The sequence below is a fragment of the Seriola dumerili genome, unplaced genomic scaffold (genome assembly GCF_002260705.1).
Source record: "Seriola dumerili isolate Sdu_G_001 unplaced genomic scaffold, Sdu_1.0 BDQW01001389.1, whole genome shotgun sequence".
Classification (NCBI taxonomy): Eukaryota; Metazoa; Chordata; class Actinopteri; order Carangiformes; family Carangidae; genus Seriola; species Seriola dumerili.
In genome coordinates, this window is record NW_019175644.1 from 866,438 (window position 1) to 937,057 (window position 70,620).

General features: G+C 41.5%; 4 protein-coding genes across 9 annotated transcripts; 3 read left to right on the forward strand and 1 right to left on the reverse strand.

The window, feature by feature from the left end:
- Window positions 1–256: 256 nt before the first annotated feature.
- Window positions 257–8,453, forward strand: LOC111238504 (inactive phospholipid phosphatase 7-like). Of its 2 annotated transcripts, XM_022768055.1 has the most exons (3): window positions 257–517; window positions 658–1,441; window positions 6,938–8,453. In XM_022768055.1, exons 2-3 carry the CDS (start codon window positions 919–921, stop codon window positions 7,324–7,326), a joined length of 912 nt encoding a protein of 303 aa, XP_022623776.1. In that variant the 5' UTR covers window positions 257–517; window positions 658–918; the 3' UTR covers window positions 7,327–8,453. The 2 variants fall into 2 exon arrangements, with proteins under 2 accessions (XP_022623776.1, XP_022623775.1); XM_022768054.1 differs by having other exon boundaries at window positions 257–1,441.
- Window positions 8,454–13,310: 4,857 nt separating this feature from the next.
- On the forward strand, window positions 13,311–34,324 carry prrc2b (proline rich coiled-coil 2B). 4 transcript variants are annotated; one of them, XM_022768044.1, is made up of 31 exons: window positions 13,311–13,441; window positions 17,228–17,405; window positions 17,522–17,699; window positions 18,098–18,200; window positions 18,330–18,393; window positions 18,580–18,723; window positions 19,089–19,402; window positions 19,583–19,707; window positions 19,799–19,962; window positions 20,541–20,628; window positions 20,722–20,890; window positions 21,774–22,116; window positions 22,238–22,476; window positions 23,085–23,286; window positions 23,385–23,592; window positions 23,770–25,812; window positions 26,902–27,065; window positions 27,184–27,299; window positions 27,396–27,537; window positions 27,941–28,017; window positions 28,212–28,499; window positions 28,700–28,801; window positions 28,954–29,146; window positions 29,235–29,332; window positions 29,416–29,543; window positions 29,671–29,911; window positions 30,006–30,173; window positions 30,330–30,409; window positions 30,524–30,605; window positions 30,954–31,163; window positions 31,924–34,324. In XM_022768044.1, the coding sequence occupies exons 2-31, from the start codon at window positions 17,291–17,293 to the stop codon at window positions 32,089–32,091; spliced, it is 6,756 nt and encodes a 2,251-aa protein (XP_022623765.1). In that variant the 5' UTR covers window positions 13,311–13,441; window positions 17,228–17,290; the 3' UTR covers window positions 32,092–34,324. The 4 variants fall into 4 exon arrangements, with proteins under 4 accessions (XP_022623765.1, XP_022623766.1, XP_022623767.1 ...); XM_022768045.1 differs by having other exon boundaries at window positions 23,388–23,592; XM_022768046.1 differs by having other exon boundaries at window positions 17,525–17,699.
- Window positions 34,325–34,983: 659 nt separating this feature from the next.
- On the forward strand, window positions 34,984–41,244 carry edf1 (endothelial differentiation related factor 1). 2 transcript variants are annotated; one of them, XM_022768077.1, is made up of 8 exons: window positions 34,984–35,055; window positions 35,831–35,969; window positions 36,065–36,169; window positions 37,491–38,302; window positions 39,263–39,314; window positions 39,538–39,698; window positions 40,397–40,490; window positions 40,613–41,244. In XM_022768077.1, exons 4-8 carry the CDS (start codon window positions 38,225–38,227, stop codon window positions 40,672–40,674), a joined length of 447 nt encoding a protein of 148 aa, XP_022623798.1. In that variant the 5' UTR covers window positions 34,984–35,055; window positions 35,831–35,969; window positions 36,065–36,169; window positions 37,491–38,224; the 3' UTR covers window positions 40,675–41,244. The 2 variants fall into 2 exon arrangements, with proteins under 2 accessions (XP_022623798.1, XP_022623799.1); XM_022768078.1 differs by lacking the exon at window positions 34,984–35,055 and adding an exon at window positions 35,063–35,137.
- A 4,690-nt stretch (window positions 41,245–45,934) lies between these two features.
- On the reverse strand, window positions 45,935–64,668 carry prag1 (PEAK1 related, kinase-activating pseudokinase 1). Its single transcript, XM_022768076.1, has 6 exons — window positions 64,434–64,668; window positions 60,345–60,683; window positions 58,601–60,249; window positions 51,981–52,126; window positions 50,224–50,990; window positions 45,935–48,666 (listed from the first exon to the last, which is right to left on the reverse strand). The coding sequence occupies exons 2-6, from the start codon at window positions 60,606–60,608 to the stop codon at window positions 47,506–47,508; spliced, it is 3,987 nt and encodes a 1,328-aa protein (XP_022623797.1). The 5' UTR covers window positions 60,609–60,683; window positions 64,434–64,668; the 3' UTR covers window positions 45,935–47,505.
- Window positions 64,669–70,620: the final 5,952 nt, after the last annotated feature.

A 70,620-nucleotide genomic window follows, 5' to 3' on the forward strand; every position in this document is an offset into this window, starting at 1 on the left:
AGAGGTTTCGGGGCAGGTGTGATCAGTGTAATCAATAATCAATATGGTCTGTGGTTTGACAGTCATCTTTTATTCAGTCACAACACATTCATTCATTCGTTCATTCACTTGCTCTCTTGTTTGTGTGATTTGTATTTGGTCGCACAGTGGTAGGATATTTGAAAATCCTGCCTCCGTCTCCATCATGATGAAGAGCTCCACTGTCCCGCCGCTGTCTATTTAAGCACCTTGGAGAACTCCGCTCCGCAGCACAGCGCACCGCAGAGGCTGAATCGGGACTGTGCGTAAACTACGTCAAATCCGTACGGAGGCTTCACTGGCAGCGCCGCCTTGTCTTCACCCTTTGTTGGTGATTTTTGCCTGACTCTTAACTTCTTCAGCTTTTGCCTGCATTGCCTTATAGCTATAGGACTAGAGTCCCCTCTCCTCGCTGCCAGGATATCAGAGGTGTTGTGGAGACTGCAGGGGAGATTTAGAGTGATGCTGTGTGGTTCATAGCTCTTCATCCCTTCGCCGGGTAAGATGACAACACCGTGTCTTGCGTATTTCTTGCACCTTTTTCTACACTGAGCCTGTCTTTCTCAGAGGTACCTGTTAGCTTGGTAGCGCTGTGCCGTAACAAGATACGCATGTTGTTATTATATCTCCATGCTGTAGATCGGGTTTCTCTGGATTGGCCGAGGCAAATGCCATTCAGTACACTCTCCCTGTCCGCATGGTATAAACAGCATGGCCACCGCACATTCCAGTGGGTCTAAATATATCTATTAAGGCCACAGGAGGGGGAGGACTGGTGCATGGTGGGGGTTTATCCTGGGACATTTCACTGCCGTGGTGTACTCGCACCACTTGAATTATCTTCCGGAGATTGACAATCGGTTATTGCACCCACAGAGGCGAACTTGGCCCTATCCAAACATGCCCTCGAGTTACAATGTGAGATCCAGGGCGCGGGAGAGAAACAGTGTCCTGAGCAGACCTGAGTTCATGTCCTTGAATCATCAGCCCCTCCGCGGCGGCAGCGGCAGCAGCAGTGGCAGCGGCGGCGGCGGCGGCGGCGGCGGTGGCCCCTCTGAAAGCCGAGGCAGCGCGAGGCGACCGGGTCAAAACAAGCACCAAACAAGCCAGCAGAGTGAAGAACCTACCGACAGTGGCAGCAAGGACAGGAGAGAGCCCAGCAGAATGCCAGAGGAAGACTGTATGCAGCTGAACCCTTCATTCAAGGGGATAGCAATGAATTCCCTCCTCGCCATTGACATCTGTCTGTCCAAGCGCATGGGGGTGTGCGCCTACACGTCGTCCCCCTGGGGAGGCTGCCGCTCCATGGTCACCCTGTTAGCGCTCACAGGGCACGGCATCACGTGGATCATTGGCACTATCCTGTGTCTCACAAGGAGTAACACTCTGGCTGGACAAGAGGTCCTGGTCAACCTGCTGCTTGGTAAATGCCACATCACACTCACCAGCCTGTCCAAAACATGCAGTTCATCCATAAAGTGCACCTCATGCGCCATGGCTGTATGAACAAGTTTACACCAAGAACCAAACCACTAGAATGACCTGCACCCACAATCTTCCTTTTACTTGTGCCCACTTTAATTCTCACCTGGGGAATGGGTCAGCTGTGCCAGTCATGCAAAATAGTCCAACCATACAATCACATTTCCAAAGAATATACTAGTTTAATATAAGCGTTTACTTAACTTCTAAATGTGTGTGAACAACACTTTCTGTTTCTTTTTAAGTGTCCCACACAGTCTAATGCAATCCAGTGCAGTAGCCCCACAATAAGTACCTTTCAATCGACATCATCTCATGAAACTTTTGTTTAATTGTTGTGGTTTTTAGTGTGAGGTACATACTACTGCATATGATGCAGCCATACAATACAATCTAATACAGCCACACACAAAGTATTGCTGCGGAATTACAGCAATTGACCAAAGTTGTGTTTTGCATCACTTTTTTGAGTTGCATCACACAATGGTTGATGTGCTTTATAGTTTTAACTGCAAAACAAGCTGCCTTTGATCAATGCTCATTCAGAAGCGAACGGATTCTCAAACATTTCAAGGCCCGCCAAATATATTGAGACATTAAGCTTGTTAACTGCCCATGTTTGAGAAGGTTTTGTCCTGCGGGTCCATACATAAAAAGACCCTTGTTGTTTTTGATCCAGTATTGAATTGTTGCTCTGTCTCTGTTGGTGGTAATAACAGCGTGAAGAAGTAGAACAACAAATTTTATTTCAATATATTTCTGCAGCAAATAGCAGATGACACGAAATTGAATTTTTCACAATGACTGGGGAACGTGTGTGTGTGCGTGCGTGCGTGCGTGCGCACACGGGTGCACGCAGCCAAGTGCACATACCCACACACACCCACACACGCAGAGTCTTGACCCCCATACAGATTATTGACCAAAAAGCAGTACAAATCCCCTGCCTGTGGCAACATTGAGCTCTGATTGGAAGCCAGTAAATCTCTGGATTTGGGACACACTTGCTTTGTGTTTGGAACATTGTTCAACCCCAAATGCTTGTTCATTATGCGTTGGTCCAGGATAATTTTAGTCTATCGAGGTCTGTCAGGAGAAAATCTACGAACATACTTAACCATGGGTGGGGAATTAATATTTATTGCTTCTGATTTGTTTTCCTGTAGACTGGTCTGTCAGGATTGGTTAAATTCAGCCTACAGTTAAGCCCATATGAACTGTGCAGTGCAGAAATATTTCCCATATAGTGTTTAGAAAACAGTGTAGCCACACAATAACTGGGACTATCTATAGGACAACTGGACGTGTCAGAGGATCCAAAAGCAGACCTTGACTGTGCAGAGGATGTTCCCACCCTTATCAGCTGCAGTGTAGTCCGACTGGGGTGTTTTCTGCTTTCTTTCTCTGTATGACTTAAATTCCTTCAGTGACCTAATTACTCCACTTCTCAAAGAGTTTGTGTTTGCTTATAATAATGCAACTCCATTTGAAGAGTAGAAGAGTTATAAACAACTGCTGTGGATGATTCAGGCATGAAAATGGTGCTAAAGTGTCAAGGTTCTTTTTGCACTGATTAATCAACCTATGCGTTAAAGAGGCCCTTAAAGTAACTTAACATATATCAGCAATGACAGAGCAGTTTACTTACACTGAAAGTCTTTATGGCTTATACTGTACTTTCAGTTTTAGTATCTTCGAGTGTGAGAGTGAGCTGATTGCTAACGCAGTCTTTTAATGCATATAACATCAGATTTGTCCTTAAAATTTAGGGTTCAGAGTCACTTCTTTATAAAAATTATGCTGTTATTTCATTTTTATTTAATTCATGTTTTTTTTAAGGACAGCAGGCATTAATCAACATCTCTGTAAATGTGCCAGTTGGCAAATTTTCAGCTGCAGTCCTTTGGCAAGATGTTCTGAAACCAGTGAAGGGATAGTTCAAAATTACAGAGGACACAAGAGAGGAAGACCAGAAAGAACAAGAGCAACAAATTACGCATTCTCAAGACAGTGCATAAGCCATTCATATTTACAGATTTGCATGGGGAGGAGGCAGATGTGACTGCAACAATATCAATAACATTGCTGTTGCTGTTGTGCGAGGATAAATGAGGCAGAGTTTGGTGTGCTCTGAATGCCCAGCTCCCTGTGCTATAGTTGAGGCCTGCATGGATAGTGACAATAACAAACAGGCATGATTAGGCCATGCACACACAGCTGTTGTCTTTCATTAATTTTTCATTAAGCTTTGTGGAGCAGATAGCTCTGTATTTAGCATTATATTTCAAATGGCTAACCAGCATGCACTTCATTGCCTTGGTTTGGCTGCAAGATTATTCATTCATTCATTCATTCATTCATTCATTCATTCATTAAAGCAGCTCTGATCAATATTTTTATGTTAGAAATAGATCATGTGACCACTTGTATGTGAAAGGAGTCACTCATAGGGTTTTTTTACTCATTTTCTGGCCCACAACATTACTGTTCTTGGTCTCTGTCACTGTTCTTATCAGCGTCGCTTTTTGCCACAGCAGGCAGCCTTTTTCAGAAGAAATCCTCGAAAACCTCAGTGTTTGGTACCTGCCCAGCATAAATGGCAAACAATTTAAATTTGTGACTAGTTTGTGAACATCATGGAGCTCAAGAGCCAGATATTTTGCTCAATTCATAACCTCTGAATTGCCATTGTAACTAGACAAGTGTGCAGTACCTTAGTTTGAGGTAGAAAATGTTTTGCGTGAACTGATGAGAAATCACACATCCTGACAAGGGAATTTAAAATACCTGAATCATCTCTGCAGTGTTGAAATCATTACTAAAAGTAAATTAGAACAGCAGCAAAAGTAGAAAAGGTCGGAGATGGACTGCCAACCTCCAACCTTCCAATCACAGCCTCCTTTAAAATGACCTTTGCTTATCACCAATGCGCTCTGCCCTGATATGGCTGTAGCCTATGCTCATTATTTTACTCCATATATGACTGTACATCTGGCACCAATTGTCTGCAGGTTCATCCAGTGAACTTTTTTTCTGCAAATGATTTGCAGGCCACAGTGAGTCCATCAGAATCAGTGACAGACTAAGCTGTATCATTCTTGCTGCAGTGGGAAAGAAGAAACTGATCAGGCAAAGCATTAAGCATTGTGCTAGTATTCCATCATAGCTTGGTACTGAGAAACACAATGGCCATTGTGTCATTTCTTCACAATGCTAGTTGATTTGTGGCAGCCTGATCAGTTTTCTGCCCTAACCTGTTGCTCTTCTTGGAGTTTCCTTTCGCAATTTAGCAGATTCCCCTTGAACAGTGGATCTGAGTTCAGCACTGAGGATCTGACTTAGTGGGGGAGAGTGACTGCTCAAAACTAACTGTTGTTATTGTGTGATCAATAACTCTGTGCTGGCTGACTGGGGGCTGACTTCAAATGTGTTATCACACTGTGATGACTACAGTTGTGCTGTCTGTCCTGAAAACAGCTGCTAAAAAAATAATCCCCACATTCTTGGAGACTTTGGTCATTTGATGTGTTGATACCAAACAAACCTACCAAGACAAACTGATTCATCACTGTTGCTTCAGTCAGCTGGAGTCAGCTGGGCACCACAGACAGGCTCGCCCTTACAGCTGATAATATGATATGTCATTGCCTGGCTCACCTTGTGCCTCCCCTAAGTAATTTCAAAAAGTCGCCTGCCACAGGGCACCATGGGACTGCACCAGCCTCATTATGTTATTACTTTTTATGGGCCTGCCCACCTCTCCTTTGTTCCACAGTCTCTTCCTTTAGTATTTGAATTTTTTTTTTTTCCCACTGACCATGAAAATGATAGCACCTCACTAGCCTGCCTTTAAGGAGCTGTAATGGAATTTAAAATAATGGTCCCTTTAGGACGGCAAGTGGGCAAGTGGAATGAGAAGTAGGGCAGCATAACCAATATGTCAGAGAAACTGACATTATTTAGTGCAGGGTTGGTTGAGTGTGTGTGAAGATGGCAGACTTGAACAGAAGTTAAAGATGGCGATGGTAGGGGTATTTTTGGGAGTGCTATGGAGCTATAAAAGGCATCTGCAAATGTCTGGTATGTGCACTCAAAGCAAATCTTACTCAGTATTGTATGCCTTATCAGTTATTCTTGGTCACCAAGATATCATTTGACATATAAGTGCTATAGTTTTTCTCTGCTCTGTTTGAAGACTCTCAACATTATATAAGAAGTCCTGATAAAACCACACTGTTCCACCGTGACAATTTGCTCATTATCTGTATTTTGGTCTTATCACTATTGATCTGTTCTGTAGAGTCTACAGCCATGCTAGCAGCTCTGTGAGACTGTACTCAACCAAAAGGTGCTTTGAGGGAAATGCTAACACAAATGTTAACATCATGTGTGTACCAAATGTCATAACAGTGCATCCATTAGTTGTTGTGATATATCACTCAAAACCACAAATGTGAACCTCATGGCAGTGCTACAGGGACAGTCAGGACATCACCAATGTCAGAGGGATACATCATCTTGGAACCATGAATATCTATTCAAAATATTGTGGCAAACCATCCAAGAGTTGTTGAGATATTTTAGTCTGGACCAAAGTGTTGGACTGACCAAACGACAGCCCAACATTGCCATACGTTGCTGTTAGCATGGCTTAAAAAAACCTACCAGTGGAGTAGTGCAAGGATATGTTGATAAGTTCTTCAAGTCCAAAGTACAGAGTGGTACAGTTGCTCTGTTGTAGAGATTTCACTGCCCCCATGAAAGTTTATATGCTAAAAGAAAAAAACTTAAAATGAGGCAATCTGAGGAGTAATAAATCACTTGTGGGTTTAACTGCCCACAACTCAAGTTTTGAGCTGGCCATAACTTTTGAAGAGCCACTAATCAAAAAAACAACAATTTAAAACAAAATTAGGACATGTGGTCATGGAGAAGACTAGAAAAAAAAAATAGTTATTGGTGCATAACTATGCTTTGTCCAGTGGTGGAAAGAAACTGTATGTACATTTACTGAAATACTGTATTGTACAATACAACAAAGTACAATTTTTAGGTGCCTGTACTTGACTTGAGTGTTTCACTTCACTTAATTTCACTCTTCTACTCTACTACATTTCTGTTGAATATTACACTTTTTACTCCCCTACTTTCAGATAAAGATTTTATATTAAAAAATGGAAAAGCTTATAAAATATGATGCATTTCCATGGATTAAACCAGTGGTTTCAATCCTTTTTAAATATCAAATAAATTGACCTACTTGGGGTCCACTGTCCCATTTCAGACGTCTATGAATTGTTAGCAGTTAGCAGTGTAATGAAGTATTTTTATGATGTTGTATTGGTACTTCTACTTAAGTATCTTAATACTCCTCCCATTATAGCATCTCAACACAAGTTCTTAGTCTTCATTATCTAACTCAGTTTTTCTGTGACAGCGCTCATCCTTGACGTCATGACCGTGGCTGGAGTCCAGAGACTGGTGAAGCGCAAAGGACCCTGGGAGATGACACCGGGATTCATGGACTGCGTCGCCATGGACTTCTACTCCTTCCCTGCCGCTCACGCCAGCCGAGCCGCCATGGTCTCCAAGTTCCTGCTGTCCCACCTGGTCCTGGCTGTGCCGCTACGCATCCTGTTGGTGCTGTGGGCCTTTCTGGTGGGCATGTCACGGGTGCTGCTGGGGAAACACCACCTAACTGATATGGTGTGTGGCTTTGCACTGGGCATGTTCCACTTTAGTTTGATGGAGACTGTGTGGCTCTCCTCAAGCACCTGCCAGACTCTTATTTCCATAAGCACACTCAGCTGGAGCCCCTTTTTCTGAGCTCCTGGTGTAAGGCTATGCTAGCACACAAGGCTTACTTAATACATGAACACAACAATGTCAAGGACTTAGGTAGGTAGGTAAGTTATTTTTCCAAGGGTTTTGAAGTTCTTATTGCAAAAAGAGAAGCATTAATATCTTGATGCAGATGCTGGCTTGCATGTAACACCCAAGACAAGCAGGTCATAAGACCTTACAAGGCCTTTACAATGCTTCACAAATCCTTGTATCTTCAGTCAGATCTACTCACACACACCCCTACTGCTCCTTCATAACAAAGGGAAAAATAAGACAAATGTAAACTGGCAACAATTTGGTAGAAATGTACATGCAGGATTAAGGTTTTTGATTTTTTTAAAGATTTTTTTCTTCGTTTTAGATTTTTGATTCTCATACAGTTTGAAAGCCGGTATGATTCATCCATAACTGAACTTTCGATTTAATAAATTCTGTCTTGAGTTTGTGTGCCTCCTTCTCTTTACCATCTTACTTCCTTTTACATCTACTCTGTTACCTCTTCCTTTTTTCTCCATTTTTTTTTTTGTAAATGTTTTGCTTTTATATTGGATTAGTAAAATACTTAAACCATGTTGAACACTGAATAGAGTTTGGTGTAAGACTGTAATATTGGATGTGACACTAAAATAGGTGATTGTTGTTTGGATATTCCGCATTGTTCCTAATTGGCATGAAGATAATGTTTGCGTATTTCTGATCTTTTTACTGTATGTTTATCAAATATGAACTTATTTTTGTGTAAAACAAATGTCACACTTGCACAGAATTTGATATTTTTCTTACAGGTTCAAATATGATTTCCTTCAACGTGCCATTTACAGTCTGCTGTAATGAGCTGAGATCTTTTCTTATTGCTCCTCAGCTCTTTCATTTCAGGCTGCTGCCTAACAGATGATTATGGTTTGTCTGTGATCCTGATTCTATGCCCCAATAAACAACTGAAGCCTGCAAAGCAAAAATATCTGTTTGAAGTATCAGTTTTTAAGAATTCATGCCTTTATTTTCTGAATGTGTTTTTTATGGATATTTGAATGAAATTTGATTTTTTCTTTTTCCTTTGTGGCAAACATATTTCAGTGCATTTGGTTTGGTGTGTAAATACTGTTTTATGTACATTAGTTTAGTTTGTTCTATATTTCATGTTTTTACTTTGTTTTTCCATCTTATTAATAAAATGAGGTGGACTGTCAGTAGAATGTGGATGCCTTGTATTTTAAATTGAAATCTGGAAACCGTCTGCCAACCAGGATGAGGGAAACACTGTTTAACATAAATTGATGAATGATGTTTACAAATCAGCCAAAAGAAGTTTAAGTGCCTAATTATAAGGCAGCTTTCCACAATAAATTGGTGTAATTGCTTCAAACATCACATGGACTGTAAGGTATCACACGGTGCACAACATGGTCAGGAAAAGAAGTGTGGTCTTTCGAAACCTCACATTTTCATTATGATCTTTCCAAAAGGCTCCAACTGGTATCCATTTGACATTCGACTTCTCTCACTTTCTTCAGGTTATCATTTTGAATGTTTGGCCGTTCTCAGCCTAAATTAAAGTTTATAAATGCGTTCTACTTATTTCACAGAAAAAGAATGCACTTCACATGGAGCATCAATCTAAAAAAAAATGTGGACATCCACTATTACATCTTGGCAGTTCTAGTACAACTACTCTACAAGAGTGCTCTTCACTATGCAGAGTTCACTTGACATAACGCTTCAGTGGTTGGTTATCAACAGATATTGTTTCAGATTTTTCCATATGGTTGCCTAGTAACTGAATTACTACGATTTTTAGATCAAGTTGTTTATCTGACTGAGATTTGATCCAGGCAGCAAAAACATTCATGTACTAGTGCAACAGTATTTCTGACTATCATTAAGGCTGTGAGTCTTCACAGCTTTTGACACTGCTTTCCTGTCACACTACTCTTGCCACAGGCACTCTGACAGGAAACGACACCGATGCAATGGCGTGTGCTCTGAAACAGTTCAAATAGCAGGAACAGAAACTGCTTTGAAAATACTCTGGCAGAGAGAGTCAGACGGTAAGACTTTAAATATCTTTTGCTGAATTTTCAGCTGTCAGAGATTCTTACACGTTCCCAGGTTGTGTGTGCACAGTCAGCTATCAGAGTAAGTTGGCAAAATGTCTGGGGAATATTTGCACCATATTCCTCCATCTTCATTTTTGAAAGCTTTTTTTAATCGAGCAGTGCAGAGTAGCAGAGATAGAAACAGTGAGGAGTGCAGACATGACAGGCACATGTTCCCTAATAGGAACCATTTTCTTTTTGCAAATGAAGATACACACTGACATACAGTATCTTGAACATCAAACATCATTACCTTCAAGAACAAATGGATTGTTTTCAGGGACATTTACAAAAATAGAATGACAGTTATTAAGCTGCAGTAGTCTAACCTGACACCATTATTGGACTTTTTCTTTGTGTTTTCTCAAGGTGAAATAAAAGTTGAAGTCAAACAGCTTTCCTCACTCTGAGGCTCTGTGCTTTTATTCTGACCAAGATTATTTGCTTTCTAGCGGAATACAAGCGACATCACAGTTTGTTACAAGATCCAGGTTTGTTTGAATTCTGCACCAATATCAAGGCCTCTACAAGCCTGCGAAACATGTACCCAAAATATCCCTGTGAGTAAGTGCTGATAGTGCTGGAAGGCTTGTTTCCACATGCACTGAATCAACAGACACCACACTCCCTACTGTTATGTCTTTATGCCCTGTTTGTGTCATGCTCTTGGTTAAATATAAAATAGATGAGAGGTAACATTAGACATCACAACTTTACAGGTGCCACTGATCTCTGTCTATGCTGTAAGGGTGTAGCTCTGTGCGTGTTGTAATGCCAAACAGCTATTCTGGTGATTGTCACACATTTGCATTTTCCTTCATCAGGATGAAAAAAAAACAAAACAACTGCTATCTAAAAGATTAGCCCTGGAAGCACTGCAGGCTTATAAACTGTATTTGCCACTCGTCTGCAAAATGGCTGCATTAAAATGAAATTAACTGCTTTAATAAACATTTACGCTGCTTACACATTTATTTACATGATAATTCATTATTCTTTTTTGTCCATGGTTTAAATCTATATCTTTACAGCCATCCTGCTGTGAGATCCAGTATCTGCAGCCTTTGAGAGGATGGCTGAGGAAGGGTTAGACGAGGGCTCCCTCTAGAGGAATCTGCTTTATTACACGTCAGTGTTCCTGGAACCAGTCTTGACTGATGTCATCATGAATGCTGGCAATGCTGTTGAAAGTTGTTTTTTTTTTTGTTTTGTTTTTTTTATTAAAAATTTTATTGTCTCAGTTTTCCTAGAAGAGCTCTTTCAGCAGAGGTTGGTGTTTTCAGACTTTGTTCATTTTATTATCAGGTAAAATATAGACTAGGGTTCCATTGTTGTTTTAATGTAATATCAATTTATTGTATATTTATTGTTCGATTTTAGGTCATTTGTAGTTAATTCAGAGGCACTTCCTTATTTTCTATAGTATAACTATATTCCCACACTGGAGTGAGAGATCAGCAAAACATTTTTAATTGATTATTAGACCAATTCTTCGTAGCGTCATGTAGTTTAGGATGGAATCAGTCATACCTGGAATAAGATCAAAACCAGGATACTGATGGGTATGTGAACTTACTGACATTTTGTCTGTGTTCTTTATTGTCAGAGAGGAAACACATTTCAAAGCTCATCTCTCTGTTTGCTGTACATTCCTTAGAGATCACAGTTAAACTGAACATATTGTATAAGACAATGTCACATAAAACTGAAGCAGAGTGAAATGAAGGAAAGCCATTTATATACAACAGACACATTTGCTTGTGGTAATTAATTACTTTTTCATCATTCTTACGGGAATTATGAGTCTTTTGTGCCAGCAACTGAAATCTGTAGAAAACAAAATTTCTTTTGGAAGAAGATGGAACGAAGAGCCAATGAGGTGAAGCTGTGGCAACAGAGATTTAATTATGAAATCAAAGTGAATGCACCAGACATTAGAAATAAATTCTCTTTACATGAGACCTGAAATAATTCATTCTTGTATTAAAAAAAATCAATTTAAACCAAATACTGTTGAGGAGTTACTGAAGACTAAACTAATACTTACTTATCACTGATGCACTCAGGATCATGCAGTCACAGAAGTACCAGCCATTCAGACTTCTTTTAAGGCTATGTTCTTTTAAATGCACCAAATGTTGCTAAATAGATTATTTCCTGTTAATCAGAAGTAATCCCACTGACACCTGGTGCTTATCAGTAGCCTACATCACAATGTACTGGCGTGAATCCATCACCTAAGAATAGATCACATCACTACTGTGTTATTCAACCGGGGGTGGAGAACAAAACTTATTTATTTTCATGAAGATGTTCAAAAGTATTGCTTCAAGTACTGAAAGTAGCAGATCATCTTACTCACATTCATATACATTTTGACATTTTAAAGCTAAAGTATTACTCTGTTGTCATTTTCTGAATTTCCCATTACATACTGTGCAGGCAGGTGCTTGGAAGATGGGATCATCCACAGGGTGGGTATTTCCGTTGCATGCAAAGCAGAAGCAATGCATGCAATGTTCTGAGAAAGGAGATACTAACATGTGTTCCAGTCTACTCCAGTTACTTTAGTGTGTCTGTCTTCTTCCTTTCCTCTATGTTAGAGTGTCTGTTTTATCTCTACTTGCATACTGTCAATGTCACACAATCATGTCAGAGCAGGAACTACATGTATATAGTGAGCTGGTGGAGGCTGATTACTTGTGTACGCCTGAATTTGGTCATGTTGAACTCTTAGCAAGTTGTACGCACACCCACATATGCGCACACAAAGACAATTTAATGCCTGTTTTCCTCACAACTGATGCTAGTAATAGACATTACAGGGTCACAGGGGGTGATCTATGATGTCATGAAAAGTTAAATTACCATAATGTGTCTGAGTTTCATAGATACCCAGTGAAAACAGTTTAATGGTCTGTCTGGCAGCTGTGGTCAAGCCTCAACGAAGGCTGTGGCTCAGCTGGTGGAAACAGGTTGATCATATATGATCCTGAGCAAGGCCCGAACCTCAATTGCTCCCAATCACAGTGGTTAGGCCAATGCCTTGCATGGTAGCTTCCCAGCATTGGTGTGTGTGTGTGTGTGTGTGTGTGTGTGTGTGTGTGTGTGTGTGTGTGTGTGTGTGTCTGAATTGATGAATGGGTGCCTTGGATAAAAGTGCTATAATGCAGTCCATTTACCAAAGCATCCCCATCCAGATATATTAGAAGAACAGAGAATCTATTCAGACTTTATCTGTGAGTGCCACCCTTCATTCAGGCTAGTGCAGTTTCAAGTGATTTACAGATGACAAACTGATAAGACAGCACAAATAAAAACAGTGAAACAATTTGAGACTAAAGAGACTAAATAGAGAGAACATATTTTATATTGATCAGTTACTTTGTGGCTGCAACAGACAAACGATCTCTGAATTTTTCTTTAAACAAGAGATAACACTAAATAATCACACAAAAGTTGGCTATACTCCCAGCTCTACCTAATCAGCATTGATGAGATGCTACCTATTCAATCTAATGGCATTGCCTTAATTAATGCAAATATGCATGTACTGTCAAAGTAAATTTTTAGAGTTTTATTGCAGTCACATTTGCAGAGAGGAAGATGCTGCAAACACTGCACACATTCTGAAAATTGTACAGTGAATATTCATAGTTCTATCTATCTATCTATCTATCTATCTATCTATCTATCTATCTATCTATCTATCTATCTATCTATCCTATCCACTATCTATCTATGTATTGAAATTAAGCAGCAGAGGCGCTGTTTCCTTCCTAACGTCGTTCGGTGACGTCACACGTATTCAGCCGAGCCGATCCAGCCTACACTCTGCCGTGTTCATTCTCAGGCCGGGTAGGACCCAAGCAACAACACAGCTATCGGTTCAACCTATGAAGATTGGGCTTTTACAATCGCCATCCATCCTTTGAGTAGACAAGATTTTGTGGAAATATATCACTGTCGCTAATAAGAAAATACCCTAAGTCGTTGAATCGGTGAGTTATGGACATGGATGGTTGTGCTACATCTCCAGTTTTGCTTGTCTACTCCGCTGCCCAGTTTTATTGTTGCTTTGTTCTGGGCAGCAGCCATTTTTAATCGCCTTGTCCTACATTCCCATCGCTGTGTTCAGACCGTTCTGAAAGCCAAGCTAGGTTGAAAATGTTAGCTTAGGTTTCAGTGTTTGGTTGAAATTTGCACTAAAATACAGTGTGTTTTCTCATGTCAAACACAAATGTAAATGCACTGGAAACCAGCGGCCTGTCAGGGTTGTTTTTGGATCACTAGACTGGAAGTTTAACGGAATTGGCGTTTCGCTAGTTTCGTACAAGCTGCGATTGTCGATTGCTAGCTCATGCTAAGTTAGAGCAAGTGGCTGTGTTTTGTTATATCTGCCCAATAGCACAAACAAACGAGAAATAGCAATTTTCCTTGTATTTCCACAGACTAAAATATGGAAATGATCATGATGTACAGCTCTTCAGGACCTTGGCCACTAGCACTTGATGTTTACATAGCCATTTTACTATAGCCACCAGCTAGCATATTTTAACAAGTGGTGGTCACCAATTACACCAAGGGTCCTTCTTAACGTTTGTGTTGTTATGTTACAATTTAAAACAATGTTGGATTATACTCTTTAGAATCAGATAGAAAGACCGCGACCGTTTATGTGTTTTATCTTAGCTACTCAGTGAAATAGGTTGTATTTTGTTTTCGAGCCGCGAACTGGCTGGTGTCAGTTTCATGTGCTGGATTTAGCACTAGCTTTCACTGAGGTAACGGCACTTATAACTGATGTTAACGTTAGAGAGGTCAAACATTATTTTGCGGAAAATGTATCTTATACATGTAATATATTCACTTTTAGCACTTATGTTATTTTCTATTTGTTGTCTGATGGAAATAACGTTAAAAATGTAAACAAAGTCAAGAAATTGATAACGTTAGCTGTCATTGCGTTAGCTTCCATGGCTAAGCTAGCGTCAACTAATTTTGTATTTTGGTGGTCTTTGTAGAAATTCTAGTTTTCTTTCTTAAGTTAACATAGGAGCATATGGCAGGATTGGATTTAATGATTACCTAAACCACCGTGGTAGACATATTTTTCTTAAGAAATCCCGGTAAAACGCCTATGCGGAGCTTTAACCGAGCGGCCTCCAATACGTTATTCATTGCCTGGTTTTCGACTCAAACGACGATATTTATTTGCATAGGTTTGTGTATAAAATATTCAAAACAGCAGCTGTGGACGGTTATCTCTTCGCTAACGTTATATCAACCATGAAAGAGAATAATTTTGCCAACTTTTTAATGCGTTGTGTCACCCTCTACATCTTTTCGCATATATTGTTTTGATAGTTTGATTAAGCAATCACTTTTGAAATCTGAGCGCAAGTAGCCATCATTAATATGTTCACCTTTAAGACCATGTTTGGTCATATAATCATCACAATAGTAAACCAGAAAAAACACTCCAACTGATTTGATTATCTTTGTCAAACATATTTTACTAAAGATAAAAATAATTTGATTGCTTATGTATAACACGTTAAAATAGCTTGTGTTATTGCTCTAGCTAAAAAATGTCACTTGACTATTTTGTCAGATTTAAGTTTATATAATGGTAAAAAAACAAAAAGAGGAAACTTTTCATAAGTTTAAATACTTTATCCAAAAAAAAGATACCTGGGTTTGAATAACTTTGAAGTGGACAGCAGATAAACATCAGTGAATTGCATAATTTTGTTTATTCACATGTTTTGTGTATTTCTGTAATGTTGTTCATGTGATTCAAGTATGTCCCTTTATGGTTTTGTCAAATGTGACCTGTTCATTAAGCACTAAGCTTACATAAGCTCAACCTGGTGCTTGAAGGACACGGTTCCTAATAATACATATGAGCCACAAGTCAAATTAATTTCTACAAACATCACATAATTTCTACAAAGTATCTCAGTAGTAAGGGAAGAATAGATGGAAATGAGTTTTAACCAGGAAAGAGAAGGGATTCTTGGCATGGCAACATCATGACGCTTACTTCCTGCCAACAAGAACTTTGTCCATCATACTTAATTTTAGTGTGAATAAAGTATTAAAAATGTCAGGTGATTACTCATTTAAGGTATAAGCAGTGGAGGGAAAATCCACTTGTAGAATCTTGAAATTAGGTCAAAATAAATAATCTGCCATAGTGAACATTAAGCAATTATATCTTGCTCAGTCTTACTTAAGAACTTTTCATATGAACATATGGAGGACAGCATGTCTACAGCACTGATTTTAATCACAGCTGGTTGCAGTAGTTAAGTGCACTTTGTAAAAAACAAAATACCACTAATGCTACACAAAGAATTGTGCCTCTTACTTGTCTGAGGACAAGTTGGATGTGTCTCTTGCCCTCAGGTCAGGATGTGTAAAAAAACAAAACAGACAAATGACAGTAACTGCTTCAAAATAATTATTGATTTTTCTCAACATGTTGTATACCTGAACACAAAAGGTATTTTTTCATGTGGTTAGAATACCTGCTTCAAGCCATGCTGTGGGTCACTGTGCTTAGAGCCAACATACCACAAATGGTTTTCTGTACAACTGTAATGTTGCTGAGGTTAGGCTGAAAACGCTTATGGTCTCTGTGTGGCCAAGGCCATGACATACGGAAGTACTAGTGCCGACAAAGGATGAATGCGTCACCTCACATTGGCTCACATCTTTTGTTAAAAGTTGCACATGGACACATTGCAAAAACTACGAGGCGCCCATCCGACCACTAACATGCAGGTGCATACTACACCTGTGTAAGGAAACTGGTCAGTTTTTTTCTAATTTAAAAACAAAATGGAGAATCAATCAGAACAAACTATCCAATCATACTTACCCCAGTTTTAATCTGTTCGGATAGCCTCATCATATGCTGACTATACAAACAGAGCATGTCTGATTTAAAACTTGCAGCTGGTTTCATGAAGTTTTGCTTTGCCTTTCTTTGCTTTGCACTGTTTTTTCCAGACCATGCTTTGCTTGTGGAAGAAAAAACAAAAAAACTTAAACTTGGGTAAAATACTGATTCAATTGTTTGGACTGAAAAGACATTCAGAAAGCACTCTCTAATCTTCTGCACAGCTGCACGTGCTTAACTGGCACTGCTAACTATGTTATGCGCATTGCTTGGAAGTTGAACTCTTAAGTGTCAAACTGCCTACACTGCACGACAAGATAGTGAACATTTACTTGACTCTTAATTTTAGCTGCTGTGCTTTAGTTTCATGGGTAGATTTTTATCAGCTGTAGCTAAACAGACAGGTAACCACAATCACAAAAAAGTTTTATGATTTAATGCTGCCATCTCAGTGCTATGGAGACAAGTGAAATTTTGTTTGTGATGCTGAAAGCTTGGAAAATGACATTTGTGACCTGAAAAACACTATTGCAGCTCAGATATTTTTTGAAGTTTTTAAAAACAAATTCACAAAAAGCTGTTTTCAGGTCTTTATTGAATCTTGGTGGAATTTAGGGTCCGTATTTAAATAAATTGTATATCTGAGCATAGTGTGAATTTAAGGTTCATTTATGGATAGCTTTTGGGTTAATATTTGATCAGCAGTGTTTGTTGGCTACATGGTTAAGCCCACATAAAATAACTGGTATAGTTTCTTGACTCACCCTATTGTCAATCATTTGGTCTTACATTTTAATTTATTTTATTTATGCTTAAAACTTTGAAATTGTGACTTTGTGATATCTAGACTTAAGGTGGAAATTTTCTCTTCTCTTGGTAGAATCAGAAGGCACTGGGAAGAGGCGCAAAGAAAAATTTCCATACTCGATGACATTACATCGCAATGTCCGATCGTTTGGGGCAAATAACCAAGTCCAAGGATGGGAAAAGCAAGTATTCCTCACTCAGCCTATTTGACAAGTACAAGGGGAAATCAATAGAAACTCAGAAAAACACAGGTACGGTGGATTTGTTTTTGTTTTCTCCTTTTGCTTACCTTATATCAGTTACCCTGTTTCAATAGTTTTTTTAGTCTCAGTTCCCTTGATTTATCTACTTGTGTTTTCTCTCCCAGTAGTTCCGCGACATGGCTTGCAGAGTCTTGGCAAAGTGGCCACAGCCCGGCGCATGCCCCCACCTGCTCACCTGCCGAGCTTGAAGTCTGAAAACAAAGGAAACGATCCCAACGTGATTATTGTGCCCAAAGACGGTACAGGATGGGCGAACAAGCAGGAACAAACCGATCAAAAGAGGTAAGGGAAAGAGAACGTATTAAATACAGCAAACTACCCTCTCGTGTAATCATTATGTCAAAGTTCAGATAAATCAACTTTGATACAAGTTGTTTTTTTAATTAATTTATACGCTAAAGTAGTATTCTGACTAGTTTTTGGTTTTCAAACACAAAGATTTTGTACACAAGTTAACTACACTGGGTGCAGTGTAGAAGCACATCTCGAGAGACCCTCTCTCAGTAGCATCAGGAAAAGTTTTGAGCTTTGTAATAGTCTGCTGTTACAGCCGATAGCTTATACGTAGAGATAGTTGTTGCATTTACTCCTGCTCAGAGGTCCAGTATATCTACAAATTAGTCAGTATCTGCAATTTTCCAAGACTACCTGTTTTTCTTTTTCTTCTTTCATGTTTGTAGTTCTATTGCATCAATACCACAGCTGCCGGAGTTGCAGCCGCAGCTGGCTTTACAGAAATCTGTCTCCAATCTTCAGAAGCCCTCACCGGTAGCCAACCAGGAGGTGTGTATGTGTAGCTATAGTTATGTTCAACTTTAGGGCATTCTTTTGGTGATTTTTACCACCATAAAGATTTTGATAAAACTATTAATGCAACTATTGGAATTTGACCTTGGTTTTCTTCATTTTCAGAGCACAAACACAGGTGGACCAAAGCAATGGGCCCAGCTAAATGGAAAGGCAGTAGAGCAAGATGGTGAGTCATCTCAAATTTATCTTAAGTTGAGAGTTGCATTAAAAATTAAATGACATGCTAATGGTAAAGAATATGCTCTCTAGATTGTGACCCCATATTTCTTTCCCAGTTAGTACAACAGTCTTCTGTTTGTGTAAGTGAGACAAACATCTTTCTTTGTGTTGCTTCTTTTAATGCCAACATCAGGTTCAAGGGCCTCAAACCGACTTCAGCCCTTCTCTCACGAGGAATTTCCCACGCTGAAGGCAGCTGGAGAACAGGACAGGGCTGGCAAGGAAAGAAGCGGCTTCGATCCGTCGTATGGGCCAGGACCAAGCCTCCGCCCCCAGAGTAAGTCTCAACTCTCAAGAATTGGCTGGCGGTCTCCAAGATAAGCTAATGTCTGCTGGAAAGCAAATTATTAAATTGGCAATGAGATTTGTGATCCTGTCTGGACACTAATGATACTGTTGAAACACATTGTTGATAAACTAAAAAGAAACAAAGTCCAGTGGTAGAGAGACAAAGGGGTTACAGAAACAAACTCAGTTTCTATAACCCAGTGCTACATGTCTTTTGATATCATGTACTTGTGTATTTTTAAAGCAAGTAGAACTCCATGACAGACATGCTGACATACTTTTCACTGTCTCATCATGGAGATGAGGATAAAAACAGTGTTGTATTAGTTAGTAAATCTCCCTCCCCACTTCAAGATGTGACGAGCTGGAGGGAAGGTGGTGGCAGGAACCTTCAGCCCTCGTCCCTGACCCTCGGCCTGCCTGCAGATCCTGAGGGTAAGCTCACTGCCCTGGGTGAGACTGGCACCCCTCCAGCCTCATCTCACCCCTCCTCTGCCACCGGCACCACCTCTTCAACTGTAGTGACGGTTCAGTCACCAAGTGTTGACCCCAAGGAGCCTTCCCTACGACCCGCCCAGCCTGTCCGCAGAACAACCGTCCCTACTGCCTTGCAGTACCAGCTTCACCACACTTCAACTGCTGTCTACCATGACATGTTGCCCGCATTTGTAAGTACAACATGGCTCATATGACTTTCTCAGGCGCTTGTTCAAAAAAAGCTTCAAAGACCAGGTACTTGTTTTAGTTGTACATAGTCAAGTTTTGGATGAACTCAGAAACAGCTCAAGTCCCTTTGTTGGCAATTTGTATTTCTGCCATGAACACTTGTGTCATCCTGCTGTTTTCAGATGTGCTCTAAAGAGACACGTGAAGCCCCAGGTACAGAACATGTCCCTACCACCGTAGCAGCCCCGGCCCGATTTGACAGCAAACCCACTTTTAGACAGAGCTATGCCAAACCCGAACTTGTCAAGTAAGTACATTCACAATGTGAGAACAGTTTGACTAAGATGTTGTGGCATCTGGCAATTGCTAATGTGTCTTTTTACCATCTCTAATTGCAGTGGTGATGTGAGAAGAGAGAACCGCTTTGTGCGCGCTCCACCTCGACTCTCCTCTCAGCCTATCCGCAGGCCTGGTGACAGACCACTACGCCCAGCCATCATTAATCCAGAAGACCTAAAGGATCTGGATGAGCTTGACAATGACTGTGAGGATGGATGGGCTGGTCAGTATTTCTTAGACTTATGTAATTGCCTCCTGCCCTCTCTTTTAGTTAGGCCAAATAAAATGGTGACTTTGGTTTCAGCTGCATTAAGTTTCTTCGTCAGCTAAGTAAGCTACAAGATGAAAATATTATCACTTGCTCTGGTTGGCATGGCAAGGTGACTTGCATTTTAAGGATTTCATCCAGCCAGATAAATGTTTCTGTGTTTTCTTTTTTGAGTGTATGGATTTATTCAGACATAGATTTCTGCTTTCTCAGCCGAGATTGATGTTGCCTCTACTAGTTTTGTAGTCTATGTTCTTCTTTCTTTAACCTGTAATTTTCTTTAAAAACCTTCACAAGTGCATCACATGCATTGCTCTTTGCACTCTCAAGATCAGTGAAGGGAACTGACTTTGCCTGCTCATATATGTACTGCTTGTATCATACCACTCTGTATAAATCCTAATTGTACAATAAAATTCAAGTCTGTGTTGTTAGTAAGAAGTAAGGACATACAGATGGGATACCAGGGCCTGTTCCCAATGGTCTACATCCAATGCCGCACCACACTTGCTGATGGTTTGTTGTTTTTCCAGGACTCCATGAGGAAGTTGATTATAGCGAGAAACTCAAGTTCAGTGATGATGAAGAAGAACACTTACCCAATGATAAAAACAAGATGTGGTGAGATCTCTTTCCTCATAGCTCATTACTCATCTAAACACCCTTGTTAAAGTGTTTAAGTATTGTCCTTACTTAAAGGGTTCTTGGTTTCAGGACTGAATGGGAGAGGGAGAGAGAGAACCTGCGTGACTGCCAGTCCTCCCTAAGTTCAGGTGAGGCTTCTTACCCCCAGGAGGGCCCTGAAGAGAATTATTCCTACCAACATCATCATCAAGAGCCTCCCAGGAAGACCAACGGCAGATATCTCTCAACGGACACCCAGGTAACCACACACAATGTTGTGTTTTCCATCTTCATTCATCCTCTTTTGAGATTACTTTTCTAAAATTAACTCATTATGATGTTACATTTAAAACACATCTTGTCCTTTTATCCCTCTTTGACTGGAGAATAAAATAACACTACAGAGCATAAGAATATCAGTGCGCGTTCAAGAGATGGTCATTGAGATTTGAGAGAGATGACCTTGCAGTAACCATAGTGATATGTGTCTGACTATGTTTTACTTGCAAAGCCTTTTTGCTTGGCAAGTGAAAAGGATGTGATAGACACAATGGAAGAACAGATTATGCATCAGGTTTTCGGCCATTTTCATGTGGGAAAATCTGTCAGACTCTTTGCCTGAACAAGTCTTCAAGGTTTTTAAGTTCTCAGTTAGGGTGGGTGGACTTGGCAGATTGAGTAATTTATGGTATTCTTAAGGCCTAGCAATCTAAGGTGCATATTATGTAATGGTTATTTTCCAAGTATAAATCTGATGTTGGACCTTAGTTTCTTGTTATTCATTCCCATTATCCCATGTTTCTATAATTTAGAGGAATGCAACATCTTATATACACTTTACTGAAAGGTTAACATGAATTGAACTTTCAGGATTCGTTTTGAAGAAATGGACATGGGTTTAGTTTTCTCTGATAAAAACGGTAAATTAGAAAAAAATTGTTAAAGCCTTTTCTTTAAGGACACATTATTGATAATCTTTAAATATACTTTATTTAGTATATATAGGATAATTTTGGCCAAATTGGTCAAGGAGACACACCCTCTAAAACAAAAAATAAAACCTTGCATTTTTGAGGGTTTAGTCCTGTGTTTTCAAAAACAGAATCCATTACATATATGAACTGCCTCTGTTCCATCTCCAGGCCCAGCAGAAAAACCAAGGTGAGCCACTGGCTGACCAGGAAGATCACCGTCAGTCGCAGACTCAGGCTCCTGCTAGGGCAAAGTATGTGTCACCCGAGTTGTCAGAGGCTGTTGAGAGAGCCCGCAGGCGCCGGGAGGAGGAAGAGAGGCGTGCCCGTGAGGAACGCCTGGCTGCCTGTGCTGAAAAGCTCAAAAAGCTGGACGAGAAGTTTGGGAAGACTGAAAGGCAGATGTCAAGGACAGAGGAGGGCCAGAAAGAGGGAGATGGCAAAGAAGTCCCACTATCCCCAAACAGGGAACAAAGTAAAGTCCACCCTGAGAACTGGCAATACAGCACAAAAGGTAAAAAAGAGAACTGCAAAAACATTTGCATATTTAGGCCTTCATATTTTATTTAAGTTATGAGCACTATTGAAGAATTAAAATTAAAATTCTGGTCATTTTTGCAATCAAATGGTTCTAGATGGAAGTGAATGTCCTGCAGACAACTCTCCTGGCCATAGTTACCGTGAGGAACATGGCTTCTCTACCTACCGCGGCAGCGAAGATGATGGACAAGAGCCCTCCTCCCCCTCAGGAGACTACAATGCACGTCATGCCTCCAAACCCATCCCACCTCGTTTTCAAAAGCAGCCACAGCACCACCAGCAGCAGCAGCAGCAGCAGCAGCAGCAGCAGCAGCAGCAGCAGCAGCAGCAGCAGGTGAGCGCCAGCTGATGCCCCTTCTAACCAATAAAGTCCTAATCCCAGACTAATGCGTCAATGTATTAGTGGCTGCTTTGTGAGAAGAGGGCTTTCAAGAGTTCACAGAAGCAGGGATTGTTTTTTAAGGTTAAAGTCATCAACATGCAGACATGAAAGGCAGTGAGCCTTGTGTAGGGTGTTAACCTATTTGACTTTGATTGGATTATCCATTGTTAATTCTTATTCGGGTTTTTTTGAGCTAATATCCTTTGGTTCTCATGTATGAACAGGAAAATGCTATGCACAAAGGGTAGATTGAATAACTTTGCTTTTCATTTCATCTTAATAGGTGTTGTTAAGCTTAGAGTGGCTTGTTTCACAGAGGACATGGCCCAGTAGGAAAAGCACAGTTGTAATTAACAAAGGTGTAACATTAGCAATGGTTCTATCTTTAATGTTATTAAAAACACCTGTGCTTTTCCTGCAGTGTCTTCTGTGAAAAGGGCCTTTTGCTAGACTAGTCATTTTTTTCCTTTACTGAGAACAGCTACTGTGGCAATGAGCATGCCAGGGTCTATAGTGTATGTTAATTGATGTGGTATTAAGTTTAGGTATGTATTCTACAGGAACAAGTATACAAGATGCAGCATTGGCAGCAGTCTGGTCACCCTGCCTCGTCTGGCTCAAGTCATGGACAGCGAGGCTACTATCCCCCACATGTCCTTGGGTTTGACCCTCGCTGGATGATGATGCCGCCCTTCATGGATCCCCGCATGACCCAAGGACGATCTCCTGTGGACTACTACCCTAGTGCTGTCCACTCTTCAGGTGAACACTTATTTTTTTAAAAAGAGCATTTACCTTCACATCTGAAATAAGATGGTTTGCATGGAAAAACTCCCAATTTTAATACTGATTGTTTTCAGCAGGAATGATGAAACCCTTGATGCATCAAGACCACTTGAACAGTCCTGGTTCTGATGAGGGATGCCATCCCAACCTGCACCAGGAGAGAAGAGCCCCTTCCACTGAGCCATACCCTATGTGGAACCCAGATGGCTACCCCTTGCGCAGTTTCACTCCACCTTACCAGAGACAGCATGAAAGCTCAGATAGTGGCCAGGCAGATGACAGGTCAGTTTGTGTGTTCAAAAATATTTGAGCCTTGGAATTTTTCAGGCAGTCTTTCATATTTTGATTAAAATCTGTCAACTTTCACAAAGCAGGAAAACTTGCTTAGTGGCATAGGCTTGTGGGCTTGTGTCTGTGTTTGCCATTCTTAATCTTTTTTGTATCTCCCCTTTTCCACAGAAGTGATATGGCCTGCTCCCAACAGGACTCCTATGAAGAGAGGGCCAATGAGTGCTTGACCCACCCTCAAGATGATCTCCCCCATCATGCTTACCAGAGCCGAGGTCCAGACAGAGCACATCATGACCAAGGTTTGCTGACTACTGCTCAGAACCACCCCCAGAATCATGCTGATAATGAATACTCAAAACAAGACTGCAGAGACAAACATCTGAAAGATGGCCCTGAATCTCATGATGAGACCATAGATGGCTCCAAGGAAAATTGGAAAAGAGATGGAGGCCAGAAACAAGATGGAGGACTTAACAATACTCAAAACCAGTGGTCTGAACCCAGTTCCAGCTCTAGTAGTAGTGTCAGCCAGCCATCTGAGACCAGTGGGCGTACCTTGATTCGCAGAACTGGGCCCATCAAGAAACCAGTTCTCAAGGCACTCAAAGTGGAAGACAAGGAGAATGAGAAGCCTAAACCTGAGCCTGAGGAGAAGCCTGTCCCCTACCGCCTGGAGAAAGAAGTTCTCACTAATGTTTATGATTTGAAGAAAGATATCCAGCCTGCCAGTAACAGGCGTGCAGCCTCACCTGTTGTTGAGAAACAACCAGAAGAGAGGCAGCGTCAGTCACCAGCTCCCACCAAAACAGAGAGGCCTTTGAGCACCCACAGTGATGACTCTCCCAAGGAGAGCACCTGGGACAGTGGCAAGGGCCAGTCACTTAGAGATAGCCAAGAAAACCGGGAGCCCCAGGCACCACGGCGCAATAACTGGATCTTTATTGATGAAGAACAGGCCTTTGGTGCAGTCAGGGGAACAGGAAGAGGCCGCAGTCGAGGCTTCAGGGAATTCAGCTCTAGAGGTGGAACCCGTGGTGGCAGAGGTGGAGACAATATCAGAGGAGCTTATAACAATAATAACAGCAGTGGCATTGGCGCTCAGCGGACAGGCAGAGGCCGAGCACCAACTAGGGACCTTGTCAAGGTGGAGGAGTTCCAGAGGGGCAAGCCCCGGAGACGAAATGTCAGCGAGACCTTGAGTGAAGCCTCTGAGTATGAGGAACTGCCCAAGAGGCGCCGCCAGAAGGGATCTGAAAATGGAGATGGTTACACAGAGTCTGGAGAGGTCCGTAAAGCAGACAGAGATTCTTGGAGATCCAACAAAGTGTATACAGATGACCAGACAGCCACAGATTTCAAAGAAAAGACCAAGGCCAGCAGGGGTTTTGGGGGTCGCACATTGCCTCCCAGACTGAATACCACTGGAGGTTACAGTCGAAGCTTTGGAGGCTCCAGGGATATTTCCACATGGAGGGGCCGTGGGCCACAGTTTGGCAGCAATGGTGGTTCCATACAAGAAAATGGTTATGGTCCTGGAGCTGAAACTATTTATTCCCGTAGACTTCCTGTCGAACGTGAGACTCTCAAGTACAACCCTAAATTCACTGGCTCTTTGATGGAAAATGGCACAGAGGACCGAGAAGGAGAGTACTACTTTGACAACGAAAACCCTGACAGGCAGATGCTAAGGAGACGGCGTCCACCCCGTCAAGACAAGCCTCCACGCTTCCGTCGTCTACGACAAGAGCGCGAACCTGGTTCAAACCAGTGGACAAGTGACGAGTACGTAAATGGGGACTTTGCGAACCCCTGGCCTGGACGCTCCAAAGGCAGTGGGGAAGACAGCTGGCCTAGTGGCCACTATTCTGGTGGACGTTCTAGCCAGCATGGTCAGGTGGAGGAATGGGAGACAGGATCAGACAACAGTGACTTTGGTGACTGGAGAGAGAAGCGAGGTGGAAGCGGAGGCGCGGCTACACAGGGACATGGTGACATTCCCTCTGACTCAGGCCACAGTGAACCAGGCTCTGGCGAGAAAAGGGAACTTTCCAAGAGAAGCTTCTCCAGTCAGAGACCATTGGTAGAACGGCAGAACAGGAAAGGGGAGCCATCGCTGCTGGAAGCAAGCAAGATGACACGTACACCTGATAATCCCCCCACATCCTCCTCTAACAGGAGCGACAGTTGGCAGAATGGAGGGACTTGTAAGAGGTGAGGTGAATAATAGAACAAACTTTAAGTTGAGGTTTATTGTAGGTTATACTATCCTATACCCATATGCATTGCTCCTGAGAATGAAGCATCCTTAAGATGAGCTTGGGAATTCATTAATGCTCTAGTGCCGTGTTTCAGGCCTGGTTGTTATAGTTGCTTAGAAACCAACAACATAGTGTGTCTTCTTCCTATATTGTTTTGACTTAAGTGTTCTCTGGCTTGCCCTCTCTCTATGACAGAAATGAACACCAGTGTTTGTTTTTTGGCTCACCTTAATTTGAAGACAATTCTTTATTACAAATGTATGAAAGTAAGTGCAAAGAGAAACAGTGTAATTATTCAGTAACATATCTACCGTTCATTTTACCAGCACTGATTATTTTACTGGCCCTTGTGATATTGTTGAATTCTGGATTACACTGTGAACGTCTGTTTTTTACTTGTTCCAACAGGTAGCTTTTGAGATCATTTTGTTGCAAGTGGCAAAGGTTCATGCAAAATTTCGGTGGCCTCCTGGGTTCAGTTTGGAAGTGCCACGTGCTATTTCCACTTGCTCTACCAACAGTTGTGTATTAGTTGACTACAGCTGAGCCACTCACCTATAGATAGTTTGTTCTGTCAATGCTCTTCCATTTTGCTCCATTCTTTAAGGAGGTAGTAGGTGTACTACTGTTTCCCCTGCAGTGAAAGTCTGAGGTACTGAGCACTTCTCACCATGCAGTCAGTCTCAGATGAGTACGTAGCTCAGTTTCATTGGTGAGATGAATGTGGGAAAGGCGCCTGTGCCTAACAGAAGGATTGGCAAATTGAACAACACTGTAGATTTTCCACTGCATCGCCCCTGAGCCTGAATTTTAAGTAATCCTGTTTGTTTTTCTTCTTATTCCACCTGCTATTTGTCCTTTGCTGGACTTAATTGGCTAACTGAAAAATATATTTTTTGCCAAATTGACAACTGCCCAAAATGAATTGGACCACAGATTCTCAGAGGTTTTGTTTAATTTTGTCACTTTTTTATGTTGATGTTTTAGCAGTGCTCAGAATACCCAATTAAAATCCCTTTGTCTCCCCCTTTTCTATTTTCAGCAGGAGCCCAGATGAGTCCGGCCCAGTCTACAGCATAGAGCAGCCGGAGGAGAGGGAGCCCAGTGAGCCCTCAGGGAAGAAATTAGACAAGGAGCTGAAGCCAGGACCTGTCAAGACAGACTTAGCTGAACCTCTGTCCCAGTATGAACTCAGCAGTTACCCAAGTGAGTGCAGTTTTTTTCATTAATGTTTTTGTGTTCTCCATCTTGATAGAAATAAAAAAATCCCTGGACAATTGGTGCTCCTACATTTCTGAATTTCTAAAAAAATCCTGTTTTGTAGTCGAGGGGGATGCAGGGGGACCTGTTTCAAATCCAGATGGATACCAGGATGCCTTGTCCAAAAAGCAAAGACGCCCACAGGAAGATGAGAGGAGGAGGAAGGATCAGGGAGCTACTGTAAGTTAAACATATGTTCAACATATGCTCAGTCCTCCTGCTGAGAATGAACAAAATGTATGTAGTTTGTTAAGCCTTTTCTCATTGACTTGTTAGGTGCCAGTGAAGAACAGGACAATCACATCCAAGATACCACCACGCTTTGCCAAAAAGCAGGGAAGCATGAGCATTGAGCAACCTGAGGAGGCGCTTTCTTCCAACAACCTGGGAACTGAAATCTGGGAGACCAACAGCTCAGGTAGTAGACGGATCCAATTTTCTTTCAAGTAGTAGTTCTCACTCCTTTTGTTTGTTAAGCATATTTGCTTAATTACTGCAGAATATTTCTACTAAATTATCAGAATTTACCTTTGTAATATTATTGCTACAGGATTGCTTCAATATTAAACAGAGAAACAAGTTTCTTAACCTTTATTTTGTTATTTTTGGGGACAAAGCAATTATGTAGGCTTATCATTTACTCTAAGTTTCACGTTAAAATGACATTAAAACACACAGAAAGAAGAGTTAGGAAGTAGGAAGTTAGGAAGGAATTATTTAAAATGTGCATTTCTTGTGAGTAAGTTTTATTTTTTTGTGAATGGGAATTTTGAGAAAAGAGATTGCATTCGTCACTAATGGCATACATTTATCTTTTGCAGCTCTTTCGGTCCAGTCTTCAGGGGGAGACTCATGGACTAAACAGGTGTCTTACACTGGGAGCGAGCCCAACTCTGAGGTAGTACAATGTAGTTGCTCATTGAAACGACCACATATACTGCAAATGCTCTGTGTCTGCATTGTATGTCTTCAGTTAAAAGTATTTTCTTTTTTTTCTTTTTTTTGACATTTACAAATAACAAATTGGTTGCAATGGAAAAAGATTACTCAAGAAACATGAACAAATTAACACCTTTCCTTCTTCTTGGCCAGGACTCTGATGCTGGACCAGAGCAAAGCAAAGAACAGCACAAGCCAGGGCCCATCGGAAATGAACGCTCCCTGAAGCATCGCAAGGGCTCAGAGGGTGTTGATCGTCTGGAAGGTGGCCCCATCACACCAGTCAATGGTGTGGACCTCCATGTGGACACTGTGCTGCCCGTGCCTCCTATTGAGTTTGGTGTCAGTGCCAAAGACTCTGATTTCAGCCTACCACCAGGCTCTACCCCAGTGCCAGTGTCAAATCCTGTCAACAAGCTTCAGGACGCACTTACCACCAATGTGAGTGATTTTTATCTGTACTTGTGGTGTCTTGTAAATTAAACAGTTATAGGTGATCGGAATGCATGAAGGATAATTACAACCAAAATCAATAATAAGATGCTTCAAGGACATTTTAGTAATGGAAGAGTGTCTTTTTGTGCTTAAAAACTAGAGATATTGACTTACAACTTATAGATCCTGAACTTTTATTTTAACAGACTGCTCTCAATCAGAGTATCCCCATGCTGCGCTCCAACCACCTGCAGCCTGGCATTAACCTCAATCCCATCTCCTTCCCCAGTGCTGACCTCACTCTCAAGGTATTTGAATTACAATCCTGTGTAAACGTGCTAATTAGTGTCTGTTTAGGCAATCTTTTCCTGTATGTGGAAAAATATAGTGCGAACATCAAGGCAAAACTGACTGTGGTATCAAAACATGCTTATCAACTTTAAATGTTTGTTTTCTCCAGATGGAATCAGCACGCAAGGCGTGGGAGAACTCCCAGTCTCTCCCTGAGCAGGGCTCTCCTGGCGGAGGTGCTTCAGGTGCTCAGCCTCCCTGCAGCGTTGGCTCATCCAGTGGTGTCAGCTACAGTTCTTTTGGAGGAGTGTCCATGCCTCCGATGCCTGTGGCATCCGTAGCACCCTCCATGTCCATGCAAGGTAAACATTTCTTTTTCCCCGTTTGATGAGGGTTTAATCTTTGAGGAGAACTAAACTTAAAAGCTGTTGTTTCCTCACCATTCTCTAGGTAATCATATTCCCCCATTGTATCTGGATGGCCATGTCTTTCCAAGCCAGCCACGCCTCGTGCCTCCCACCATGACCCAGCAGCAGACATACCAACAGGTAGAGATATAAACACATAAACAGACAAGCTTGTTTGTGTATCAGCAGAATTGTCCTTATGTTACATTTGTTCATCCATTCAGGCGGCCGCAGCTCAGCAGATTCCCATCTCTTTGCACACGTCTCTTCAGGCTCAGGCTCAGTTGGGGCTTCGAGGCGGTCTACCTGTCTCTCAGTCTCAAGAGATGTTCAACTCTATTCCCCCCTTCAGGTACTACATGGAATTCACACTCGTCTCGTGAAAATGGTTCACTTTAGTCATTATCTGTTCAGCTTGTGTGGAGTTTAATGTTTTCTTTTGTTCATTCTGCTGCTCCGCTTGGTCTTCCTCTTTTCAGGTCCCAGGTTTACATGCACCCCAACCTGTCACAGCCCAGCCCCATGGTGCTGTCAGGTGGAGCCCCTCTCAAGGGGCCCTACTCGGCTTTCCCTGGCATGCAGCCCTCAGACATGGTCAAGCCACAGTCAGGCTCACACTACCAGCCAATGAATGGCAGCCAGCAACTAGTCTATGACAGCCAGATGAACCAGGGGCCTGGTATGGGGTCCTCCCAATTAATGGACTCTCAACTCATCCAGGTTAGTGGGTTTCACAACAGCTCAAGATACTATGTTCCTGTTGGTGTATTTTGGGATTTTTTCAGAGATAAACAAAAATCTTTCTTTTCACCAGGTGACCATGCCCCTACCTGGCTCTCAGCTGCGCTATGGCTCAGCTCAGCAGCATCTCATCCTCCCACAGTCCATCCAGCTGCAGCAGGGACAGAACCTGTCAGTGGGAGCCCCGCGTCGAATGCTGCCGCCTGGCTCCCAGCCTGCTGTCATGACTGGCAGTCGAGAGGTGTGACTTATGGTTCTAATGTTACTCAGCAAAAAACTGTTAGAATAGTGCAGACAAATCTGTACGGTACTGCATATTTTTTTAAATCTATAACACAGTGGTCCACAATTGTTCATATGTATTGACAATGTGTCTTCCTTGCTTTCCTATTATCAGGGCTCGCAGATGGAAATGAAAGGCTTCCAGTTCTCTGATAAGCCCAATCACTCCCCAGGCATATCTGGAGGATCCTACAGGTGAGTGGAAAATACTTGTTCAATCACTAGGAGGTAATTGGGTAGAACTGTATATATAACTAACACACCACTTGCAGCTTTATTAACTTTTTTTTCTTTCCTCCTTTTCATCAGGCCTGGTTCTGCCAGCCCCAGTGGCAAGCCCTCTGGTCCTGGGGGCCCTGTAGGCCCCCTGCCAACACATTTTACTCAACAGGTATTTATTTTTCACTCGATTATTTTGAGATTTATTTACTTTAAAGGGTAATCAGGGCATTTTTAAACTTGGGCCAATGACAGAGATATTCCACCACCTAAGGCTAGAGAGTTCGGTATATTAAAAGCTGCTCTCACGTCCATCTCAAAATGATGGTCCTGGGTTCACTTCTAAAAACTAAAACTGCAAAAACCCCTAACAACAAACCTGTGAGTGAACTCAAGTATTTGGACCAAATCTGAAAATGCCTTAAGAAATTCAATACTAGCATGCTAATTATTCGTGTTTTCATTTATTTCCCACTCCCTCATCTACTTCCCTTCCCTCCTCCTCTCCCATGAGCAACAGGTCCCACCTGCTCAGGGCAGCATGGTGATGCACATGCGGCCCCCCACCACAGGCCCTTTCCCCAACCCCATCCAGAGACCAGTCATGCAGGTCAACAAGCCTGTCATCATCCGCTCCCCCCCTTACCCTAATCCTGGCCGTGACCCTTCCCACTCCACCCCTCCCTCGGCCCCCGAGCCCCCTGTCAAAGGGCCAGAGGATGGCATGAAGGTGAGCCACCCACTGTAAATATAGGTAATTTAATTTAATCAATTTTCTTTTTCTCTATTTGAATTACTTGTTGTATGTTTTTTTTAGCGTGTGCCTTTGACTTTTAAAGTGTACAGTTCTAGTAACCATATCATAAATGTGTTGATACAATACATTTTTAGTATTGAAAGACTTATCTGAGATAGTATAATTCTATACTGTTTATAGCATTATTATTAATAGTTTGTCTATAGAGTAATCTTTATTGTTCTCTGAAAATGTTTCTCAAATATGTAATTTTCATTTGAACATTTCTTTCTTGTTACAGTAAATACTTTAGCATTTATAGATATAATTACAGATGAATGAAGGGTTTTAATTTTGGATAATCTAATGCTAATAATTTAATTTAAATGACTTGTGTGTTAGTAAACTAGTTAACTAGTAATCAGCAGCATGGTTTGGCTGAGTATGGCGTTACGGAAAGCTAGGAATCTCTGTTGCCTCATAACACTGCTGTTAATAAAAGTGATCCAATGCAGTGAACAATAGGTAATTGCCAACCAGGTGTTTTTCCAGAGCATAAATTGACTTTTTTGGATGAAGTAACCTGTATAATTGTGAGAAGCTGCAAAAGAAGGAAATTGTCAAAAACGTCTACTGTTTTAACCAGATAGCTGAGCATCAGCCTTGGACTATCCAAACAAGTGTTTTCTGCATAAATGTAAAGCTCGCCAGGCCCTGCTGTAGATCTCAGTAACCCTGCCTTCTTTTTGTGCAGAATAAAACCATACGAGAAGTGCGCAAGGCAGTGGGTGAGGGCAAGACACCATCTGGGGGCATGACCAGCAAACTCCAGGAGCCCCTACCCTCTACAGGGCAAGCCAAACCAGCACGCACTGGAGCCATTAAACCCCAGGCGGTCAAAGTAGAGGAGGGCAAGGCATAACAATGGACCTGAAAATCCTCATCACCACCCAGCCTGCCAACACAACGCCCCTTGACCAATGTCTGAGCCTTCTGAGACCCATCTTATCCCAAGGCACCGAGGCAAGGGGCTGACATGCAGACATCACGATGAATTACCCCTCTTGAACTGTCAGAACTGGACACTATTATTTCACACCACGTATAGAGATATATAAATATATTATAAATATATACATAGACACAAACAGTCTTTTAAGCAGATCTCTTCAAGGTCCTCTTTAATTTATTATTAGTCACTTTTAAGGGGAGATTGGTAAAGATAAAAGATATTTCTGTTTTCTTTTGTGTTTCTCCTCGAAGCGGGGAAAAGGAAAATGGCCAACTCAGACAGATGGTTCATTTTTCATACCATTTTGCCAAACTATTTACTCCCTGTTTATGGACTATAACCCTTAAGACCAGGCAGACACTTGATAAATCTCACTATGAGAAGCAAAGTCTGTTAAAAAATTTTTTAAACAAATTTGAAATGCAGTGGGGTACTTGTTTGTCATTTTTCATTGGCATTTTTGCTGGTAAATAAAGTTTCAAGTCATCACCCATTAATCCTATTGGTAAAGGACTTCTTTTATTAATGCAGGAAATATCCTAACTCCAATTTGTGGACATCATTGCATGTCAACATGGCAAAAGTCAAGTGCATCAGCCTAGAATTGCATCTTCTGGGGTTCCACACCCAGCCCATGAACTGTGGCAAAACTTAGACTGGTAGAATTTATTTCTTTTCTTAAAACTCTGTTCTTTGCTTTTACATTCTGTTGCTTGCTCTCTTCTGTCTGTAAATTGAAACAAAAAGGTGGACATTGTACCAAAATCATGTTGCTTCCATGGGAACTTCACTGGCATTGATACAGCGTGTGCATGTGATGTGCTGAATGTGTGTAAACTTGCAGGACTCCTGCCTAGAAGCTAGCAACATTTCACAAAGACTGTACCTGAACTCAGCATTCATTATGCTGCCATCGACTGTATGGATTTTGATAAACCAAGCTGGCAACAATTTTGGCCTCATTGTGAAGTTTTGTGTGTGGGGTGGGGAGGTGCTGCATTCTCAATTGCTGTAAAGGACCCCCCCGAAATAGCTGATTGAAATGTTTGCTTTCTTATCGCTTTGTTTGGGTTGTAATGAATCAAACTGTCTGTTTATGAAGATGTGATATAAGTGATAATTTTTACATCCCTCAACCTGGGGCAGTTTGCTTTTTTTTTTTGTTTGTTTCTTTTAATGCTCCTGAAAGACTTTGCTCTCTAATTCCGTTCATATCCCACTTGACAGTACTGTGGGGAATTGTGAAGAAACAGACTCATCACCATTTGATTATTCAGCATCTGGTCTCTGAGGTGGCACTAGCAATAAATGCAGCCTAACTATAATCACAATCAGGGTCCAAAAAACTTATTTTTTCTGTTAGAAGCTAATGATCACAAATGAGGGGCGTTTAGCGTTGCTTGCTGAAATAAAATACGATCTTTGCTTAAGCTTTTTTTGTGCGCACTGCAGTTCCAGTGGACTACGAAGGACTTTTAAAAGTGTTCTGTTTGAAAATGTGAAGCTGTTGGATTCATCATTTATTTTGTTTTTTTGTAATGGACATTCATTTTGAGACTCACAATGCCAATGTCATAACTGGTTAAATGTTACTGCTTACTATAACGCTCCATGACACTACAAAATGTTGCGATTTATCTTTATGACAATGTTTCACTGGTATATATGTATATGCATACTTAACTGTACAGTCGAGCCTTGTCAGCGAGGGGAGGCTTAAACCCACATTTCATTTTAGATATTGTGGCACTATAAAGGAGTTAACGTTGAAAAGGTCACTGTGTTCTCAGAATGGACTGCTTTCACTTGTTGATAGGTTTATTGGGCTTGGAGTGTTTTTGCCTCTTATCCCTTACTGCAAAAGATCTTGATGCTTCTCATCATTGTACCTGCACCAAAATGTTGCCCTGACTTTTTTTTTTGTACTTTTAAGATGCATATTTCATTTTGTCAGAGGACCAGCGCTTTCTACAGCTGATCCAGCATTCTATTTATCCTATCTGATCTTTATCCTTTCAGATATTTGGTCATTACTCTCCCTTGTTAAAAAAAGAGCTTATTGAAAGAAAAGAAATAAAGCAGTTGTGATTTCTTAAATGTACTGTTGATTCTGTATTCTCACTTTGTCATATTAAAATCATGCATCAAATTCTTGTGAAAGATATTGTGGGGAAATGATTTCAGTCTTGGGACTGTTGGCTGAGGCTTATAGGACATGCAGTGTCCTTGATGGGAGGTGCTTCCACAGAGTATTTTATAATTAAAATAATCAAGCCTCAGCAGAGTCAGGTAAAGTTTTACAGCTTTGGCCACCCCAGATTCCCAAAAACAGTGGTCATCCACATGTTGTCTTTTTAGCATTTCACACAATGTCCGTGCTCTAAAAGAACTGGGAAATCAAGGTTTGACTTTGTAGTGCTGGATATGTTTTACTTCTTTACTACATCACTGCCTTGAAAATAGTTTGAAATGCACCTTATAGCTTTCCCACCCTCTATTAATCACTAACAAAAGACAATTTGTACTTGATAAACAAAATTTGTTTTATATGGACATAGTTTTTATACCAGGTTATACTATAGAAGTGTATAACTGGGACAAACATGGCCCTGTTGTTTCCCCTGGTTGGTCTGATTTCATACAATATAGGAGGCCAAACAGAAAAAAAACTGGTTTGTGGACGTGCACGGTCATAAAATGTTTATGCCCTTTCTCTTTCATCTTTATTAATAACAATTACCGTAATACCCTAAAAGTAACGCACCTGTGAAAAGCGGGTTACGTGACGTCAGAAGTGTCAAATTCCAGAGATTTTTTCAGGACAAAGACGAGGCTTGTCTGGACGAAGAAAGTTTCTCCTTCGTGACTGCGGAGGTAGGAAGTTGTGAACTTAAACACAGGATTTATTTTCTTTTTTCCACCTCAGATTATTTTGGGTGTACTTTAGACAAACACGGTAACTTCACTTTTGTTTTAAACTTTATTATCACCCCCGCAGTTGGACAGTTGGATGTTTTGACTGATGTGTTGCACGCGCGGCTAACGTTAATCTAACGTTAAGATTAGCATAATTTCCAAAGTAGATTTTTTTTTCTTCACTTTGTGCTGAACACAGGACGCAAACTGGGAGCATGATAATGTGCATTACGACCATAATGTGCTGTTAGCTAAAAACGAGGGCTTCGTCTTGGTAGCTGTAATACCTGCATAAAACTAATACTTTTCAAAGTTTCATATTGGAAAAATGCAATCGTGTAGTTATGAGTAGATGTCATGTCGATCCAGATAGGAAAGTAGGTCAACCATCTTTCATGGATCTAGCGAACTTTTGTTTGTAAAAGTGATGTAGCTTACTCTCTAGTTGCACTCCCACTCGTACTTTTCGTGAGGCTTTCTGAGGACTTGTATTTTCATTAGTTTTATTAAACAACATTGGGAGAGTACATAGAGTCACACATCATTTACATTTGGCCATTTACAGAGCAATATAAAATCTATTTCTCGTGATCAGTAAAGTGGTCAATACACTAGTTTTACCTCACAAAATGTTCTTTCTTGATGCCACTACATTCTCACAGGCCTTGTATTATGAAACAGTAAGTTTATCTTTTATCCTTTTTTTTTTAAATAACGTGTTTCTTTGACTCAGGATGGCTACCAAGGGCTGCGTGAGGTCAGATGAAAGCCTGATGATGATGCAGGAGCTTGATGACCGGCTGAAAGAGCAGATTGACAAACTGGAGCATGTACGCCTTGCTGCCGTTGAACTGAAGGACAACTTGTCTGAGGTACATTAGGCATGCCATCTATAGTGACACCTGTTTAATCGAAGTTCATTTTCATTGAGTTCTCTTCTATTTGATGTTATTTTCTTCGACTACAGTGCGACGATGATCTAACCCTGTCTATTGCTGACCATCTGGAATGGTTGAATCACTTGTCAGAACGAGTAGAAACTCTTCACATGAACACAACTGTTTTTGTTCAGGTGAGAAATACTCTGCACACAATTCAGGTCCACGGACAGTTCTGATATTCCATAAAAGTATAAAACAACAGGCCTCTATTAAGAGAGTCTTATATTTGTCCTAGAAGTTACTGCACATAGCCATTATTGTTGAGAATCAGACATCTGCTGCCACCACAATGTTATGTTTCTTCTAAAAAAGTTTACTGCACATAAACTAACAACTTACTTTTCAAACATATTCTAAATCTGGGAGATTACCTGCTGGTTAAAAACTTTGTTCCCCATAGGTGATCTGTTCTCAGATTTTCCCAGAAGAGCCTTTATAATGGTTGCAAATGTCAGAGGGAAACTCATATTAAGAAACAGGTTTCAAGTTTCCAGGCTTCTTTCCTCTTATGGGAACAGAACTACAGGGTAATCACAGGTTTGAGGCAAACCTAAGGTGGTTTTTGTGCATGTTTCCTTCATCATGGAACTAATTTCCTTTCCAACATTGTTAGTTAAGAACATGACTTTTATGATGAAAAATGGGCTGGCCTTCCTTTCTGAGCATGTCAGCAGGATAGCTACATGTCAGCTAGTCTGTGATCATTTGATGAAACAAATGAGTGCTTGTTTAAGGATATGCACCTTATAAAACATAACATCCACTGAAATATGAAAGGTATTGAAACCAGGAGCTTAAGATTGGCGAATAATGCAGGAGCCATCTTAGAGTCCTTGCCATTTAGGTTTTAATTGTGCTTTAGTGGTGCATATTACGAAACAGTTTGCACTGTAATTTTCAAATTACCACAAAGTAATTGCTACACAGACAATCTCGGGCCTTCTGAGCCCCACCACGCTTATCTGCTTTGCAAGGTTGGATAATCCAGCCTTGTTTGTGGGTGGTAACACTGGAAAACACATGTAGTTTTGGAATTTTTATCAAGAGTTTGATTAAAATGTTATTAATCCACTGAGTGAAAATCATGAGAATGATCTGTACAGAAACTGGCTCAGAAACAATTTATGTGAGTAACTGATTGCTGAATTATCATCTGTGTAAGAATCTGTAATTAACTGTAGCTGTCCAATGCTGTTCCTATTTTGCATTGATTTGATTTATGTTGCAGCAGCTTCATTAAAATTTTAGATTTTCAGAAAATTCCCCATGTCCTACCTGGTGTCACCAGAGTGAGAGGTGAACAAAAACTAACAACAAGAAAAGGTTTAACCTCTGTCAGTATATACTAGCTGTCCTCATCCACACAATTACAGCAATCTGGGACTTGGAAACACATTGGACAATGTACAGTGCATTGGCATCTTTGCTAATTTCTTCTTCATCTGTTTCCAGATGAATCCCAAGCCTCGTGCATGGGCAGGGAAACAAGGTTCCAAGCATGGCTACCGCTGGACACGTCTTCACCAGGCTGAGGATGCCCAGTCCGAGTTCGGGTGGTCTCCCATCCGCACACGACGCAATAGCGATGCAGCCTCTGAAATGTCTTGTAACTGGTGACCTGGTAGACTGTGGCTAATATACCAAAACATTGTACAGCTCGCTTCCACCATGTTTAGGATTGAAATTAAAGTCTTTGCACATTTTATTTTTCTATCAGTACATTTTCACTTATCATGCTAAGTTTTACATGTAATTTAGGACTTCACAGTTTTCTATGCCCTGTGAAAAGTAAAATAATTTCTAATAAATTCATATGTAGGCAATTTGTTACAGTTTACAGTTTAGTAACTTAAGTATGGACTTTTGTAAGTTTGTGTCCTTTGTTCTCAAAATGTATGTCCCCCTGTCTGTGTATCAGGCATTCTGTGTTGAAAACGTCGATGTGGATGTAGGTCAGTATGCTCCTCCGGCAGAGGGCGCTGCTCCAACTCCTACATTATGTCATTGTTAACCACACAGTTTTAAATAAAGCTTTGGCAGAGCGCGTGGGTGGTAATTCTGGAAGGAGCGTATGATTTGCTAAAGTAGCATTACATTCTTTGAAAGGATCATTTTGAACGCACCGAGTTAAACTTATTTTTTTATCTATATTAACCTTTACGGGTATCGAGTGAACCCCAGAAAACATGGCTGAAAGCGACTGGGATACCGTTACTGTCTTGAGGAAGAAGGGGCCCACTGCTGCCCAGGCCAAATCCAAGCAGGTTAGCATGAACCCCTCACTTCATCTGTAATTTTTTGTTTTTTTCTGAAACACATTCTGAACTGTTGATCCTTTAAATGGGTTCAAAATGGGTTTCAGCTAATACTTAATTGTGTATTATGTATCATTATAAAGGATGATTTCTGCACGCTGTTATGGGTTGAATTATCCAGTGAATATCGCCCATGCTTCGTGGTTTAACTTAGTTTAGTTAGTAACAACAGTGAACTCCGGACGAAGCTTAAGTTCAGTTAACCAAACAGTTACGTCCACGTACACAATTTGTTGTTAACGTTACAAGCTCCTCAGTCAATCAAACCTCACTCAAAAATATGTGTAATTTAGTCCGGGGAAGATATCGTTAGCTAGTGAAATATTCGACGGACCAAAATAGCAGCTAGCTAGCATTGGCCAGCTAACCTGAACAGGGTTACTTGGCTATAGCTAGTTACTCATATTTAGCGCTACTTTTAGTTTTAGTTTTAGTTTTAGGTGTCTGGGTGGGGAAGGATAGTATCTCATGTGCAACCCGCATGTGGATGTCTTGTAATGCTTGTCGGAAGACATGTTGCTGAACATCACAGGGCATGCGCCTGAGCCTTTTGTTGATGACTTCTGAAATGCCATAAAGCATACACCTACTTAAGTAACTGCTGTCATGTAACTTTACAAAATTGCGTATATTGCAACCTCATGGTCCTTTTGGGGAAAGCAGTCGAAAGCAACCGTAAGATTACAGCCTTACTAGTTGTGAACTTGGTCTGATTGTGCTTAGACAGGGTGTTATCTTTTGTTTAATTTAGGCGTCACACTTAGACAAGCATGTCCATTACTTATTAACTACACGGTTTGTAATCATAAACTAAAAGCTACATGAGCCTGGTCATAATGCAGTCTGCTGTCAATTAAAGTGGAATATGCTTTGAAATTTAAGGTGTGCACATGTCCATGTTTTCTCTAGGCTATCACGGCTGCTCAGAGACGTGGGGAGGACGTTGAGACAACCAAGAAATGTAAATTTCTGCTTTCTGTAAAAATTTGGTAAAGACTACATATCATTTGCTGAGTGACCTTATTTTGATGCGTTTTTAGATATTTCTCTCATCACCCAAACTCAGCAAAACACAATGAGCAATAAATTAATTTGTCATTTTAGAATTTAAAATTCTGAATGAATTTAAATGTTGTGATTATGCATTACATTAACATTACCTTGATCCAACACTTGTCACACAGGGTCTGCAGGACAAAACAAACAGCATCTTGTGACAAAGAACACAGCCAAATTGGACCGGGAAACAGAGGAGCTGCACCATGACAGAGTTACCCTGGAGGTGGGCAAGGTCATCCAGCAAGGCAGACAGGATAAAGGCTTGACCCAGAAAGACCTGGCCACTGTGAGTGTAAAGAATGATCATGTATTCACATGCACAACATATAACAGGTTGTGGTACTGCTGGAAAAGATGCCTTTGTCTGTAAAATATCCTTTATTGTGTGTTAAATCAATTTAGTGTCAAGTGTTGCACAGAGGTTTAAATACTCTTAAAAGCAGGAAATTGAGCAGAGAAAGTGAATTGACATCTATTTCGGTAGTACAGCCAACTGACTCGAACCAGCAATGTAAGATCTGCCTCTTATTAAATACAGCATCATACAAATTAGTCGCATTGGATAATCCGGTGTTAAAAATGATAAATTGTTATTGAGATACCCACAAAACATGTAGACAACATTGTAGACATGATTAATTTTGAGTATATAATGGTACAATTGCTCAGTAATCATCTCCTTTTTACTTCTTTAACAGATATTCGTATAAACTTGTGAAGCCATTTCCTGTGCAAACCTTACCATCATTGCTTTTTATCATGTAAAATCATCATGAATTACTGTACACGATCACTCGGTGATGTTAATAACTTAAACGTTCAAGTAAACAGTAATTTGAAATGTTGTGTTCTTGCAAAAAAAAAATGAAGAAAAATAGATCCCAAGCTACAAGAGCTGCTTTTGCATGCTTGAGTAGTTTTGCTGGCTTTAGGCCTTATGGTTCAATAAAATGATAAATTATGTATCATAAATCTTTTCCTCAGAAAATTAATGAGAAGCCTCAAGTCATCGCAGACTATGAGTGCGGGAGAGCAATTCCCAACAACCAGGTCATGGGCAAGATAGAGAGAGCAATTGGTAAGAAAACCGTTGGCTATTATTTTCTACAAAAGAACAATCATTTTCATTATGTCTCAGTTGTCAGGTATACACACATATAACCTATGTGTTGATCAGTCTCTTTAATCTGCCATGAACAGGGCTGAAACTGCGTGGGAGGGATATTGGCCTACCCCTGGAGGCAAAACCCAAGAAGAAATGAACACAGAAGCCTCGAAATCAGCCCCCCCTCCCCCCGCCCCACACCCCAACCCCACCCCACCCCAAGCCCCATATTTCCCTATAACTGAAACCCGAACCCCTCTTTCCCACACCACCTCCTAGAACCCACAAAACCTCTCCTCATCTCTCCCCCATCCCTTCCTCTAACCTGGGCTGATCTCACCTGTGTCCTGCCTGAGGACCTGGTGTTCACTGCTTTACAGGCTGCATACTAACGTGTCATAATCAAATGAATGATCGAATGCATTTTTCAACATCACAAACTTGGGAAGTTCCGTGAATTTCTTTTCACCTACGTCTGCTTAGGCTTTGGCATGATAAATTCAACTTTTTGATAGTGATGTAAAATCATTTAAAGGGTGGAGTCTTTTTCATGACCAAACAATTTAGTTAGACTAACTTTAGTTCTGAGCATGATGTTAAGCCAAAAGTGCTTGATTGCATCTTTTTCACACACTTCAGACAGTGGGTGGATGTCATTACAGTGTTGAAATGTTTTAATGCTGTGCTTTGTTTTGATCTAAAAAATAAAGTTTGGCAATTCATGACATTTTTGGGTGTGAATTCATATCCACTGTAGCACAGTATTTCATACCAAAAACTGACGTTTTCTTAAACGTTCCTCAAAGGTAATTCTGGCAGTTGTCTTTAAGCTGCTTGGCAAAGAACTCAAATATTTTGTAATTGTAATCGCTGACAGAGAATTCAACATTCAGTGAGTTAATGCCTCATAATTACAAAGACACTTAATGTATTAGAATGAGTGTTTTGAATGTATAAAGCTTAGAAAAAAATGCTTGTTTTTATAACTTTTTATGTAAGAATTTAAAAATAATGGCTGCATTTACCATTAACCCTAACCCATTTACCAAGTACTGCTGCCTTGTACTACAGGGACAAAGTATACGTGTCAACCTGAAATCTGAATGTAGTAGTAGCATTAAGCCACTAGATGTCAGAATATTAAAAGAAATATATTGGGACTGTTGCACTGTCATTCAAATATATTGCATCAAAACTTTGTGTTGCAGTTAGTGCTAAATTGTGGCAATGTAAAAATAGTTAAAATGTTTACATTAATTGTTTTTAAGTACATAAATGACACCAAAAAAGCATGGAGCTCTATGACTTAAAACTTAAAGTACAGATGCATAACTCAAATGTCAATTAAGAATTTAAGTACCATTTGCAGAGGTATGTTGAAATGTCTTGTCACATGTAGTGTTTCTTTTAAAATTTTAAGAATGACCCATATAAAACTGAAGTACTTGCACCCTTCATATATATAAAACACTAAAATGACTCATTGATTAAACTTGTCTTTGAGTAGTTATAATTGTCAATGTTTTTAATTTCTCTACAGTGCTCCACTTCATACCATGGGTTATTGATTCAAGTATTACTAACTTGCCAGTGGTAAGTCTGCCTTCTGTTTTTATTAAAGATTCGTGGACCTAATTATCGCAGAATAATAAAAGCAGCATGGCATGGGGAAATGCCAGCACAAATTGCAGGAGCACTTGTATTGATGAGAGATTAAAGGTTGGTGGAGTGTGAAGGACTAGGGTGGAAACTGAAGAGGTCTAGTTCATCAGTTAACCACTGCACCTCTTTACACCAGGATTGCAGAGGAAGTAGAGCGCCTCTTTTCGTATCTTGATATTCTCATGTCTCACTCTTAAGATTTATGTACGATATTATGTTATAGGCTTTGGTAATAAAGGCATCAGTTGCATGATGTCGGTGCTGTGGCACTGCACCAAAGGCCTCTTCAGGTGAGCCTGCCAGAGAGACAAAGGAGGTGTCAACCCTGAACACTTCCGTCCCAGCACATTGGTAAATCAATTTGGTCATCATTAGAAGGATAGAAAAATACAGCAGCCTGAAGAAATCTACAGCTGTGACTACATTATCTGCTAGCTTGTGGTGCACAGTCCCAGAGGATGCTGGGTAACATTAGGTGTCACTTTTATCTTTGTAATTAATTCCAGAGTAGTGCCACCATGTCAGTGACAGTTACTCTTGGGTTTCTTAATAGGGTCGGCCTGTGGCTTCAAGCTTTGAGCTGTGTTTCAGGGAAAAGTAATTAACCCATAGCCTAATTGTAGAATCTGTGAAGCATGCTGTTGCAGCTCCTACAGCACCAGTATATACGAGTGTGGGCAAATAGTTGCAAGCAGCGGTTAGCTGGAATCCACTATGTGGTCAAAACATTGAACCAGAAGAGCAAGGACACAGACGGGGGACATCCTAACTGTCAAATCAGCCACGGGCTGTGCTTTAACAATGTGAACTGCGTGGAATTTTTGCACACACACACACACACACACATTAATATATATATATATTTATATATATATATATATATATATATATTTTATTTGTGAAAATGTTCTTCTTTTTTTACAACACACACCCAAAAAAAACCCAAAACAAATAGACTAGAACAATATAAAATGGCAACTCATAAAGAAAGTGCATATCAGTCCGTACAATGATTGAAATGTCCACAAGTGGATTGAGGGTCAGAACAGTACAGTACAGTCTGATATGATAATGGTGTCCTATAGCCATTTTTTAAATCAAGGAGGAGAAACTGAGAAAGCCTAATTTCTATGACCACACCAAGCCTGAGGGCTTGTTGTAATGCAAAGGGGAAGAGGCAAATAGTAGTTGGAGCAACCCAATATCACCAAGAGACCGTCAGGGATTAACTGTCTGCTGTATATGTCTCTGTACAAATGAAAAATGTCATTCCAAAAACATATTACAGGTAGCAGAGACAGAAAAACGTTTTTTATTTTAATTCTATTAAAAGTTCAGCCGATGGACGACTTTACACTGAATAAGCTGAAGTCCAGCATTGATAGAACATGCTTTGATCTCATCTAACCCTTTTGCCCATAACTCATCTGTAATCTCCTCATCGGTATCCTTAATCCATGCCTCTTTAATGTGACGAGAAGGGGTTGCTAGAGAAAAAAGTCTAATAAGATGTGAGATTAAATGTTTGGAGATAGGGATTCTTGTCATGAGGTAATAGAGGTTGGATTCTTTGGGCATCACATCAAAATGAGGCGTAGACTGCCTGACAAGGTTTTCAATTTGCAGATACCGAAAAGAGTTGAATGAAAGATGCAGAATGACTGTGAATGTAAAGATCCTTACTTATAGACCGACCCTTATCTGAACAATGCCAAAAAACATCAAGCCTGGCCACTGAATGGAAATTTTGTCTGGGAACTTTTGCAGATAGCTTTCCTCACCAGCTGAGACAGACAACAACCAAAGTAAGTATGTTTTAATTATGCCAAATGCAAGTTTGTGCACCATCCATTACCACTTAAGTAGATGTACTTGCAGGCTGTCATACTTATGGTTTCAGGGGGAATTGAAATATTGACACGTACATATAAAGATATTTTGTATCTCTGTCAAGTTTTAATTTAATGTGAGTTGAACATGTGCAAAAAAAGAAAGTAGGTATCTTTTGTCGATAAATGCAATAGCATGAGATAGTAGCATTCACAGATAATATAGTCAGATGGTGTAATAGACATAATGACAATGCACCTGCAAAGTAATTATGGCCAGATGCACAGAATTGACTAGAAGAAGGAGAGAAATTTGTCATTTTAGTCAAAATTATACCTACTTCTAGTTTAAGACCCACTTTGTAATTTAAAGAATTAAATGTGGGTAAACGAATATGGATACACAGGCAGTATATTCCTCTAATGAGTATATTTTTACATTATGTCTCATTGTAAGTGTTTAGACCTTCATCTCTGGGAATGAAAAGATACCAAGAAAGAAGCAAATAGACCTGGAGGAGCATCAGCAGTGGTAAGGCTGGTAAGTTTCAGAGTATCCTGAGTGATGTTTCTCACTGCAGTTGCATTCATACCTAAGCTATGGGAGGTTTGAGTGTAGTGTCTTTGTTTTTGTCCTCTTAGGTCCTGTGCTGAAGATGGTATGCTGAGATGTGTATTTGCTCAAATAAAGTATGCAACCTCCTGACCGGTGCTCACTCAACAAACAAAGACAGGAGCCTTGCTGCTGTTACCAGGGGGGTTATTTGGATTCTTGCTCAACAGGCTGCTTCACGCGGTGAGTGTGTGTGTGTGTGTGTGTGTGTGTGTGTGTGTGTGTGTGTGCGTGCGTGCGTGCGTGCGTGCGTGCGTGCGTGCGTGCGTGCGTGCGTGTGTGTGTGTGAGAGAGAGAGAGAGAGAGAGAGAAAGAAAGAGAGGGAGACAGAGACTGACTGCGTTCCTGGAAATGCCATTCCATTGGTCAAAACACCATGGCAACATAGTTCCACCTATGACAAGGGAGCAGCCAGTGGTTTTGAAGGAGTGATGTGGAGCAGAAAGCTACATGGGGGGGAGCCGGGGGGCAGCGCTGGGGGAGGGATTGGGTGGGGTGGGGGGGCGGTGGTGAAGTCTGTGGTCTGTTTTGGCCTGAGGCTCCAAACTCAAATTGAGATTCCACAACACGTACAACCTGTTGTGCTGATCTGTGCAATGCACTCTGTCTCCCCCATGACAGCAGATGCTTAAGTTTCATAGCTTTCTCTGGCCATTGGCTTATGCCTGTTAAGATTTCTTCCATCCCATCTTGCGTATAAACCATTTCAAAATTCAACCTCACATCAAAAGTAACCTAAATTACTGGCATAAATTGTGTTTCATGCTTCACCTAACAGCAGAAATACTAGACAAAGGAATATATTCAGCTGCAGTAACTTCCTGCTCAGACCTGATGCTGGAGGCATTCACAAATTTCACTAGTTGTTACAGGGTTAAAGTTTTTCATTCTGCCATTACAATAGATGCCACAGTCTTGCATAATGTACTTTAGAGAAGTAGGATTTCAAAGCCAGAAAATAAAGACAAGAAGCATAACAAAGCCTGGGTTATTTTGTATGCAGTCATGCTCCATGTTCATCAAAATAACACCCTGCACTTCCTCTGTCACAAAACACGGGGACTGTTCTCCAGTCAGCTCCTCACTTCCTCTCTCTCTCTCTCTGAAGTTGAATGTCTAGTAAAGACAAAAAAGACTGATGAATTTTACCATATAGAGGGAATCAATGTGTACAACATGAAATGTTTCGTAGAGGTTCATTAATACTGGAAGCCAGTAACAACAAAATATTATTAATAGCTTGATCAATGTAATATTAATAGCTCAATCAATAAAATGACTGAATACAAAGAAACGATCAAAACACTGGATAATACTGTGAGAAAATATATGCACAGTTTATTGATAGATGCAAATAAGTGAGGCACACACAAAATAATTCAAATCAATAATGTATTAGCGGTGAGATCAGACCATGTTTTTTCCTCTTCAACATTAGAAACATCTGTCATGGACAAAAACCTGCATGCAGGTGGTTTAATTCTCTTCTCTGGACTTTATTAGGAAAAATTCTTTGTTGGAGATAAAAAGTTCATAACTTGAAGCATCCTCTGCAGCCTACGCAGAACATAGGAGAAAAAAAACAAGACAGGCCCAGCTGCTGCTGTGCCAAAAAAACCCAACATAATTTGATAATCCACATATTAAAATAAACACAGAAATTCCAGTGACTACTACAGGATAACAAATTATATCATAAATATTTTTTAACTGCTGCTCATATTCATGGCTTTTTAAGACCTGCTTGGGCTCATTTTTTTCTAATATCATCTACAAATAACTGTACAAAGTCGTTTCTAGAACATTCTGTGAAAGGCCAGTTTCACAAAGGACAAATGATCAGAAATATTTACATTTGGCTTCCGAGTCACTGTAACATATACAAAGAACAAAAGGCACTGTGACAAATGTTAAAACATTTAAATATATACTAAAAAGTAAGTATAGGGAAGAACTGGGCATCGTCCATTCAGTGGAAGAAATCGCTAACGTTGAAAATTGTTTTGTCAATCCGATTTATGTTGAGTTGTGTTAGACAGTATGGATTATCATTAATTTATACCGAGTCTATTCATTATGCAGTGCTGCCTAACAAGGCCTGTGATAACACACATTTAGGGGAGGCTGCGTCCATCAGTCCAACTAGTAAAACCAGTATCCAAAGAGGAATGGGCATCCTTCTATGGATGTGGTTAAAGACAAGTTTGTGTTGTTAACACAGTACAGCACTGTGTGCCCATGAATAAACATATGACGGAGAAGGTGCAAAACTGTACGTTTGCTACTGACCTCATAGTTTTATTAAAATATCAGGCAAAATAAAAGTTAGCTGCACATTCAAACTAGACACAGCATTACTTCGCAAAGCTGGCTGACATTATTATTATCCTGTTCTCAGTGGTAAAATGTCTCAATTGATATTTAATAAATACACAAAATACAGTGTCAAACATGAAACTTTGGTAAGTGTATTATAGAATTATGAATACTGTCTATATCCGTCTTTTTTTTTTTTTTTTTAACTGATGGATTTATCAGCACAAGGCTGTGAATGTTTTAGTGATTTTGTCAATATGTCTGTCACTGTATGCCCAAGTTTTCAAGTCATTTCTTCGTTAGGCTGACAACAGTCTGTGGCGGGATACTGTTGGTGTAAAAGGTTCAGAGTGGACGGCTAGGTTGATGCATGGCTCTCATGCATGTAGCAGTAGCGCAAACAGGTGGGCAGGTTTCACAGTATCTCCAAAGGATCACACTGTCTGGACCCATCCATAGTGTCTGGACATTAACTTTAAACTTATTGGTCTTTCCTCATACACACATTCACAAATTCACACATTGCTTTGGCTCCACTTACACACACTTTTAACCCTAAAGTGAGCCATTACTTTAGTGAGTACAGCAGTTCAGCAGTATGGCAGAGAGACAAAGGGTGAGCCGAGGAAAAGTACTGACAGCACAACCAGTCCTCCAGCTCCGCGTTCCTCTCTGGCTCCAGTGAACGCTCAGCGAACTTCATCATCAGCAGGGCTCGTTTCACATCCAGCCAGTTGAGGAGACCCTCGTGTCGGGATCCGTCAATGAAGCTTCCTCCGTGTCCGTGTCTCTCCAACTGCTGCTCCATCAGGTCCTTCCTGGGGCCCCAGAGCAGGCTCTGCAATATGCGTTTGGCCTCCTGGATATGGATTCGTTTGATGGGGTCGGGTTGGAGCAGGAGCTGCGCCAGCCTCTGGAGGCCGGCTGAGTAAAGGGAGACAGAGGGGATGGGGGGCAGTTCCTCACACCGGTAGTCTTGTTCCTTAAGTGCTGGACTCACCTCAAATGGGTTGGATTGGTGGAGGAGCTCATAGATCAAGATGCCCGTCTGGAACTCGTCAAATTTGCGGTACTGGGCTGCTGAGACAATTTCAGGTGCCAGCCTTGCGTGGTCACGTTTGGTGCGAGGGTCCACGTTGGTCGAGGCCGCATCCTCGGAGGAGCGACGTTTGGACTTGGCAAAGTTGCTGATGAGGAGCCGGGGAAGGTGGCGCTGATTGTCTGCACCGCTTGAACCATTACTGGTGCAGTTCTCACTGTTGGTCTGTTGGGGGAACTGGGAGGACCTGCGGTGATGAGGCACCAACAACAAGTTTTCTAGGCAGAGGTCGCGGTGCGTGACTCCATGCTCCTTCAAGTGCTCCAGGCCGTTGCACAGCTGCAGGAGGAGGAAGCAAACGCGGCGCTCGTATACCTCTGGCTGAGTTTTATGGAACGCCTCCCACTCTCGAACAAAGTCAGCTGCTGTCTGCTGGGGGATCTCAGGGGTGATGACCACCACTCGCTCTCGGTCTACCTGTTGGCCCGGTGCAGACTTGGAGGGCTGAGACGGCGATGTAGCAGGTGCGGTGCGCAGAGAGACTTCATCAGAAGGCAACATGCTCTGGGGGACACAGGCGAGAAAGTGTCCACAGTCCTGCTGGAGGTTGAAGTGGGGAGGCATGCTCTGCTGCACTGACAGACCGTAGAGATGGCCCTGTTTGGACTCCATGGATGGACTCTTACAGATCTGGCGAGGTATAAACACAAAGGGCAGTGGGAGGAAGGAATGAAGGAAAGGAGAAAAAAGGGACAGAGAGGGGGGAGAGAGGAATTCCACACAGAGACGGAAAGGGAGGGGAGCCAAGAAACATAAGAAAGGAATGCTTGTTAGTGAAGTTCTAAGGTCAATGCCAAATCAGTTCCTGCTCTAATTCAAGTGAAACCAGTGTCCTAGATGCAGATTTAAACTTAATTTCCAACTGAAAAGCTTTAAAAAAAATAGATAAATAAAAAAGCATTTTTAACTCACAAGGTTATTCCAGGACTGGGTTCAGCTAGTGTTAAAGTAAACCACTACAGCCTCTCAGTGTTTGTCAGTCTTTTGTAAGCAATGGGAGAATTCAAACTAATGAATAACAAACTAACTAAAACTAACTGAATAAAATCTGAATCTCTTAAACAAACATTCAAATGTCTCCCATGAAATTTTAGCATGTCTTCAATGTGCGTTGGGGTCAGATTAATAAATATAATCTCTTCTTTGTGATTAACTGGACTAAAATCTTCTTTCATGTGGTTCACGTTTCAGCCAGCAAAACGTTGGTAATATGTGAATACATAAAGTTACACAAACACAGTGTGGAATACTAATCAATGCTGGTTTCACATTATATAATCACCATTAGTATTATTCTACATTGTGTGGTTGTGTGTGTGTTGGCCTTGACAACAGGGGTTTGTCTGGCTTTAAATCCTGCCTGGAATCTAAAGATTAATTGGGCCTAGAGATATTAAGCAAGAGTGTAGGCACCCAGGCTGTGGCATAATACATACTGTACAAACGGCTGCTGTTTTTTTTCTTACAGCACTAATGACTTTGGGACAAAGGTCAGTGAGACTGAATCCACACCCTACTTTTCTTAGTGGCTGTTTACACTACATGCCCCGAAGGTTTGTGTCGTAGTGAGGACCATCCCATCTGTGGCCTAAGAACAAACACGACCACCACCCGAAATTTTAATCTCCTCACTCTATCCTCAAACTGTCAAATCCCTGCTTAAAAGAACAGTTGACAACACCCACTGTGCAAATTATCCCTTAAAACAACAGTGGAAATGATCTTCAGTTGCTCTGACTGGAGAGACTAAACACTGCAACCAACCACCAACCCACACTTGTTTACACTCCAATACTTATGTTATACTTATTGTGATCTGTACTCAATATTCAAAATCAAGGCCGACCATGAAATGATCATAGGGTTCAAATATCAGCAACTCCATCAGGTTATTCAATAATAATTACATATTAAAAACTGTGTGAGATATCAAGTGATGATGATGCAAAGATATGTACATGTAATTCAGTTTCACTTGAGAACCCTGTTCTTGATATTGTTTATGGTTATTTTTTTCAGCAATAGCCATTTGATGTAAAACTGCTCTTGGTGGAAAAGGGTAGCTGCTGTTGCCACCAGTAACCACAGGAATGGCCAAATCAAACAGGACTGAAATATTAAAAGTTGTATCAAAACAAATTCATAGTATAAAATATCTTTCTACAAATTAGACCCACTAGAGATTACCTTGACAGCGTAGGAGTTGCTGGGGTCGGAGGCACAGGCAGCAGAGTAGTACACAGCATCTCCTGCGTTGCAGCTGGGCTTGTTAGATGTGAGCCTGAACAGAGACCAGTTGCTCTCCTCAAACCTCAGTGGATTCTTCTGGGAGCGGGTGAAGTGATCCTCACATTTTAGAGCCAAGCGTCGTAGGGACTCTGCATAGAGGCCTCCCAGTTTGGAGTACACACCCTCTCTACTGTCAATGTTACTCAGGAGGGTTTGGAGCTGCAGGCTAGAGCCCAAATTAGGTGCCGGGCCTGGTTCTGAGGCGGAGAAGGGCGCACTGAGCTGAGGAGAAGAGGAGCAGGTGATGCTGCCTCGACAGTGCACACCCAGACGCCCGTGAGTCTTCAGCGGCTCATCCAATGTCCGGGACCTCGAGGGTCGGCCTAGCGGGGCATGACAACGCTCCAGGGAATCACTGGAGGAGAAAATGGGCCGTGGGTCAACGGGGCTGGACGGTAAACTGGACCGGGAGGTGATGTCAGCAGGTCGACAGACATTGCTCTCTGAGCCAGTGAACGGGAGGCGTGGGTAGGCTCGGACAAAGGGTTTCCCATTGGTGCTATCGGGAGCCGACACGGTGCGGTTGACCATTTTTTTCTCAGGGAGTGGCGGCGGCTGGTTACTTAGGCTGTTGAAGGAGGGTGGGTGAGGAGATCCTGGAGCTGAGACCACTGGACTTCTGGGAAATGGAGAGGAACAAGACATCCGTGTAGCATCCCGAGAATCTATGAAGAGAGGGAACTTACATCAGCAGGTCTGCCAATCGATTATCGAAAATATACTTGGAAAATAGAAACACAAAGATACAGCCAGAAAACCAAACTAGCTTTGTGGATTCACACAATATATCCTGTGTTTCTCATACCTGAACAGTACACACAGACTGGCATAATCCTGGGTGACAGCTGTGAATTTGATTTATTTACTACTCCCCTTCTGTCACTGCCTACTGCTCAGCCTCAGTGCAAACACGTACCTCGTTTCCTCAAAAGAGCTGGAAATTTCCACAATCCAGGATTCAAGCTGACACTCAAAACATCTTCCATCCAATTATAATCCATTTGTCAATTAAAGACTTAAAGTTGGAACTTGACATTACACTAGAGGAGACAGATACTGAGATAATTGTGCAGTGCAGTCTTCAATAACTGCTTTCACAGAGAGGGGGGGGGGACTGAAAAAAAAGTACTCTGTAGGATGTAGCCAAGCCCTTTTTCCCTCGTTATCATACTCCATAATTATCTCTTCAAACGACATTGGCCAGGAAGTTACAGCAATTACAAGCGTCTGAGCGTCACAGACGTTTAAGGCTGATACGCAAAGACAATTTCTAAACCAAGGACAGATGCCATTCTGAGCCACATCTCAGGTTTGATGACAGAAAGAAATCAACACCAGGTCAAAACTATTCGTATATGTGCACTTGACGAAAGAAAAACAACAGATAAGCTGTCAGACTGCTGCTATAAAACCGTGCAGCACTCCTTTTCCTCTTTTTTCTGTGTCGCTCAGTTTCAGTCTGGACAAAGTACATCTTCATAGTAAAACATGATGAAACAGTATCTGAACAGCAAGACAACTAACGTCAATGGATTTCCCCTAGTGACTTGTATAAACTGGCCTGTAGATCAGATAATCCCCTGGCATCTCAATATATACATGTATCAGTTAAAACCTGTGAAAGTTTCTATTAGAGTCAATGGAGTGGTATTTACCGGTGTCAGCAGTCAGGTTGTCAGTGGAGGCTGTGGGGAGGCTGGAACTGCTCAGGCCCCATGGAGACGAAGTGGTACTCTCTGCTGACCCTTGTTGGCTGCAGCGGTCCAGCTCCATGTTGCTGCCACTCACCTTACTCGACACTCTGTAAAAGAAGAAAACAACAGACACAGTGTAAGTGAATACGATGGGAAAAGAAAGATGTAAACAAACACAACAAATTTTGTGTATATTGTTTCTGCGTCTGCATTGCTGTCTGCCTGTGTACCGCAGTGTCCCGCGGCAGTTTGTCGCAGCAGTAGAATATTTCTTTCTGCATCTGTTTAAAAATGTGGAACCACTCCACTTCCCTGTGAGGTTTTCTTATCTGCACTATGTGTCACTAATAAGTTCATGAGATTGAGCATGCCGTTTCATTTTAAATGACGAACATAGCACTGTTAGGAGTAGTTTCACTTCCTTATTTCAGAGACACACTTCTCGATTCGGTGTAATTGTAACTGTGACAAACAAGCCTTACTAAATCCCCTAATGACATGAGTCTGACAGATGTGGCAATTTAGATTTGTTCTGATATTGGCTCCCTTTTTTGAAGACAGGATAATGGCACATTAGATTTTCCTACATTTCCCAAGATTCCCTGGAGTTAGTTGCTTTAAAGACACACTGTAACCTGAGTGAGAGCGAGTGCAAGGACCCACTGCCTGGAGGATTGAAATCTTAACCTGTGTCAGACTAAAGCAGGATTTGACAGTAGCACAAATAGAGAGCAAACAAAATGACTCCAGTATTGTCAAATACATAGCAATAGCTATTTACAGTTTATGAATATTAGCTACCATTAGCCACACTTAGCTACTAGAACAACTAAAGCTGTAGCAGCAAAAGCCCTGTGTATATTGAATCCAGCAAGGGTGCATTTTATTTCTTATCTTCTACTATTAATTTATTCTTTCAAAAGTTACATAATCTCCCTTGAATCAGAAACTGTTAATTTCTCTTAATTCACTAGACACCAGCTTTGCATTCTCCTTCTCGGTTTGTCTGTCTACCACGATGGCTGCTTATAATACCAATGAAAACTGTGCATGAGGAGACTATCTAATCAAGGTGACCAATTAGGCTGAGTGACAGCCTTTCACTTGTCTCATTATACCCGCTAATGGCTCAGGGAAACACGGTCCCATCCCATCCCATCCCTTCATCTCTCCTTCCTCTCTCCTTCCTCTCCTCCATCACAAAATGACTCCTCTATCCATTTATCTGCTGGCCCCTGACTTCAATTCCACCATAAATCAGCAGAACAAACAGACGAGGAGGAGAAAGGAGAAAGGGGAGGAGCACAGGATGGAGACAAAGGGTTAGGTATTCTCTCTGGGCAGTTAGCTAAAGGATCTGCTATCGTTTTACAGACAAAAGAGCCGTGATGAAAGGCAGTGGAAATGCTGAGGCAGAGGAGAAATGGTAATGGGTGCAGGGATTATGGGTCTGTGTACATGTGTGCACCTGTGCATGTCTTGCTCTAGATCTCTGAGATTTGTGTCCAAAACATGAGATTTTCTGTGATGAAAGAATGCCATTGCTTGATGTCCTGTGGGAGGATGTGCGTGGCTGAATGAGCCTTCTGATTAAGGGCATCCAAAAAAAAACAAAAAAAAAAAAACACCTTTTCTCTGATTAGGACTGCATCTAAGAAAGTACAAGCATTGCACTGTAAGATGCAATGCAAGTAGTACGTATCTTCATTATCAGTTAATCTGACAATCCTTTTCTTAGGTAAATAATAATTCGGTTTAAAAAATGTTGGAAAATAATGTCCATCACAATTTCCCAGAGCCCAAGGTCAAGTCAGAAACCTAATGATATTCAGTTATTTTAAAGTCACACACAGGAAAGCAGCAAGACGGAAAAGAGAATCATTCAACCAAAATATTTGTGATATGGCTTCAGCAGTGCAACCGTTCAGTCAGTATTTAGACAAATGATTTTAGCTTCGTATAAAATGCAGGTTATCATGACACCAAAATGCACCATTCATCAGGATTTTCATCACCGTGCTTGGAATGCCCAGTTCTAGCCTAAACATCTATTAATAGCATCTTGATTGCCTATTTCCTCAGAATAGATTAAATGTCTACGTGAGACATCATGATCGCCACAGTAAACCTGTCAGACGAGGTTTGTATTCCGCAATCAGCCCAGCAACGACGGTAACCCAGATTTAGAATGTAAACAATCATGCTACAGTAAACACACTGTATCTGTTGACACATATGCTATTCTGACATGTGTGTGTGTGTTTGTGGTATTAATAAAGCTGTGTGAGAGGAGCAGGGGGAGTTTTTAAAAAGGGATCAGACTGGGGTTACAGCTAACTAGCCACAGAGAGCAGCGGGACGGTGTAAAATAAGACACAAACTATACTGAAATATTGTTGTTGTTGTTGTGGACCAGGCTCACACAACTGGTTTCACTTCTTGACTCTTATTTAGTGTCTTCTCTGTGGTGAATGATGACATTTGAAAGACATAGTGCTGGGTGTCCTCTGATTGCATCCTTTGGGTGTGCAAAATGCTCACAAACATTATTTTATGCAGCATTAAGAGTGATGAAACAAAACCCTGTAACCTGATTACACCCAATACATTCATATTCAGAGTTTTGTTTCACTGGGGTGGGGTTAAGTAGGAAAGCAGGCTGACTCAGATTTGACTCATATAGGAGGTGGAGGTGGTATCATGAACACCTGTACCATGTAGTCCAATCCCCTTCAACAGCCATGCAGCAGACACAGCCTCTGTTAAAATTAAAATAGCAGTCAGAGAGAAACTGATTTAACTGCACTTTTTTGTTGTATTGGACAAAATTATATTCTAAGATGTTCCTTTTCTATTATGTAAAGACTCACAAAGGTTGTTATCTATAGCATAGCTGTTGTATTGGATTGCCTTCTTTTGTGCATGTTGTCCAACCTCTATATGTTACAAAATAGTGCAGAAAAGAAAGACACCCATTGTTTCTTTACTGGAATGGTAGGATAGTTACTACGGCTATATAGTCATATAAACCAAAGATCCATTAATGTTTGACACCAATTCTTTTTATCTCTCCCAACTTGCCCCAGCCTTGCCTTGTTATCTTCTTCTCTGTCAGCCAGCTCCTTCCCTTATTCACTGCAACCCACTTTCATTTTTTTTCTTACATTATATCATATTCTGCAAATGTAATTTTTGGTGCTCCTCTCCCTAACACACTTTGTCTATAATCTATTTCACATCTCAAGCTCTTCATTTTACCACAGTTTTAATCCGGGCTCAGGGTGCGTTAAAATGAAAGAATAAGATCATCTCAGCAGAAAAGGATTATAAGAGACTAGTACAAGAAGCAAAAGCAGAGCGGAAATACAGAATTAACAGAAAGTTGACCACATGCCACAGTCACTGCACCATTCTGAGGCACTTCTGAATTGTGGTTTATTCCGACCCTTCTGAAACACGTTCAAACTCTGACACCACTTTCCTATGTAAACAAGAACATCACCATTTCCTTTTACAAGTCTAATGATAGATGTGTCGTCAATCTTGGTGTCTTGATGAGGACACATATGAAAAGAAGTTGCCATCAGGTGCCTACCTCATGCTGGAGAGGCAGAGGTCCTTGTCGGGCTGGCGGGCACAAAATGCCCTTGGATCAGACCGGCGGCTCTCTAAAGCCCCGCCATGTGTAGTAACACAACCCTGGTTCCACACGAGTCATATGTGTATTTAAAGTCTGTCTCAGCAGGAAAAGCAACAGCACCCATTAGATGCGCAAAATAAAAGCACCCGTATCCCATATGTAGCATTCACTCATTGACCTAGTAGTTCACTTTAGAGCAGCTTCAGGTCTGTCAGATGGCAACAAGATGCTATCTGTTCTGCTGCAGAGAGGGGATCAGGATGGCTCTGTGGAGGGAGGGGCAGCACGTCTTGGAACAGTAGTTTAGAGAGCAAAAGGAAATTCACACCCAAGTCAAACTCAATGGGCTTGAATCCACGTGGCTGATCTATAAATTCTACTTCTATTGGTGGCGACCGACTGCCAGACTGGGACAGTTTGGGAGTTGCCAGGGGCAACAATCTGTTCGCTAAAAGCCCCTCCCTTTGGCAACCTTCACTGACCAGTTGACACGCCTTCCTTGTTAAAGAGTACTTACTCACACACTAATGCATGACACAGACACATGCACAAACATGCACGCCTCTTAGACTGACCCCATCACATGATATGTAGGTTGACCTCTTACAAGGAGTACAAGAGGGAAACTTTTGGTGTTTTCCACTGTGACCAAAGGCTCTGGGAGGCAGATTTTTCAAACCATCTGTGGCTTTTAAATGATTCAGCACATCAAAATGCTGCTTCACAGGGTGCATGTACACATTTTTTTTTTTTGTTTTGATTTTATTCCACACAAAAGACGAAGTTTCGGTTGCTTTGCTGGCAATATTTAGATTCTTTTTTCCTGCACCACTTCGCCGTTGAGTTTCCAGTACATGCCTGGTGCCCAGGGACACTTGTTGATTAAACACACTAAACCCGCCGATAAACTTGGAACACCAGAAAGCCACAACTGTCGCTGGCTGGCTTGAGTCGTGTTCCCACATGTGTCTCAACAAGGTGTATTTTTATCAGCGCAGAATGTCGGCAATGTCATAACAGGAGAGATGGGCCCTTACTAGAATTACCACAAACATAAGGGCCCTTGAAATGTGATCAGCAATATGTGTTTTTGATAGTAAAACAGTCCCACTTAGATTTTGCTGACTCGAGCAGCTGAAGATGGTAGAACATCTGCTCTTCTTGAGGAAGTCACAGTCGTGTGGTACACCTCATCATGCCGTACCAGACAAAGCAAAGTTTATTCTGAGGAGATCATTTGATCCTCTATAACTGCGACACAAGGCCTCTTTTCTGTTTCCACTTTGGGTAGCTGACTCAGACAGTGTGTGTATTCTTAGCCTACTGCAGACTCAGGTTAAAGCACGTGTGCAAATGTTACCGATAATAAATGGCTATGTAGGCTAGGAGCCTTGTGTAGAATAGGTCACGATAGTGCAAGTCTTGAACAAAGGGGAAAATGTTTATTGAGTGATGGAATTAGTTATAAAATCAGTTTTAAGTATAAAACCTTAAAACAAGTTTGCAGCAGCAATGTGGACAGCAAGAATTTAACACCCAATCATGCCAACAGTGCAAATATGAAAATGATCTTCCTCAAAGATGCATCTGAACGCCTGCTAATGACAGCTTTGTCGCTGTATGACAATATCAATGGAACAAGGCCTGTTTTTTTTTTTTTTTTTTTTTTTTTTTACAGTTCTGTCTATTGAGCTGCAGCCAAAACAAATTTACAGTAACGTGACACAGAAGGGGACTATTTAACAGACCCATTTTGCGTGTTAATTAGAATTGAAAAAGTCACGTTACTTGCATGAATAGAACAAGGCATGCATTGAGGGATATGCCTGAACAGTTTGAATGATCACAAGGCGCTAGAATGGAGGCTGATTCAAGGCTGAATAATGATGCTATGAAAGGAGAAGGCACAATAAGATTCACACAAATCCCTGCAGTAAGATGCATGTATGTGCAGTCACGGGCAATGCACTGTAGCTTCTGTTCCATCAGCACCACCAATATTATATATATACCGTCCCCAACAGAGAGCAAAAATGCATTTATGCTTTTAGACTAAGTGCGCCTTGTAAGTGCTAAATTATGTAACATAATGAAACCACAATGTCATGACTGAATTACAGTACCATTAATTCTACTGCAAGTCATTAGGTAGGAAACCTGAGGACAGGCACGCAAATATGTGCTATAATGGGAAGTTCAAGTTTGATAAATGCATAGGAACCATCTTACAGAGAGTGTATAGTATGCTAGTGTGTAATTAAACCTCTATTAGACTTTTCCTTTTACATAGCTGCCTCATTGTAAATAATATGTAGCCTCTTCCTCTGCTGTATTTACTGTGCTCTGCCCTTTTTTTTTTTTAGCATAAACGGTATTATGAGAAATGTATAGTAGGTAGGAAATTACATATAAACAGAAGATTTTGAAGAGCTGAACGTTTTCATCTGTACTAAATAAAGCTGCGTGTAACATTAGGAATTTACTTTAAAAAATGAAACTCAAGGAAACTGAATAATGACAGTGATATTCAATTAATAATCACTTAGTCATTTGTCCTTTATCTTGAGATTCTTGTCATCATGTGGTCACAGCTTCCCAAATGTAAAGAGCTGTTTACTTTTCACTGCTTCATATTTAGAATATTACATGTTTACATTTTTGAAGTGAATAATTTTCTATTGGTCTATCTATTGGTCCGGTTGTCAATATTACAGCATGACACCTTGGGCTCTGCTAACTTCTAATTGGCATTTTGTCATTACCTCTGACATTTCACTGACAGCACGAGTAACTAAAAAAGATTAATCAATAATGAAAATAAACATGTATATTTCTGATATTTATCAAATGTAGTCCTACGCAGATACAGTACAAGTGTTCTATCCTAATCGAGGGATAATAACTGAATGTGTAAAAACAAAAAGTTCTTTGTCGTTCTTACCTGTGCAGTTTCTTAGGTGGGGGAGGTGGTGGATTGGGCTCATTGTTGGCAGTTCCCTTCCCTGCTGCCAGCAGCTCTGATGAGCCGCCATGCAACGTTTGCTTGGCCGGCATGCTCCCGTTATGCTTGCCCTCCTCCTCTGCACCGGTGCCCTCAGTCTCCCCCTGACAGGCACCATTGTTGGGGGCAGCCGGGGGGGCCGTGCCTGGCTCTGTCATCGGAGGGGGGCTGCTGTGGGCCTTCCAGTCCCTGGCCTCCTTCCAGACAGCGGCACCATTGACCAGGCCTGTCACCCGAGAGGTTGTCCCCGGGTTGGTGGACAGCTTCTTCTTCTCCCCCTCTTTCCGCTCTCTGTCCTCGTCCTCCTCTTCTTCCTCAATGCAGCAGTTCCAGCCAGAACTGTGGTGGTGGGGCTTGTGCCAGCGTTCGGATGCTGCACTGTGGGGCTCTGTATGGACCTTGAAGTGGCCCTCTCTAGCAGAGACGAGGAAAAGCATGGGGAGTTCAGGGAAAGGGACGGGAGATGAGATGGATGGTGAGAGGCTTGAGGTGCCCAGTCTGGGGAGTTCGGGAAGAGGGACTGGAGAAGACATGGATGGTGAGAGGCTAGAGGTGCCCAGTTTGGGGGAGCGTGTGTTCCTCTTTGGGGGAATGGGTGGGCTAGACTGAGGCTTGGGGTGGAGAGTAGGGTTGAGGCTGGCTTCTGTGGTCAGAGAGGGTGCGCTGTGGCTGGGGCTGGGCCAGCGGAAGGCTGGGCTGCTGGGGTCTTTACGTGCCGTGGGGCTGAAATGGCACTGGGTGCTGACAGCTGAATCTGGGCTGCTCAGGTAGAAAGTCCTGTTGTTCTCCTCTGTGTGAGCGGCCATTACAGTGATGGTGGCCCGTTGACTGTCTCCTGAAAGCTCAGGCTCAGAGCAGGACGAGTTCTTACTCTGGTTTGGGGACTCAGGATGGGACTGCACTTCATTTCCTTGTGGCTTGCGCTTTTTCTTGGTGCTCTCTGCATAAATGGGTTCTGAGCTTGGCTGTCCATTGGGAGAGTGGGGAGCTGACTGAGGGCTACCCATGGCTGGTGAACTTTGGGGGCTGCCTGACCTGACTTGTCTTCCTCCCAATCCATCTGCCCCAGGAAGTGAGTCTGTACTGCTACGATAAGAACAAGAGGAGTCTGATGTGCTGGTCTGTTTTGACAGGACGGGAACAGAGCGGAGGGCTGGTGGGGGACTGTGTCTAGTGGTGTCCACACTTAAAGTTGTGGTGGGGAAAGTGGTAGAAGTGCTGGAGGTCTTAGTGGTAACAGTAGCAGTACTAACACTGCTTGTACCATTGCTATGAACTGGACTGGAAGACACAATATCCACTGATGAAGGTATCTCCACAGATGCCTGATGGGCTTCCTGATAATTTGTCTTGGTAGTCAAACCGCTTCCGTTATAAGTGCTCTTGGTTGTAATAGCGGCCGTACTAATCTGCTGCCTTCGGGTGTCTCCATTGGCGTTCTTCTTTAAACTCTGAGAACCTCTACCCTCCTCCTGGGTGACAAAGATACTGCCAATGATCTTGTGACAGCCATTACTATCAATATAAAGAGATGACAGGTCCAACAGCTTCTTCACGCCCAAACGCTCAACCGGGCTCTTTGTGTTCTCCTGTCGAACAAAAACATGAGCAGACATTAAAGACAGGTACAGACAGAAAGAAACTCCAAGGTTTGATACAGGAAAGAGACATTTAAGAAATTCACCTGCTCTATGTTCATGTTGACATCAGTCGACTCGTTGGTGTCAAGGCTCATCATAGTGGGTTTGACAGCGATGGTTGGCTTGCTGTAGGGTGAAGGTGCTGTTACTCCAGCTTCTTCATCGCCTCCCGGGCTGCTCTTCAAACAAGCGGCTGGCACGCTGCCATCCAGTCCGCCGACAGTCTTGTGTGCACTAAGCGGGTGGAAGCAGTTCTTACAAGAGCCGGGTTTCCACACGTGTTCTGCAAAGTCGCTGCACGCTGACATCTTTGGTTTACTAAATCGGGTGTTGTCAGAGGTGGCTGTGGGAGGATCTGGGAGATATGGGATGAACTGTCATGGCTGGGCCACAGAAGGTTGCAGCGTCACAAGATGTTCACAGGGCAGTATGCAAAGGAGAGAAAAAGAAGAGGAGGTACACTGTTAGAAGAATGAAGTCATGAAGTCTATGTAGTTGCTTTTTGCCCATAGGTTGTCATGATCATAATCTCACGTCTTTGTGACCATGTGAAATTTACTGTATTGCATACGAAACAAGGACTTTATCTAAAGGCTTCATCTATCCCATCATTTCTTCTTCTACACTTTACAAATAACATAACGATTCTGATTTTCAAAGCATAATTTTGTGCATGTCACTGAACTTATTAAGTGGATTGAATTTCAACCATGATATTAGTCATCCCCATTAAATACAGTTTATTTACCAATGTCATATAAATTCAGTGTTTTTGCTATTCATTCAGTCATTGCAGGCTGCTGACTGTTTAGTACCAAAGGAAACAATCAACTAGTTCTACACAATGAGGCACTCAGATTTTTAAATTGGGAAAAAGAGAGCATGGGTATCGGATCTGTACTTGATAGATGCCCTGAGTTGAAGTATTGGAATCAGCATCAAGAGAGAAAAAGTTTTTTTTTTCTGAGATGTATGATTCTGAGTGAAGATACATCTTTTTAAAAAAATCAGGTTAATAATGAAATACAATTATTCAAACATCTCAGTGAAATTGTAAAGGCAGTGATGAGAGTCCGAACTGACAAGTGTCTCGAAGCTCATAGAAGACCTCCGTTAGGATATTAGTGTCATCTGCGGATGTAACCTAAGAAGAGCCGGTGTGTGCTGTGCTACTTGTTCCCATGGCCTCCTAAATTAGAGGGTATGTGGTTTCTGTTCAACCAAAGGGCCTGCCGGTGTGAGCCTTGAGACATAAAAGCCCTCCAGAGTCCTCTGCAGCCCCCGACACGCTAGAAGAAGACGGAGGAGCCTCAAGCATCCCGGAGGTCGGAATGTCAGGAATGTCTTAAGTCTCACCAGGGTGAGTCTCACACCCACGATAACCTCCCTTCCCCCTTCCCCACGCGCTCACACACACACACCTCCCACTCCACATGTGTGTCCTCCTTCTCTCACAAACAAACTGGCTGACACACACACACACACACACACACACACACACACACACACACACACACACACACAGACACACACCATCTTCCTTTGCCTCTCTTGTGTCCTGTTTAACTGGACTGACAGTGAGAAGATCAACAACATTTCAGAGGGATCATTTGTTTCCTTGCATCTGAGTGTCCCTCTTTATGTTCTTTTCACACCTTTAATTGCCTCTCAACAAGGTGCCGCAATGACACACAGCAACATTAGCTCACTACCTAGACTCATTATCTGGAAAAAAAAAAGAGGAGGCATGAGGATGAACAATTACTCCCCTAATACAATAAAAAAAATTGTCTATATATGCACCCCATTTAGTCATAGTGATTCTTGATTTCTAAATCTTACATTCCCTTATTGACTAAAAATACCAGGACACAAGATACAGACAGCAGTGCTTGAGCCTTGTGCTAGGACTACTGGTAATTCATGACTCTAGTATAACATAACTCCAGTATAACTATAGGAATGAGGAGTTTTCCTGTTGGCAAAGATAATGCATGTTTACATTTGTCTTTGTTCTGTCTGACTCAGTTTGGGCAGGAAAGCATAGCCCACTGTTTGTTTAACTGTTCCTGCGACAACAGAGGAAACCGAGCCTTGCCTAACATCTTATGGCATTGTGCATGAGTCATATGAAGTGATGACTGATCGGGGATACACAGATCTTTAGGCTACTAGGCCTGTTGCTTAAGACAACAGACTGACTGTCAGTCAAGAGCATGTCTAGGGGGTATTCTGGGACGACCGGACAATAACAAAGCATAGACAGACAGAGCACTGGTGTGGGAAGTTTATTAAGTTACCAAACTGACAGTGTAGTCCCTGAACTGGGGCAGTTTGGTCTCTGTTGTTCCACTTTCCCTGCAGTGAAATAACTGACAAAAACAGAGGAAGACATGACAGAGGTTCATCTGAAATGTCCAACATTTTTGTGCTCTGTCTTGTACTCTCACATCTCAAACTGAACCTTGTTCAGCCCTCCTTGTTTGAACAGAGATAGACCCTGCTGTCTACATTCCCCACACCTTCTCAAGCTCAAGGTCCAATATTTCTCACTTCCTCTTGTAAAAACACACACACACACACAAATATACACACACACACACACACCCAGACACACACACACACACACACACACACACACACACACACACAGAATAACCAGAAATTCAGCCATATGACAAAATTCAAGACCTGCCTTCAATATAAAACTCAGACTGTAAAAAAATATCTCATGAGCATGTGACAAGTCAGGGCGCCAGAAAAATAAGATGAGCGCAAGAAAAAGTGAGTTGAGGGTGGAAGTCGGTCTGATGTGGAATTTGTAGTTTAGGGTCACCTAATAAAGGCATTATGAACCTTGAAGTCACAAGCCCTGTGTCCGTATGACCTCTGCACATATACACTGCTGCTTGGCCACTAGATGTCTCAAAAACACATCCACTTTTGCTGAGGAATTAAAATCTACTATCCTAATCTGAGGGAATCTGAACACAGCAGACTGGAAGCTAAAATTGCAGGGCTGCTTGAAACAAACTAGGGGCTTGCTTTGAGCTAACAGACTGTAATGCATTAAAGAATGCAGTCAGGATGCAATGGTAGACTGGATGGCAACAGTTTAAATAGCCCAGCAAGGAAGTAAACAGCCCACAGATATGGTGACCGGAGGAGTAATTAAGTTTCAGGTTAGAGGGCTTATCAACACTCAACAGCTGCTGAAACTGCACTTTGCCTGAATCCTTCTGCAGGAGCAACCCCCCCCCCCCCCCCCTTAAACACATCAGCACACATGCTACAAGTGGGGCAGCTTCATGAAGCACAGGTCATCTGATGGTTGTTATTATGCTAACCTTACTGTACCATAATTCACTGCATTAACTTGCTGGCTCTTTTTTTTATTATTTTTTTTTTTTACTAAACTGGTGTACCATGTCAAAAACAAAAGCCCACAAAGAATGAATTGAATGAAATGCCCATGGAAATAATTATACAACCTATGGTCAACATTACGCTCTGATAAGCAGGGCATATCAGTGTGTGTTCGCCCACTTTGAATACAAATTCTTTTACTAGCAACATTTGTCACGCCTGCCTCACTCACACGGCCCATTCATTCATTCTGGAGGGGAGGGGAGGGGGACATACAACCTGCTTCTTCGATACTCAGGAGGAATTTCCGCCAAAACTTGTGACCTTCTCACTAATGTCTCAAAACTTCCACCTTAAGACAGTTTATCTGAACGTTTTACTATACACCTAGACCTGAACAAACACTCGGCATAAGCCAAACACCCCCACGTGTTTCGGCTTGAGCCTCCGTTTTCTTGGTTTGATCATTGAAGATTTGGCTACCAAACACTTGCTACCAAATTTGGTTTATGGCGGTTTACAGTAGCAGGGGAAAAAAACCTTTCAGTCCTCGTAATTTGTGGAAACTGGTGAAATGGCAGTAGTTTTTATCACATAGACAGAAATTTTAACTGTAACAACTCGGCTCAACCTGTATCACTGAACCAATAACAGAGGTGTAAATGAAGGGGGAAAAAAGGAAAACGAAAGCCAGCTACAATGTAACCATGGTAAAGTAGCCAAGGTTATCTACTGGCTACTGACTGACTGATTGACTGACTGCTTACCTGCTCGGACTTTCTCTTCCCTGGCAACACAAAAGGTCTCCAAAAAAAAAATAAACAACTGTATCGTAACTGCTCTTCGGGTTCCCACAGGAGCCGATATCCAGCTTTTATGTCTTCACGTATCCCACATGCGACAGGTTAATGGCCCAGGAGACGAGTGTGTCTGTGTGTGTGTGTGAGCTGCTGCTGCAGGCTGCTGGTTTCGGCTTCAGCCGGGCACGTTACCGCCGCCTCTGCTGCTTCTGCTGCTGCTGCTGCTGCTGTTGTTGTGCTGTGCAGAGGTGGAGTGCTGAGGCGGAGCAGGAGTCCTCTGCAGCAAGCATGGAGAGAGAGCACAAGGAGGTGGGAGGAGCTCCTCGCCAACCATGCAGTCTGGTCAGTAGCCACACTCACAGATTTTCATTAAGGCTTTTGTCCTAGTAGCTGTCATAAGGATGTTTACACAACCCAGCTTTCAGCATGTCAGAGATGTACACATGACATGTTTTTGCAAATACTGTAAATCCCCCAGTATTTTTTTTTTAAAGTTGCAGCTTAAAGCTACAAAGGATGCATGGTTTCACAAAAAAGGAAAGAAAACACTTGGTTAAAAACACAATTGTGCTGTGCATGTTTTTTCCGCGAGCAATCAGTCTTGTTCAGAAGCTCTTTGGTTGTGGGGAAGGTGGATGTATACCAACTTCCATGGTTTTTTTGCTGCCACTTCCCTCCTGCTACCCCCTGGTCTGCTGCTGCCTCTGTTCATCATGGCTGGGGTGACAGAGTGATAGAAAAACACTGCCGCTGCTGCTGAGCCAGGCCGAACCCCTGCTGGTTTCCATTACAGGCAGCAAAAGGAGAGGCAAAACTCACAGAGTGACAAACACAGCCGCTGCGCTGGATGAAGGCAGTCATCCATAGAGATTAACCTTTTAACTGAGCATGTCCTCTGATGTCTTAGTGAGAAATAACACTCAAACAAGGTCTTATCTGTTGGCCTTTTGACTTATTTAAAAAGAGCCACTGAAACAACTTTAGATTCTGCTGTATTTTTGTGTTGTGCTGTCTGTTCTGCTCTTTTTCTTCATAGTTTGTCATGAGGACGCAAAAAAAAAAGTCCTCGGATGGAGAAAAATGGCAGGGAAAACACAGCAATAGATCTCAGGTAGCCCTTTCCTCAACTCTGAGCTTCACATTTGTCCTACCTCCTGTGAAGGAGACATCTATCCATATGAATTAATTGGACACATAACCCTCCAGTTTCCTGAGCCTCCTGCAAGGATTTATAGCAGAGCTGAGACAATCAGCATAAGTGGCACAGCAGAGACTGGATCCTGGAAAAGTGATATCTTTTACAAGACCACCTGTTGAATTTGGAGAGCGTGACAGTCCTCTCAAGAGGATTAAGAGTTGCATTGCATCTATTTTTGGCAGTACAGAGCACATAATAATTCTGCTAATGGGGTAAATCAAACAGCTTGTGCTTTGCATAAAAATATGGAAGGGAAGCTTCTAGACACATTCCGCTATTTATACTGGGCCCGTTTGTTCAGGCATGGATTAAATTCTTGCAGCAAGTCACATAATATCCTTTTCTTGTACTGATGTGTATCTGTGCTAAGAATCGTCTCGTGAACTGTGTGTGGTGTCAGTCTGCAAATCCACTGGAAAGGCTGTCATATAAATCTGTTATCTAAGATAAGATACATAAAATTTTCTGTCAGGAGAGATGAGATTTTATTGCTGAGATGTTGTGGGAACCTCCAAATTAGAGGAGCACAGCAGGAGGGGTGGAATCGCTTATGAACAGTGCAGTATTGGAAGACTTTTTCCCACATCATTTCTTCAGTTGAAATTACATAGTGAAGGAAATCACTGGAGCGACTTAGAGACAAAGACTGAAAAGCAGTGGTGGTTCTAGCTTGTATGGTGCCCTGGGCAAATACCCCTCTCAGCCCCCCTGCCCCAGCTACAACTGAAGACACACTATTAAATTATAATAAATCAAATATAATACTAGATAGGTATAAAATCACTGTAATGTGTCTGAAAATATCTCTTATTAAGAGTTACTTAAGTTATTAAATATTCTGATGATATTCCTGTTAATCTGCTAAAATATTACTGAAAATATTCTTCTAAAAAATTATCATTAAAAGCTAAATAAATGATAGATACCAAAATAAAGTAACAAGAATAGAAAGAGTCTCTGTCTCTCTTATATACACACAAATAACATAGACAATCAAATTACTAAACTGCACAAATCCTTCACCCACACATAAATTAACAAGAGAACCTACTTATTTTTTGAACCTGACCTTTAGTAGCAAAATTATATACAATCATAAATACCAAAATAAAGTAACACATGTAGGTCTCTCTTTCTATATGTTTATATAGATATAGATATAGATATATAGATACCAATATAAACAAGACACACAGGTGCTGGTGTACAGACTAGTTTATTATTCTAAATGATTTCACAGTATTATGAATGAATTGTGGTTTATTTAGCAGCTTTTCGTGCTGTGACTGATTTTAACAATCGCATTAGTTCTGTACAGAGGTAGAAGTGTAAACTCCCCCTCAGCCCCCACCCCATCTACCACCACCTCTGAGAGTGAGAGAGGACAAACTAGAAATTGATCAACTTCAGCGCTGTTCGGCTCTCGGACGCTGAACCTGTCTCACCTGCAGCAGGTGTGGATCAGCTGATAGAGGAGGACACCTGGGGCCTCATGTACCAAAGCCTTGTGTAGAATTCACACTGAAACGTGGCGTAGGCAACGCACGAAACTGGAAAGATGCGTACGCACCAAAAAATTGTATGAAACTGTGCGTGCACAGGATTCCAGAGATTATGAGAGTATTCAAATCTTTTCCAACTTAACTCGTTAGTTTATCGACGCAAGTAAATGACCTACACAGACAAACAGGAGCTTGTCTGTTCTCTAGTTAAACCGAGAAAAAATGTCTGTTGCTCAAACCACTGAGGAGTAATGACAATCCAAAGACAATGATACAATAATAATAATAATAATAATAATAATAATAATAATAATGATAAATAATGATTAATAATAAATTCTAAATAGATTATTAAATCAAATGTAACAAATAAAAGTAAATCATTTTTTTGCCATGTCGCCCAAATCTAAATCTGTCATTGGTGAAAAGTGTGGTAAAATTTAATCTAATTTGGCTGGATTCTTCCTTGATCCACATATCTATAAATTATTCTTGATAAATTAAAGATGCCATAACTCTGCACATATTGCATGCTTCATACACTTGCGCAGTTCTTGCTTGTGCTGGCATGAGGCTGAAGTTGTCTGTGTACAAGGTGTCCCATAAAACATTTGGAGTTGCTCATCTTTTATAACGTTCCCTTAAATTATGAAAGGAATCAGAGTGACTTAATGTCACACAGAGAGCCTCTGCCACACCGTGCACACTGATGAATTAGCAGTTTGTTGACATGCTGCAGGCTGCTGTGTGAAAGAGAGGGAGACGCTGAGACGGAAGCAACTTTTTTACACACTGCAACATGAGGATGCTGTTGGAGAAGAGCCAATCATAAACTGGTCAGGTCCTGGGCCTCAGATACAGCGTCAGGATGCTGAAATAAGGGCAGCGCCCTGACAGCTCCACATGATGTGTGTTGTTTGTGTCTCTCCTCATCCTCCTGCATTTCTGCACTGTGATCACTATCACACAAGTTCTGATGTCAATGACAAAAAAGATTATATTTAATGCCTGATAATATAGACTGCTCCAACTTTGGATTGGATTGGATGGATTTACATGCCTACATCCATGTGTCCACTGCTTTGCCGGCATTCAGACTGCTCTACCTGCTCTCTTTTATCCTCAGCTTGAATGAATTATTAAAGGGTAAATCATCTCAAATTAAATTCAGTGAGGAGAGAAGTGGGTTTTAATCCAAAGTAGCAAGAAACAGACTTCTTTTGATGACTAAAGGCACTACTCACGTCAGATAGGACCAAGGCTATCTCTCCCTCAGAGTCTACTGTCAGTCATGATAAGCAGAGTAATATAAGATTGCTGGGAAAGGTTCTCAGTAAAAGCTCAGCAGATTGAATATCTCAGAGTTTGAGGCTACATCGACACTAATACAATTTGCTTTTAACTTTTGCTACATTTACATCTGGCATCCACATTATTCTGGAGTATTCGAGTACCTAAAATGGAGACATCCAGGGTGGCATTTTAGTCTGGAAGGGCAGAAACGGAGACTTTAGGAAACGATGACACAGACACCCACGTTTGCTTCCTGACTGGGCCTTATCGGCCACTGCTGCCAGTGGTAAATGCAACATCGATAACAAATTACAATCGTTGCTGACCTTGATGTCTTTCCTAGCAGCTGTCGTGCAGTTAAATTCTGCATTTTATAATTGTACAACTGCCTTTGCTGTTCCTCATTCGTAGTGTTTTCTGCAACTAACCAACTGCGGACAATCTGCTTACACAGGCATGCCCATGCCCAGTGTATGTGAATGGTTGTGTGATATGCGTTTTCAGGTGTGTTAGCAGAGATTATTTCTTCTTAAAGCTTCTATTGGACAAATGTGGTTAGCATTTTACCACAAACTTACTTGATGCCATTGCTGTCATGTGTTCTTCTCGGAGAGCGGCTAAAAACTGTATATACTGTACAGTCTTTTAAAACATTGTCTAATGCGTCAGTTTCATTTGCATTTTTGCACTTCACACTTTCTCTTGCAACCTCATTTACATGTCTAGGATTTGTTTGGTACACCTTTTAGTTTCTAACTACTGACTCCAGCACACCTAGCTCTCCCCATAATGAGAGTCTGGTCATTTTCATTTGTCCAACAAGCTTTTTCCATCGTAAGTATTGATTGTCCTGGTCGATACAGATGCAGTAGTAAAATGGTGGTTACTGTTGTGTTTATTTCTTTCATCTTTGCTGTGCTCGATCAGTCTTGATCCACATCACCGGCGTCAACCTGAATGTTTCTGGAGGTTCATTCAGTATCACTTCTCCTGAGCAGAATTTAGTTCTAGGAGCTGGACACCGAAGTGGGTGGAGAACAGTGGAAACAAAAGATGAAGCCTCTTCATATTACATGAGCTTCCCCAAAAGGAGAAGTTCAGAGTTTTTTGCCCTCTCACACTGTTTATTTGGGCTAATTGACAAACCAGGTACTGAACTGCTCAGGTTTCTGTCTGTTTCTGTGTGTCACTTCCCATTACCACAGGAGGCCCCATAAAAGATATCCTGTCACGACACCAAAAGGTCTTTGTTTGCATTTGGCCTGCATGTGAAGAATACTCTTTAGTCAGTCACTGGAGACATTAGACTTCCCATTTGAAACTCAATGCTTCTCTCTGATTCTGATTCCTCCGCTAAAAATGAAGAAAAAAGAAGCACAACTTAAGGTTCAAGTGAAATTTGACCATTTTCAACAGGTGCTTGAAATGAAAGATGAAAGAACGAAGGAACTTCTGTTTGGAGGCAGCCTGTTTACTGCTTGTCGGAAGCACTACAAAGAGCAAGAGGGGCACAATGTTCACCAGCTCCCTCAGGACTCACTTTCTTCTCCACAGGTCGTCCCTCTTAAAACCTGAACATTCAAAGGTAACCCCCTCGTGTAACTGTATGCCTCTGAGAGCCAGGCACCAGGAATTAATTGTGTGTGTGTGTGTGTGTGTGTGTGTGTGTGTGTGTGTGTGTGTGGGGAAAAAGGGAGAGGTGGGTGTCAGATTTTAGTGCCTTTTCCCCCTGAGTTGCCATGGCAGTTGTGTAGAGGAGTTAGTGTAGTTAGGAATGCAAAGATAACGCAAGGCAGAGCCACACCCCACACACACAGACACACACGTGCATACACTCACACAAGTCAAACAATACACACAATCCTACCCTGTATACTTTCTATCACCTACACAGTCTGATGACGATATTCCTCCACTGTCTCCATCGTTGCATTCCTCTACCTGCCCCTACAGGCCCACCCTCTGATTATGAAACACACACAAAACACTGAGACATTTTATTTCACCATCAATAGCACACATAATTTGTTTATAGAGATTTCTTACGTCATCTCAATTTACCCAGACTACTTATAATAGTACATTATAGTGTATATCTCAAAGTTTGATCATGAACTATCTGATTTCAAAAGCAATGATGCCACGACAACTTGTCTGAATA

Bases quoted from the DNA above. Each gene is read 5' to 3' on its own strand.
- edf1 (XM_022768077.1), top strand. From the start codon at position 38,225: ATGGCTGAAAGCGACTGGGATACCGTTACTGTCTTGAGGAAGAAGGGG. The intron at 38,303-39,262 runs GTTAGCATGAAC...TGTTTTCTCTAG, and splicing joins CCCAGGCCAAATCCAAGCAG to GCTATCACGGCTGCTCAGAG. The intron at 40,491-40,612 runs GTAAGAAAACCG...TGCCATGAACAG, and splicing joins CAAGATAGAGAGAGCAATTG to GGCTGAAACTGCGTGGGAGG.
- prrc2b (XM_022768044.1), top strand. From the start codon at position 17,291: ATGTCCGATCGTTTGGGGCAAATAACCAAGTCCAAGGATGGGAAAAGC. The intron at 23,593-23,769 runs GTCAGTTTGTGT...CCTTTTCCACAG, and splicing joins AGTGGCCAGGCAGATGACAG to AAGTGATATGGCCTGCTCCC. The intron at 27,300-27,395 runs GTAAGTTAAACA...TTGACTTGTTAG, and splicing joins GGAAGGATCAGGGAGCTACT to GTGCCAGTGAAGAACAGGAC.
- prag1 (XM_022768076.1), bottom strand. From the start codon at position 60,608: ATGTCAGCGTGCAGCGACTTTGCAGAACACGTGTGGAAACCCGGCTCT. The intron at 52,127-58,600 runs GTAAGAACGACA...CTTCTTTTACAG, and splicing joins CCACCTAAGAAACTGCACAG to AGTGTCGAGTAAGGTGAGTG. The intron at 48,667-50,223 runs GTAATCTCTAGT...ATACCTCGCCAG, and splicing joins GCAACTCCTACGCTGTCAAG to ATCTGTAAGAGTCCATCCAT.
- LOC111238504 (XM_022768054.1), top strand. From the start codon at position 919: ATGCCCTCGAGTTACAATGTGAGATCCAGGGCGCGGGAGAGAAACAGT. The intron at 1,442-6,937 runs GTAAATGCCACA...TTTCTGTGACAG, and splicing joins CCTGGTCAACCTGCTGCTTG to CGCTCATCCTTGACGTCATG.